The 70,020-nt window shown below is 39.1% G+C and overlaps 2 protein-coding genes and 3 long non-coding RNA genes across 6 annotated transcripts; all 5 read right to left on the bottom strand.

Moving 5' to 3' along the window:
* Window positions 1–26,630: 26,630 nt before the first annotated feature.
* LOC147283556 (uncharacterized) lies at window positions 26,631–28,536 on the bottom strand. Its single transcript, XR_015122542.1, has 3 exons — window positions 28,429–28,536; window positions 28,168–28,274; window positions 26,631–26,795 (listed from the first exon to the last, which is right to left on the bottom strand). It is a non-coding gene; the product is annotated as an uncharacterized LOC147283556 (long non-coding RNA).
* A 2,779-nt stretch (window positions 28,537–31,315) lies between these two features.
* Window positions 31,316–34,718, bottom strand: LOC147283555 (protein EFFECTOR OF TRANSCRIPTION 2-like). Its single transcript, XM_086244279.1, has 3 exons — window positions 34,375–34,718; window positions 33,739–34,095; window positions 31,316–33,021 (listed from the first exon to the last, which is right to left on the bottom strand). The coding sequence occupies exons 1-3, from the start codon at window positions 34,510–34,512 to the stop codon at window positions 31,951–31,953; spliced, it is 1,566 nt and encodes a 521-aa protein (XP_086100405.1). The 5' UTR covers window positions 34,513–34,718; the 3' UTR covers window positions 31,316–31,950.
* Window positions 34,719–50,019: 15,301 nt separating this feature from the next.
* LOC147283554 (uncharacterized) lies at window positions 50,020–54,239 on the bottom strand. The gene is made up of 7 exons (XM_086244037.1): window positions 54,024–54,239; window positions 52,818–53,651; window positions 52,434–52,556; window positions 51,512–51,704; window positions 50,948–51,310; window positions 50,401–50,695; window positions 50,020–50,053 (listed from the first exon to the last, which is right to left on the bottom strand). The coding sequence occupies exons 1-7, from the start codon at window positions 54,237–54,239 to the stop codon at window positions 50,020–50,022; spliced, it is 2,058 nt and encodes a 685-aa protein (XP_086100163.1).
* A 4,584-nt stretch (window positions 54,240–58,823) lies between these two features.
* Window positions 58,824–61,961, bottom strand: LOC147283553 (uncharacterized). Its single transcript, XR_015122461.1, has 4 exons — window positions 61,709–61,961; window positions 61,422–61,486; window positions 59,794–59,842; window positions 58,824–59,129 (listed from the first exon to the last, which is right to left on the bottom strand). It is a non-coding gene; the product is annotated as an uncharacterized LOC147283553 (long non-coding RNA).
* Window positions 61,962–62,424: 463 nt separating this feature from the next.
* Window positions 62,425–64,931, bottom strand: LOC147283552 (uncharacterized). 2 transcript variants are annotated; one of them, XR_015122435.1, is made up of 5 exons: window positions 64,369–64,931; window positions 64,186–64,233; window positions 63,900–64,075; window positions 63,747–63,824; window positions 62,425–63,164 (listed from the first exon to the last, which is right to left on the bottom strand). It is a non-coding gene; the product is annotated as an uncharacterized LOC147283552 (long non-coding RNA). The 2 variants fall into 2 exon arrangements; XR_015122436.1 differs by lacking the exon at window positions 64,186–64,233.
* Window positions 64,932–70,020: the final 5,089 nt, after the last annotated feature.

The raw sequence follows: 70,020 nt of genomic DNA, 5'->3' as shown, positions 1-70,020 counted from the left end.
GGCTGGATGAACAGTACATTTTAAAAAATGGACTTAAAAAAAAAAAACCCTTTCTTTTATCATGTCTTGGAAATTAAAATTTTCCTAAAAGATTTTTGGACATGATATCACAGATACCGACACAGGGGTGTCATAATGTACTCTTGTTGCCTTATAATATATATAATAAAATGTTGGAGATGTTTTCAAAATATAAAGGTACCTTTTGGTTTGCACCTGTTGGAGGAAAGGACATCTGCAGATATTTCAAAAGGTACCTTTTAGTGAAGTAATGTGACCAAATAAAATAATATGATTGGACATCATACCATTTTGAAGTGGTACATATACTGCTATATAAAGGGGCCATTTACTGCAGAATGTGAGATATCGAAAAACAATCCAATTGTTCTCCACTTTTGTTATAGGATTTTCCTACTACAAAGCTTTTAGAGTCTTATCATTCTTTGTACAAAAGTCACTAAAAATTGATATAGTGCACATATTAATTTCTACGGTATTGAGCCATCTTGTAAAGCTTTCTTTTGTGAGTGCAAAACGCAGACCAACAACAGCAAAGTGCTGGGCTTCATTGTATCTTGATCGAAGATATATTTGTGTTTTCCCCTTTGCAAATAGTGTCTTTATGAAAGCATTGCTACAGCGTGCCTTTGATGCATAAACTCCCTAATCAGCCATAACCCGCAAAATTGTTCTAACAATCTAAGACACTATTTCAACCAATGGATAATTCATTGTCAATGAGTGAGTTTACTACGGACAATTTTGAAAAATTGGAGCGATTTGATGGAGGCAAGTACAAGAGATGACATAAGAAAATGTATTGTTTTCTTTCAAGTCTCAAGTTGATGTATGTGCTAACAACACCAAGACCCGAAGAAAGTGAAGATGAGACATTTTGCATGAAACAAGAACGATTAAAGTGGGATGAAGACAATTACATGTGCATGGGTTTTATTTGCAATTCCATAAGTGATGCGCTACATGATGTTTATAAGAACAAGCAAACTACAAAGGAAATATGGGATGCACTGGAGGAAAGATACTTTGCTGAAGACCCTACAAGTAAGGGGTTTTTAATCTCAACATTTTTTAATTTAAGATGGTAGAAAGTAGACCTATTGTTAAGAAATATTATGAAATAGTACATTTATATTTGATCAATTCAGTAAAAATGGCATACATATAGATTTACGCATCATTATTTCTGTAGTAAATTAGGAAAACCACCTTCAAACTCATATTTATCCAATTAAAATCCATGTCTTCTTTTTTTCATGTGTTAGACCTTTTGACTAGTTGCCAACTCATCCACTTTCTATTTATATATTTTCTAGTCGACATTTAATTTCTTAAAATCAGATTTTGTAAATCTCTTTTATGCTCTCAACTACATATTATACGTTTTCTTCATTGTTTGACTATTTATTTTTTAAAATGGTCATTCTTGCTCCTTAAATTTTGGTGCTTTTAATGTTGATAACGGTGATCCTGCAATAATAAATAACCGCAATAAAAAGAAGGCAGATTTGACCATAAAACAATTGGGGCAACATCTCCAGTTAGAGGAGGAGTATAGGAATTCATAGGAAAAGTGATGAAGAATATGGAATTCATAGGAAAAGTGGATGAATATCATCGTTTTGATGAAGAATATGGAATTCATAGGAAAAGTGATGAATTACATGTGATTGATGTTGGATTTGAACATTCCAATAACAACCAAGGAAATAAGAAAAGGAAGATTGATTCTTAGAAGGACCATCAACATCAAAATAAGAAGAAGAAATTGTCTTGCTTCCATTGTGGTAAACCCGGGCACTTCAGGAGAAATTGTCACATTCTCAAGAAACAAGGTTTCAATTCCAAGGAGAAATTGGTGACAATAATATCTGAAATAGTGGATAAATTATGGGATACCTAATGATAGTGGACACATGTAGTTATTTGACTAATGATAGTACATTCATTGGCAATGCTATATGTATCATATTTTTATAGTTTTATATCTCAACACAATTTATTGCTTTACTGATGCTTACTTTACATTTGGTTATTGCTTTTTAAGATGGCTTATATCACGATTTACTATCCAAAATTGTTTTTCATTCTCAGATTATCATCTGAAAGTGCTGGTTTTCTTGTATTGTTTTAGAAACCAATGCAAACATAATTCTCACCTCTTTACTTTCAATTTCAAACTTATTCCCAGTCAAGAACTCATTAATCTTGGCTGTCTCCATCAAGATATGCTGAATTTCAGCTGGATATTCCTCAAATTTTAAGTGCTGGTTTTCTTGTATTGTTTTAGAAACCAATGCGAACATAATTCCCACCTCTTTACTTTCAATTTCAAACTTATTCCCAGTCAAGAACCCATTAATCTTGGCTGTCTTTGAAATGCTAGAGACTTCTTCCTTAAGAGGCTGCAAGGTCATCTTCTTCCCATCTTTACGAAACGAATATGTATTAGCCCTAGTGTGATGGATCATGTTTTTATCAAATAACCAAGGCCGTCCTAAGAGAATATGACATGCATCCATAGGCACAATATCACACAAAGCCTCATCATCAATAGTATTTCCCATAGTAAACTTAACTAAACACCGAGAAGTGACTGGTACCTCATTTCCCTTTCGGAACCATGCAACCTTGTAGGGATTAGGATGTTTTTCTATTGGTAACTTGAGTTTTTCCGCTGCTTCTTTCGAGATAATGTTTTCACTGCTACTGCCATCAAGAATCACATTACAAACTTTGCCACCACATAGAACTCGTGTACGAAATATGTTATGGCGTCTCCAGTCCTCTTCTTCAACCTTGGGAGTTGTCATCACTCTTTTTACCACCAAAGATTCTCCCTTTGCTGGCAAAAGATCGATAACTTCTTCCTCGTCATCAAATTCATCAAAGATCGGGTCTGAAATTGTAATTTCTTCATCTTCTACCTCGGCGAAATTCACCTTTTTTTGTGGACAACCATAAGATGTGTGTCCCTTTTCTCCACAAGTAAAGCAACGAACATGTGACATGCTGGTAGCCCTAGAACTACTTACACCAATGTTGTTGTGTAGGGCAAATTGTTGGGTCCTTAAATGTTTGCATTTTAGGCCCTCTATCTTCATGTATTTAGTACTTAGTCCCTATATTTTATGTTATTTATTTGTGTTTTTCTCTTTTGTAGGTGGAAAGCCCATAGGAATTAAATGGATGCAAATCAGCCCATTTTGAGCTTAAATGAATATTTGCTGTTTAAAGGGAAGGCCAAGATCAAGAGAGGGTCCAAGAGCATGAAGAAATGAAAGCCCAGCCCAAACCACATAGGAAGTGGCGTGTATGCTAGAAGAAAAGGGCTGGCCGCACCCTGCAAGGCTTTCCTTTCCTAATTGGGCTCTAAAAATCAGATTTGATATAACCTGATTTATTTCAATTGAATTCCTGATTTATTGGAGGCCCATTAGGGGAGGAAATCAGCTACATGCAAGCCCATAGGGGTCAGCTACACCATGCGCAAGAGAGGGAAACCCTAGGGCCTTGCGCAAGTCACTTAAGCCCAAGAAGCCAAGCCCATGCCACATCTTCCTAGCTTGGAAACCCTAGCTGGCCGCACATCCTTCCTTCCCAAAACCCTAGCTGATGCACACCCTTATATATACATCTCTTTCTATCATTTTAGGGGTTCACACACTTGGAAAAAATCAGAAAATAGAGAGAGAGGGGCTGCTGGAGGCGTGAGCTCTCCTTCTGGTGTTTTCTCTTCTTCTTCTTCTTTTCTTGTAATTGTTAGATGAAAGACATGATTACGTGGCTGTTCTTGTTTTCTAGCATGAACTGATCACGTTTTCTAGGGCCTAGGATTCAGCCCTAGGCCGAATATTCAATGGATTGGTGATGTAGTTGCTGTTTGTTTAATTCCATGGATTGATGATTTTGATTTCACTGTTATCATTGTTCTCTATGTGTTTATAATCCTTGATTGATCACCTAGGGTTATTGCATCTAGAATTTAATCAATTTAGGGTGAGGACAACCAATCAGCCCCTAATACAAGTGATAAACAACTTAGGATTTAGTAATTGGCTGAATTCTAATTGTGTGAAATCAATACTAATGCACCTAAGGTAGACGCCATGCCTTAGGGTTTTATTTGCATTCATAATCTCATTTGTGTGTTAATGGACCTTGCTGCGTTCTTAGGTAGATGCCATGCCTAGGTTGCATTTATGGTACCAAACTAGGGTAGACGCCATGCACTAGTTTGTACATTTGGGGAATCATGCATTTCATGCTATGCCATAGGTGAATATGCGAATGCATTCATCAATAGGAATTAAAGGTTTCAGAAATTGCACCATGACATTGGATATGAGGTCTAGTGGTAAAGTCCTAGAGTCCTAGTATCATCTATCAATCTATTTTCACAAGATAATTTGCTGTTTCATACTCTTTGATAGTCGCGCATCTTAGTTTTTGTTTAGGTATAATTTGCTGTTTTCAAGTCATACAAACTCCCTCCCATTCGTGTGTGTGTGCGTGCGGTTTATTTCAAATGAGCAGCTGCCCTAGGCGTGACAACTTGGGCAGCCACTCGTGTCTTGTTTCCTTGTTTCTTTTTAGCACTCAGATTATCATTTAAAGGTCAACAATAGTTCTCGTGGGATCGACCTTGCTTGCCATCTATATTATATATAGATTCGTGCACTGCGAGTATTAAAATTTAAAACGAACAGTTTTTGGCGCCGTTGCCGGGGACTAGATTTGATCTTTGTGACAATCTTAGTGTGTTCTTTTAGTGTTTTTATTTATTGATTATTTGCTGTTTTCTTTTTCTTAATTTGTTTTCCCTTTGTCCTTGTTTGTGTGCCATGAGTCTTAGTTGTAGGATTGTGTTTAGTTTTTCGTTTTTAACTTGTTTTAGTTTTCTGATTTTCGTATTTATTTAATTACATAGTTTATTTATTTCAAAAAAAAAAAAAAGAGTCCGAAAATTACTTTTCTTTCTTATTGTTTAATTGTGGTTCTAACGTGTTTGTCTCTTATTTTGTAGGTACTTGTGCATGTCCCAGCCAGATCCTAACAAGTCAATTAAGGACACTTATTTGGATGAGAGATTAGCCGAAATCAGATTGTTTTGTGAAAGGAGTAAGGCGGAGTTAGTTCGAGCAGCAACACGTCTACCTTTGCCATTCCCTACACCGTCTCCTACATCTTCATCAAGCTCTCACCAATTTGAAAAAGTTATGGCCGAGGAAGACAACGTGGAACACATGGGGGATCTAGACAGCCCGACCATCCCTGCTTCCCCTTCGAGCATTGCCTTGCCACCTGCTGCAAGAAATTATGAGCTCAAATCTTCTCACTTTAATATGCTACCCTCTTTTCATGGTTTACCTAGTGAAGATCCGCTAACGCACCTTAAAGATATATTTAATGCTGTGAGCTTTTTGCCCTTGACAGGTGTGAATGAGAATCAACTCAAGATGAGGGTGTTTCCTTACACTCTGAAGGATAAAGCTAAGTTTTGGCTGAATTCTTTGAAACCTGGATCATTGAGGACTTGGGATGAAATTGAGAAGAAGTTATTAGAAAAGTTCTTTTCATCTCAAAAGACGGATATGCTGCGAGATAAGATTATGCAGTTTTCTCAACAAGATGAGTCATTCTCAGAGGCTTGGGAGCGTTTTAATACATTGCTACTTCAATGTCCACATCATGGACTTCCTTTGAACTTATTGATGCGCATATTTTATAAAGGACTAACCCTTGCAAGTAGGAATGCTGTGATTAATTTTTCAGGTGGTTCTATCAGGAATAAGACAGCCCAGGAAGCCTCTGACCTCTATGAAGAGATGGCAAGAGAAACAATGCATTCAGATACTAGAGGTAAGTGCGCTGGTGTTAATGAGGTCAATACTTCTAATAATCTTGCATCTAATGAGCAGATCGCTCGGCTGGAACGCAAGATGGATGTCATACTTGCCCTAAATCAGAAAGCTCCATCATTGGAGGTTTGCGCCATTTGTGCTACACCTGGACATGAAACGATTTCTTGCCCTCATGGTGCCGATTTCCCTGAGTTTGTGCAAGAACAGGCCAACATGCTGAATTCATATAATCAGAGGCCCAGGAATGATCCATTTTCTCCTACTTACAACCCATGGTGGCGGAATCATCCCAATTTCAGGTGGAGTAATAACCAGAATCAGCAGCAGCCTCAAGGTTCATTTCCACAACATCAGGCACATCAGGGCTATCAACAACAACAGCCTCAGAAGAAGTCCTTGGAAGATTTGATTGCATCCATGGCTCAGAGCACACAGTCTTTCATTCAGAAATCAGAGACACATATGCAGAAGACTGATAGGGCCATTGCGAATCTTGAGCAACAAATGGGCCAGTTAGCTACCGCACTGAACCAAAGAGAGCCAGGGAGACTTCCAGGGCAAGTGATCATTAACCCCAAGAACAATGAGCAGGTGAATGCAATTACTCTCAGAGGGGGTAAGATAATTGGGAAAGAGGAGAAAGAAGTTGTGGAGGAAGGTGTCGAGTCAGAAGATGCACCTGAGATCATAGCCGAACCTGTTAAGGGTACCTTAGACTCTTTTGTGCCATCTTCAGGCAACCATGTGGTAGTTCCCAAGGGTTTTCCCTTACCTCAGGTACAATCTGACCCTTCTAAGTTGATTTCTATACATGCTCCTTTTCCTAGCAGGTTGCAGAAGGCTAAGAAAGAGGACCCTCTGAAGGGTGTTGTGGAGATATTCAGGAAGGTGGAGATCAATATTCCCCTTCTAGATGCGATTAAGCAAGTGCCAATGTATGCAAAGTTCCTCAAGGACTTGTGCACAAACAAGAGGAGGTTCAAGGAGTTCGAGACAGTGAAGGTCTCTGAGGAGGTTTCAGCAGTGCTTCAGAGGAAGCTACCTCCCAAGCTCAAGGACCCAGGCAGCTTCACTATCCCTTGTATCATTGGGGATTGTAGGTTTGAGAAAGCTCTCCTTGATTTAGGTGCTTATGTGAATTTAATGCCATTTTCTGTGTATGAGACTCTGAATTTAGGTGAGCTGAAGGCGACCTCTGTGAGTATCCAGTTAGCTGATAGATCAATTAAGTACCCCAGAGGAATTTTGGAAGATGTACTTGTGAGAGTAGATGGATTGATATTGCCGGCTGATTTCCTAGTTTTGGAAATAGAGGCCGTACCTATGTATGAGGCACAATTACCCTTGATACTTGGTCGTCCCTTTATGGCCACTGCAGGTACAAAAATTGATGTGCAACAGGGTACACTAACTATGAATGTGCAGGGACAGACCATTGAGTTCAGAGTGTTTGAGGCACTCAAACTACCCAGTGATGAGCACGAGTGCTTTAGGGTGGATGTTATGGATTTGGTTTGTCAACAGGTGTTTAATGTGACTTGTAGCAGTGATCCGTTGGATAGAGCTTTGATTCATAGCCCTATGGCTGTGCATGAGGATGAGCAGGTTGAGAGCATTTTGGCTCACTTAGAGGCCGTACCCCGCTGTTCAGGTATGTATATTTCTGCTTTTGAGCCTTTACATGTTTCTGATACAAAACTTGTACCCTCTGTGTTGCAGGCACCTAAGCTAGAGTTGAAGGATTTGCCTGAGCATCTGAAGTATGCTTATTTGGGTGAGGGAAGCACATTACCGGTGATCATTGCTTCCAACCTCAATGCAGAGGAAGAAGAGAAATTGTTGAGAGTGGTGAGAGAGCACAAAACAGCAATTGGGTGGAGTATTGCAGATATCAAGGGAATCAGTCCCTCGAGGTGTATGCACAGGATATTGTTGGAGGATGGAGCTAAGCCGACTAGAGAGGCTCAGCGTAGACTCAACCCAGTGATGAAGGAAGTTGTGCTGAAGGAGGTGTTGAAGTTGCTAGATGTGGGTATTATTTATCTCATATCAGATAGCAAATGGGTGAGTCCGGTGCAGGTGGTTCCTAAGAAGTCTGGTGTTACAGTGGTCAGAAATGATGCAAATGAGCTGGTGCCAACTCGAGTACAGACAGGGTGGCGTGTCTGCATAGACTACAGGAAACTTAACTCAGGTACTCGGAAAGACCATTTCCCATTACCTTTTATTGATCAGATGTTGGAACGTCTTGCAGGTCATAGCCATTATTGCTTTCTAGATGGGTATTCAGGCTACAACCAGATAGCTATAGCCGACCAGGAGAAGACGACATTTACCTGTCCCTATGGCACTTTTGCCTACAGGCGCATGCCCTTTGGCTTGTGCAATGCTCCAGGTACTTTTCAAGAATGCATGATGAGCACATTTTCGGATATGGTGGAGCATATAATAGAGGTATTTATGGATGACTTCAGTGTATTTGGTTCTTCTTATAATAAATGCCTACATAATCTTGCTTTGGGTTTAGAAAGATGCCAGGAATGCAATTTGGTTTTGAATTGGGAGAAGTGCCATTTTATGGTACAACAGGGTATTGTTCTTGGCCATGTCATATCCAGTAGAGGGATAGAGGTGGATAAGGCCAAGGTTGATCTGGTAAGTAATCTTCCACCACCTTTGACAGTTAAAGATGTGAGATCGTTTCTTGGTCATGCAGGTTTTTACAGGCGGTTCATTAAGGATTTTTCCCAGATAGCTCGGCCTTTGACTAGATTGTTGGCCAAGGAGGTGTCGTTTGAATTCAATGAGGAGTGTCTAGCCGCATTTAACAGATTGAAGACTCTTCTCACATCAGCTCCAGTCATTATGCCTCCTGATTGGAGTTTGCCATTTGAGCTGATGTGCGATGCTTCTGATTATGCTGTGGGAGCTGTGTTAGGGCAGAGAGTGAACAAGATACCACATGTTATCTACTATGCCAGTCGGACTCTCAACGATGCCCAGCTGAATTATTCCACCACAGAGAAGGAGCTTTTGGCTGTCATTTTTGCTTTAGAAAAATTCAGGTCATATCTGATTGGAACTAAAGTGATTGTGTTTTCTGATCATGCAGCGCTTAGGTACCTTCTACAGAAGAAAGATGCGAAGCCCAGGCTAATTAGATGGATTTTGTTGCTCCAGGAGTTTGACCTAGAGATCAAAGATAAGAAGGGCTCAGAGAATGTGGTGGCGGATCACCTTAGTCGATTGGTGCACAGTTCTACTGCAGAGGAGGACATCCTCCCTCTGAATGAGCGATTCCCAGATGAGCAGTTGTTCTCATTGTCTGTTTATGTTCCTTGGTACTCTGATATTGTTAATTATATTGTTACAGGAGAACTTCCAGGTGATATACAGAGAGCTCAGAAGGAGAAGCTAATCAGCACGGCTAAGTACTATATATGGGATGATCCATATCTATTTAAGTGGTGCCCCGACCAGATCATCAGAAGGTGTGTGCCAGAATCTGAGTTTCAGTCTATACTAACTTTTTGCCATTCTGATGCATGTGGAGGACATGGTGGAGCAAAGAAGACGGCTCTAAAAGTGTTGCAGTGTGGTTTTTACTGGCCTAGTTTGTTCAAGGATGCTTATACATTCTGCACCACTTGTGATAGGTGCCAAAAGTTGGGTACATTTCTTCACGAAATCAAATGCCTCTTAACCCCATTCTTATTGTTGAGATTTTTGATGTCTGGGGCATTGATTTCATGGGCCCATTTCCGTCTTCCAAGGGTTATTTGTATATCTTGCTTGCGGTTGATTATGTGTCGAAATGGGTTGAAGCAATTCCATCCAAGACTAATGATTCTAGAGTTGTCCTCAGATTTCTTAAGGATCATATTTTTGCAAGATTTGGCGCTCCCAGAGCTATTATTAGTGATGGAGGATCTCACTTCAACAACAGGTTATTTGCGGCCTTGCTGAGCAAATATGGTATCAAGCATAAGGTTTCTACACCTTATCACCCCCAGACAAGTGGACAGGCTGAGATCTGTAATAGGGAAATTAAGCAAATTTTGGAGAAGACTGTGAGCCCCTCCCTGAAAGATTGGTCAGATCGCCTCTTAGATGCTCTATGGGCTTATCGTACAGCGTATAAGACTCCCATTGGTATGTCCCCATACAGGTTGGTTTTTGGTAAGCCATGTCATTTACCTGTCGAATTAGAGCATAAAGCATATTGGGCTATTAAACATTTCAATTTTAAGATGAACGAGGCAGGTGACCATAGGAAGCTACAATTGAGTGAGTTGGAAGAACTCAGGAATGAGGCTTATGAGAGTTCTAGGATTTACAAAGACAAGACTAAGGCCTACCATGACAAGGCCATTTTGAGGAAACATTTCGAAGTGGGTCAGAAAGTCTTGCTTTACAATTCTCGCCTCAGACTCTTTCCAGGTAAACTTCGTTCTCGATGGTATGGTCCATTTACTGTTACTAATGTTTACCCTCATGGTGCAGTCGAGGTCTGCAATACAAAGACAAAGAATACATTCAAGGTGAATGGCCATCGGCTTAAGCATTACTTGGAGGCTAATATGGAGCGTTCGGAGGAGAACATGCTCTTGGAGGATCCTGTTCCATTAGCATGATGTACTACCAAGTCTGGCTGAAGACTCTAAACTTAGCGCTGATTGGGAGGCAACCCAACATTTGGAGAGAAAAGACATTGCCCTATGGCTGTTTGCATGGATATCAGGGAGTTCTTAACCTTGTGCTTTCCTTTAGTTTTTTTTGTTGGTTGTGGTCTGTTTTTAGGTCATTAGAGTATTTGTCTTCCTAACTTGAATGATTCATTGCATGCTTAGTTCGAAACATTGAGGACAATGTTTCATTTAAGTTTGGGGGAAGAGTTTTAGGTTTAGGTTTTGAGATTTTCGTTCAAATTTTTGAAAAATACCAAAAATATTTTTGTTTTTATGGCCTTTAGGTTCCTGTCCACCACCATGATGAATTGCAAATGCTTTGATCTTGCATACTTTGGTCGAATTGATGAAACCAGTTCTTTTGATTATTCTTTTGACATATAACTCATTTTGAGCATATTTGAGCTATCTTTGTGTGGATTACAATGCCGGTATAGTTTAGACTGAAAATGATTGCATGCTTGTATGATCTAGGCTTCTAGTGAACTTATATACCCCTTGTGATATTCGAGCTTTAATTCTTCTGTTTTGAGGGTTATATGCTAATACTCCATACGTTCATTGAATATCTAGAGTTTGCATGATCTCATTATCTTTCACTTGATCAAATGCTTGAAATGTGCATCGTTTTAAATCAAATGATAGAACTTCCATCTCAATTTAATTGAAGCATGTTGTAACTACATGGAACCTAGGAAATGATTTAGGCCTTCTTTGTCTCGTTTGTGCCATTCTAGCCATCTTTTTTGTGTTCATTTATACCCCTAGTTGCCTTGTTGAGCCTTGTCAGCCTTTTTGTTTCTTAACCATGTTACCCGTGCCAGCCCCTAGTTTGGGGGAAGTACCTTTTCGTTGTGTGTATCTACCCATACTTAAGGGATTGTAGAGAACTGGTTTAGGATAATTGTTCATTTGTGTGCAAGGCTTGGGAATAATGTGGAAAAGAAAAGAAAAGGAATTGAATATGTTGCCGTGCCCAAAAAGAAAATAGAAAAAGAAAAAAAAAAAAAAAAGTGAAAAGGGTAGGCATGTGTATCACAAGTGTGCAAATTCAAGAATGCAAGCCTTGTTGCCAAAGTGTATAAGAATGAAATGACAACGTAAAACCTGATTCTCTATGGTTCCCTTAAGTCTTTGTGTTTTCCATACCTTTCTTGTTAAAACCCTTCACCGTTAGCCCCATTACAACCTATATGTAAAAGTCCTATATGATCTTAGGTGAAGTGTAGTCTTAATGTGGAGATTAGATGGGATGGAAGCATATTGTATTTTGATTTGATTTCGGGTATTTGGTATCTTTCATGAGATCATTATTCTTTCACTTGTGCTTTCGTTCTTACATATATGTGAGTAATTTGAATTTGTATGCATAAACTCGCTCACATATGCTTTTTGAGTGAATCACTATTTAACCAATATCTCAGTGCTTTATTTTGTGAGTGACTATCTTTGTGAGAATTGAAGTGACACTAGTTGCTTGTGATTACTCAAGTTGCTTGAAAGTTCAGATTGAAAACTATGTTGATATTGTTCTACACACATGATGCTTAACCTTGTTGATTGTGAGTTAAGGTTGGCATTTGGTAATCTCTGGAACTGGTGTGTAATCTATTTGATTGAGTTATGAATGATCAAGCATACCTGAGATTTTTGGTGGACGGTTAGGTTGTTTTTAGAGTCTTAGTGTAGTTTTGTTTTGTTTTACTAGGGACTAGCAAATGTTAAGTTTGGGGGAATTTGTTGGGTCCTTAAATGTTTGCATTTTAGGCCCTCTATCTTCATGTATTTAGTACTTAGTCCCTATATTTTATGTTATTTATTTGTGTTTTTCTCTTTTGTAGGTGGAAAGCCCATAGGAATTAAATGGATGCAAATCAGCCCATTTTGAGCTTAAATGAATATTTGCTGTTTAAAGGGAAGGCCAAGATCAAGAGAGGGTCCAAGAGCATGAAGAAATGAAAGCCCAACCCAAACCACATAGGAAGTGGCGTGTATGCTAGAAGAAAAGGGCTGGCCGCACCTTGCAAGGCTTTCCTTTCCTAATTGGGCTCTAAAAATCAGATTTGATATAACCTGATTTATTTCATTTTAATTCCTGATTTATTGGAGGCCCATTAGGGGAGGAAATCAGCTACATGCAAGCCCATAGGGGTCAGCTACACCATGCGCAAGAGAGGGAAACCCTAGGGCCTTGCGCAAGTCACTTAAGCCCAAGAAGCCAAGCCCATGCCGCATCTTCCTAGCTTGGAAACCCTAGCTGGCCGCACATCCTTCCTTCCCAAAACCCTAGCTGCTGCACACCCTTATATATACATCTCTTTCTATCATTTTAGGGGTTCACACACTTGGAAAAAATCAGAAAATAGAGAGAGAGGGGCTGCTGGAGGCGTGAGCTCTTTTTCTGGTGTTTTCTCTTCTTCTTCTTCTTTTCTTGTAATTGTTAGATGAAAGACATGATTACGTGGCTGTTCTTGTTTTCTAGCATGAACTGATCACGTTTTCTAGGGCCTAGGATTCAGCCCTAGGCCGAATATTCAATGGATTGGTGATGTAGTTGCTGTTTGTTTAATTCCATGGATTGATGATTTTGATTTCACTGTTATCATTGTTCTCTATGTGTTTATAATCCTTGATTGATCACCTAGGGTTATTGCATCTAGAATTTAATCAATTTAGGGTGAGGACAACCAATCAGCCCCTAATACAAGTGATAAACAACTTAGGATTTAGTAATTGGCTGAATTCTAATTGTGTGAAATCAATACTAATGCACCTAAGGTAGACGCCATGCCTTAGGGTTTTATTTGCATTCATAATCTCATTTGTGTGTTAATGGACCTTGCTACGTTCTTAGGTAGATGTCATGCCTAGGTTGCATTTAGGGTACCAAACTAGGGTAGACGCCATGCACTAGTTTGTACATTTGGGGAATCATGCATTTCATGCTATGCCATAGGTGAATATGCGAATGCATTCATCAATAGGAATTAAAGGTTTCAGAAATTGCACCATGACATTGGATATGAGGTCTAGTGGTAAAGTCCTAGAGTCCTAGTATCATCTATCAATCTATTTTCACAAGATAATTTGCTGTTTCATACTCTTTGATAGTCGCGCATCTTAGTTTTTGTTTAGGTATAATTTGTTGTTTTCAAGTCATACAAACTCCCTCCCATTCGTGTGTGTGTGCGTGCGGTTTATTTCAAGTGAGCAGCTGCCCTAGGCGTGACAACTTGGGCAGCCACTCGTGTCTTGTTTCCTTGTTTCTTTTTAGCACTCGGATTATCATTTAAAGGTCAACAATAGTTCTCGTGGGATCGACCTTGCTTGCCATCTATATTATATATAGATTCGTGCACTGCAAGTATTAAAATTTAAAACGAACACAAATCTTGGTATTTCCTTACCCTTGTCGATCCTTTCAGCCCCCACAACATTCCCACCACTTGTTCGGACACTGGAGTTAGCAATTTGGTCACTTCGAACACCCCGAACAGCAGCTGGATTTCTCTGCCAAACACCACCAGAATTGGGTCGTCTGACGGTACGGCGCAGCACTCGTTTTTCTGCCATTAAAGCATATTGTCGAGCATCTTCGAGATTGAACAAACGTACCACCCCCATCTCATCTCGAACGGACTGATGCAAACCAGCGAGACAACACGATGTTATCTGTTCAGTACTTTCGTTTAAACCAACCCGAATTGAGAGATTGTTAAACTCAGATGTATACTCGTCAATGGACATCTCTCATTGCTTCAAAGCATGAAATTTTTCATACAACTCCATTGTAAAATCAGCAGGCAGAAATTGTTTACGCAACTTCGCTTTCATATGTTCCCACGTGTTGATATTTGGCTTCCCTTGTCGAGATCGCTGCTCCTCAACTCGCTTCCACCATTGAAGGGCAATACTCTTCAGTTTCAGCTTGACAAACAACACCTTTTGATCCTCTTCCATAGGCTTCCATTCACAATAGTTCTCTAAACTTGCCTCCCAATCTAAATTATCTTCTGCATGCATCTTTCCATAAAAATCAGAAACTTCAATCTTGATTCCCTCACTATTCAAATCCAAGGTAAGAACCAACCGCTCCTCCAATCTGCCATGACCCGGATTATCTCAGTTTCTAGCAGCATAAAAGGGGTTCTCCACACCTGCCTCAGTAGCGTTGTCCTCATGACCGCCTTCCGACATGTCAAAGGGGTTGCAGTCGTCTTCCGGTCTCTCCATACGGACTGCCGCTCGTTCCTGACGTTGGAGGGTTTGCACCGCTCGTGACAACTCTCCGATCATATGCCGTATCTCCGCCATCTCTACTTGTTGTGCTTGATTGCCTCTGCCAGGGCCTCGACCACGTCCAGCCATGGTGTATACCTAGGGTTTTGCTCTGATACCAATTGATGCAAGACAAGAGCAAAGGCTGCTGTCTAGCAATAGTTTTAGGGCAAAAAACCACTGTAGAGAATACTTCCAGCAACAAACAATAGGAAAAGAAGGAGAATAAAGCTATATTATCAAAGTTGGAACGTAGATAAATGAGTTCTAGGGTTAGGAACCCAAAAGAAGCTCTCAAATCTAAATTATCAGAAAAATATAATGCATAAAAAAACTGTCTATTACAACCTAAGCCTTAAGCTTATATAAGGAAAACATAAACCTAAGATAACTAGGAAAGCATAAACCTAAACTAACTAGGAAAACATAAAGGCAAATCCTTATTAATTAAGATCTAATAATCAAGAAACTAGACTCCTAAATTCCTAATCAATTTAGGAAATTATTTTGGAAACCTTAGCAGATGCTCCTGCATCATTTTGAGTGCCATTATTCGTACTAAATTTTTTTTATCAATATACCGAACATACTTTTTAAGCTAAAGTTCAATTTAGACACTAAACTATAGGGAGTATTTCAACTTCATCCATCATCTATAAAATCATTCAAAAACATACTCCATCTAAAATCTAAATTGGAAAAATGAATTTTTCTTCCTCTTTTCATTTTTTACCCCTCTCCACCTCCCACTCTCGCTCTCTTCCCTTTCAACGACCAACCCTCCCAACCTAGCCCCTCCCGACCCCACCCCGCCCACCACAACCCGCTGGACCCTCCCCTTCCACTTACCCGACTCTCTCTCTCTCTCTCTCTCTCTCTCTCTCTCTCTCTCTCTCTCTCTCTCTCTCTCTCTCTCTCTCTCTCTTTCTCTCATTTTTCTTCTTCTTCTTCCTCGTGTCTCCCTTCTCTTTTGCGTGACTTCGCATAGTCCGGCCATGACCATGCTAACTCCGGCCAAGCCCAGCCATCACAGCACCACCAGCCTGCAACTCTTCTCTCTCCCCTTAACCATCCCTCTCTTCCCTCTCCTCTCCCGCGCGCGACTCCCTCCCTATGCGCACGTCAACCCAACCTAGGCCGGCCTTTTCCCGGTGGCCCAAGGTCACTGGTGGGTCCCCTGGTGCCGGCCATCCCCCCACGAGCTATAGTTGGGGTCAGGAAGGTTGTGGTGGGGGTGGGGTCAGGAGGGGCTGGGTTGGGAGGGTTAGCCGGAGAGAAGGAAGAGAGAGAGAGGTGGGAGGTGGAGAGAGGTAAAAAAGGAAAAGACGAAGAAAAATTCTTTTTTTCAATTTAGATTTTAGATGGGGTAAGTTTTTGAATGATTTTGTAGATGATGGATGTAGTTGAAATACCCCCTATAGTTGAGTGTCTAAATTAAACTTTAGCCTACTTTTTATGTCCAATTTAATTTTAAAAAATGTTAAAATTCATTAGTACACCCAACATATTTCCTAAACTACCTTTACTAAAACCCAACAAATAATTCAAATCATACCCAACAATATTAGTTAACACACCCAACAAACACACCCAAACCCAACTGCATCACCATTCACCACCATCTGCAGAGAGTGCAAAGGCCATCACCGAAAATATGTTCCTTCTGCCACCGCCTCTCATCACCACCAACTACCGGCCACTACCACCCAATTAAGGTCATTTATCATTCCGTGAAGAGCAAAGTGGCTCAACTCATGAGTCGTGGATTTATCATTTATCTAATAATTTATTCCTAATTCCTTTTCATACTCTCTCTCTCTCTCTCTCTCTCTCTCTCTCTCTCTCTCTCTCTCTCTCTCTTTCCCGCCATTGAAGCTCTACTTCCAAAGCTCCCAATTATGCAATCTCAGCTTTCATACACCAAGAAAGCCACAACCCACTTCTCAACTTTTGCTGGTAGTTGATCTTTTTGGGTTTCCCAAATTGATCATCTGGTGATTTCAACTCCAGAATCTAGGATTCTGAGAAATTCAAGAGGTGTTTTCCTTTTGGGTATTTTTAAGGTAGTAGTGGAACTTGCTCAAAACATTGTGCTGGTTTTGGTCTAGATGATGATTGAATTATAGACTTAATATTAAATTTCAGAAAAAATTTATAATTACCCACCCACCATGATAATGGTTTGTGACGAAGCTAGTTACATGCTTTGGAATTTCCTGGGAATTGGAATCTCAGCTTTTCCTTTCCTTAATAGTGGCTTATGCCCTAGGTCGGCTTCGATATGAGGGAGAGCGAGAGAAGGAGGTGGAGGGCTGCCAGAGATATTCTATTTAATGAAAATACCTCAAGTTGAGTGGTGGTGGTCATGTGTTAGCGTCAAATGGTGGTTATGGTGTTAAGGTGGCGGGGGTAGTGTTGGGACCATTAATTGGGTGTGTTGTTGGGTGTAGAGAATAAAATAGGTTGGTTATGATGTTGGGTTTTAATAGGGGTATTTTTGAGAAACTTGTTGGGTGTGATAATAAATTTTTGTAATTTTAAATTTAATGTTGAATATTAAAAATGTGTTGGGTATACTGATAAAAAATTGGGTCCGAATAGCAGCACCCTTGTTATTATAGTTGATGGTTGTGAACCTCATAATTATTATCATGAGATTTAAACTTATGATTAGGGTTGGGCATTAAAATTGGGATATCAAACTCATACCGGTTCCATCTTGTCCCATTCCAGTTATGTCCCATACCGTTTAGATCCCGTAATTTTCGGGATAATCCCGTACCGGTCTAAAATACAATCGGATAGGAACAGTACCAACATTTCAATCTCATCCCGTGCTTCTCCCTCAAACTCTCTCTTCTCTCAACTCTCTTTCCCTCGATTCTCTCAAACTCTCTCTTCTCTCAACTCTATTCCCCTCCCCGTGCTTCTCCCTCTCTCTTCCCAAGTGCTTCGTTTTACAAACATTAAGAGAGCATAAGTTGTTTGCCAAGTTGAGTAAATGTGAGTTTTGGTTAACTGAAGTGAAAATTTTTGGGACATGTAATTTCTAACAAAAAGGTATTGCAGTAGACTCTTCTAAAGTAGAGGCTGTATTGAACTAGAGTCAACCAAAGAATGTCTCAGAGATACGAAGTTTTCTAGGATTGGCTGGTAATTCCAGAAGATTTATAAAGAATTTTTCTCGATTGGCTGCACCGATAACCAAGTTAACACAAAAAGGAGCGAAATTTATCTGGAATAGTGAATGTGAGAAATCATTTCAGGAATTAAAAGCTCGATTGACTACTGCTCCAGTGTTAATTATTCCTGAATGAGGTGTAGGCTACACTGTGTACACTGATTCATAATTACGTGGATAAACTCGCCACTTCCCGTGCAGAGGCACGAGCAGGCAGATAAGCTCGCCACCTCCCGTGCAGAGCGAATCGATGCACAGGCAGGCAGAAATGCTCGCCACTTCTCGTGTAGAGCAAATCGATGCACGAGCAAGCAGGAATGCTCGCCACTTCTCCTGCAGAGCAAATCAATGCACGAGCAGGCAGGATGCTCGCCACTTCCCGTGCAGAGCGAATCAATGCACGAGCAGGCAAATAAGCTCGCCACATCCCGTGTAGAGCGAATCGATGCACCAGCATGCAAAAATGCTCACCACTTCTCATGCAGAGCGAATCGATGCACAAGCAGGCAGGAATGCTCGCTACTTCTCATGCAGAGCGAATCGATGCACGAGCAGGCAGGATGCTCGCCACTTCCCGTGCAGAGCGAATCAATGCATGAGCAGGCAAGATGCTCGCCACTTCCCGTGCAGAGCGAATCACACGGACAAACAGGTATTCTCGCACAACCTCAATCACAGCATTCTCGAAACTAACTCATAACCTTCATTGTTTAATAATAAATTAATGCCCCTTGTATTTCTTTCCAGATTCACCTCTACATATGCATTACCATCAACACTTGCTGTGAGAAAATTTATTCTTAAAACGTTTATAAAACAAGGTCCACTCACTATTTACTTCGAACTATGCCGAATCCTTTCCGAAATTGATTCTTACTCATGACCCCTCACTTGTTTACCACTCAAATCATACCAATACTTCCTCAAAAATTAATTCGATCAATTATGTATAATAATTGCCTAGTCATCATTCATTGATCCTCAAAAATAGATAGTTCTCATCAAATCAGTAATTAATCCTAGGGCAACTTTATAATTCCTAATTAATTCCTTAGCCTCAAATCCTCGTCAATTCATTCTCATGATCCAAATCCTACACTTAGCCTTCCTAACATATAACAATAAACACACAAAACAGACAATTCATTAACGGTACTCTACATTAAAAACCGATAAGTTTCACTCACAGTGCAACCATGTGAAATGACCGAAATACCCTTCATGGCGTCCTTGCTTGGATGTCAAATCCTACAACAGAACGACATCGAGATTGAGATTTCCCGAGCCCGTGTACCAAATGGAACTAAAAGGGTTCCTGAGACTTCAATTGAGCAAAAATGGGTCAAACGACCACTAACTCGCCGCCAAAAATGGTGGTTCTGATGGTGGCAGCGGTGGCAAAATCCTCGAGGATCAATTCTCGTAACCGAATCGACGACCAATTATCGCCGAAAACGCTGAAATCGACGGCTTCTTCCGCCGCCCATCTCAGCCACGATCCGCCGTCGCGAGGGGTTGTCGGAGCAAGGGAGTGGCACGGTAGAACTCGTCGTGGACTGGGGAAGAAGAACCAAGTGGTCGCCGCCCTCGAACCAGCCAGAAAAGTTGAGTCGCCACCGGAGAGTTTCATTCAGAAACCGCGTCGCTGCGCCGCCGTCACGGCTTGGTTGGCTGATCGGACCCCACAGGGAGGTCGGTGGCGTGGAGACGAGTCCAACGCCGGTCGGATCGCTGAAATCCAACGCCGGACGACCGAGGATCGAAGAGAAAGATCACGGGGAGAGAGAGTATCGCGGGGAGAGAGAGAACCGGAGAGAGAGAGAGAGAGAGAGAGAGAGAGAGAGAGAGAGACTGGGGAAGGTGGTCAGTGTCTAGGGGTGCTCGCAGGAGGTCGAGGTCGGTCGGAGGGGGGGTGGCCGGTGATGGCTGGGAGGGGGTATGTGCGCACGGAGAGAGGTGCGAGAAAGAGAGAGAGAGAGAGAGAGAGAGAGAGTGTGTGTGCGGGAGGAAAGAGAGAAAATGAGGAGAGAGAAAGTGATTTTGGATTTTTCAAACCCATTTCTATAAATTTACAAAATTACCCCTCACTTCAAACGCCCGTAACTTTCAAACCATAAGTCGGATCGACGTGTGCTACGTGTCTACGAAGTCGTGGACTCGAGACCTATCCAACGTGCCCAAAGTCAAAGACGAAAGCCCACTAGTTTTAAAAGTCAACTTTGGGTCAAGTCCAATTTAAAACAAAAATTAAAAATTAAATTAAAACCTTTTTAAATTCCAAATAAATTCCCAAAATCCTTAAAATAAAATTTTAAAATATTTAAAATAAATCCTTGAAAAATATGGGGTCTCACAATTTACCTCCCTTAAAAAAATTTCGTCCTCAAAATTCCCAAGGGAAAGTAAAAGCAGAACAACCTTACACAAACACAAGCAAGCACAACCAACGACAAAACACACTTTAGAAAATCCTTTTTTGTTAAAAGAAAACTAGGAAAAGCACAAGCAAGAAGTAAAAATACGATGCAGATCAAATCCTTCACTTGAGAACTGCAGACAACGAGCTTGTCATGTTCCATCCGCATCCATTTTCCAAAATCTTTCGAGTGCATCCAGCTTGATCTTCGATTCTTTCGAGTAGCTTGCCACAATTTTCGATGACTCTGAATTCTCCTTCTTTAGAAATTCCATCGTCATGTGCAAGTCACTCAACCACTTCTGAAGCGTTGCCACTTGAGATTGCAAAACAGTAACCGCTGAGTTCTGGCAAACATACAACAGCCTAGGTCCTACCTGGCTACTACCTCAAAACTCTACTTACTCGGTGAACGTACTAACTCTTCAACCAACTAAAAGTACTACTCCACTATTTCCCTTGAACCCTTGTTCTCTAATTAATAAACTTACTCAAACCTTCCAACTTTTCTAACTGCAAACCTCATACTAAGTCTCAAACTTCAACTTTTCCTTAACTTACTGAGAAGCAGAGAGGCGATGGCAGTGCAGGGGACATTTCTCAAAACTTTCTTAAATATTTTCATGGCTCAAATAAAATACTTTTATGAAATCACTTGAAAATCATTTTGTTTCTCAAACTGGCTTTCACAAACATTTTCTCAACTGATTTTTCTCAAACTGGTTTCTCAAACCTTCTGCAACATCACCATTCCTCACACGGGGAGTGTGGGATCACTCACTTCTCCTCACCTGGTAGCTCGCCACTGCCTCGCGCAGCCGCCCACTCAGGGTCTTGGTCCCTGGGTCTTGCAATCCACACACTTTCGGCCAGGGTCTAGCTCTGATACCATTATGTAACTCCCCGAACCTCGGGCCCATAAAAAACTGAAACATCAACCTTTTAAATCTGTTTTTCTCTTTCTTTTGAGCCATGCACATAAATATAAATAAATAAATTTCTTTCAAATAAAACATTTATGTAAAACTTCCGTATAAAAACATTTAAACAAACAAAGTGGGTCCCACTGCCTCGACTTCTCATCACTGCCTCCTCAACCTGCTTAACCTGCAAAACACAAACCCTACACCACATCCATGGTGTACCGGGTTATACAACAAACCCGGTAAGCTCGAAAGCTCGTATGCATGAAATGACTTAAACAAATATCCTTAATAAATCTTCAATTTTCATACTCAATAATAAACTACAGTAATATCCAATATTACTCAATCACATAATAATTTTATCGCCAATCATCTAAGCATCAAGATAAACATAATTTCTCAAATTCACATCAAATCCCACTAATAATAATAATAATAATCATATTTCTGCAAATCAATTGCTTAATCGTCAACTATTAACCTCAATCTCAAATCATTCACATCCTAATTAATAACCTCAAAGCATAATCACCATCAATTTCATCCTCAAGATTCAAGCTTAGAAATACCAAGTCCTAGCCAAACCAAATCCTAGCAAACAAATGCAATACAAGCACACAATACAAACAATCATCTATCTAATTTCACTCACATGGCTCTTTGAAAATCCCTCAGTTTTAAAGTCATTTCTCAAATCCTTTCGTAAATCGTCTCAAAACTGTAAATCGAACTCTGAAAAACAAATAATACTCTCAGACTGTAAAACTATTAACGTGTCTTAAATAAACGCCATGCCTTACTGAAACTGTTGTAAGACCCCGTATTTTTCAAGGAGTTATTTTAAATAATTGCGAATTTATTTTAAGGATTTTCGGAATTTATTTGGAAATTTAAAAGGTTTTGGTTTAATTTTTAAGTTTTGTTTTAAATTGGGTGTGACCCAAAGTTGACTTTTAAATTAAATGGGCTTTTGATTTTGACTTTGGGTCCGTTGGATAGGTCTCGAGTCCACGAGTTCGTAGACACGTGGCACGCGTCGATCCGAGTTACCGTTTGAGAGTTACGGGCATGTGAAGTGAGTGGCAAACTTGTAATTTTTACGAATGTGGGTTTTAAAACTCAAGAAAAATCAGATTTTTAGGGGATTCTCTCTCCTCTCTCCCCGGTTTTCTCTCTCTCCCTTGCGTCTCTGTTCTCTCTCGCCTCTCACCCTTGCCGCGCCTGTCACCGGCGCGTGGCGGCGCGTCCGGCGGCGGCTGGGCTGGGTGTTTGGCCCAGGTTGCTCACCGTTACTCCCTCTCTCTTCCCCTAGTCTCGGATCACCCAGCAATTGTGCAGAAACCGAAAACCCAATTTTCGCCCGTTTAGAGCTCCGGCGTTGACTCGCCGTTTCCGGCGTCTTGGCGGTCCAGCTCCGGCCCTGGAAGCTTCCTCTCGTCGAGCCGAGCAAGGTGGTATGCTCCGATCATCCACCCGACGCTCCACGACGGCGGATCGAGGCTGAGAAGGCCGGCGGCTTCTCCGACAAATTTCGAGCTTTTCCGGCAATAATTGGCCGTCGACCCAGGTATAAAAGTTGATCATCTTGACGTCTCTTTCGTGTCTGTGTAATTCGTTTACGTTGATTTTGAGTTTTGAATTTCGCGCAGGTCGACCACCACGGCCGCCGCGGGTCCCGCCGCGTTCGGCTGTGTCGATGGCTGGAATTATTGGGTTTTGGCCTCTGGCCAGTCACCCGAAGCCCGTGGGTGAGTTTTTGTGTGGTTTGTGTACTGTTCTAAGTCGGGCAGCCACCTTGTGTGGTGGCGGCCGCCCGTTTCGGTCATTTAGCGGCCATTTGTATTTCTGTTTGTATTTGATTTGATTGTCTGGTCTTAACAGGTACACGGGCTTGGGAAATCGCATTCCCGATGCCGTTATGCTGCCGGATTTGAGATCCGAGCAAAGGAGCCAAAAAGGGCATTTCGATCTTTTCGCGTGGTTAGACTGTGAGTGAAACTTATCGGTTTTTAATGTAGAGTATCGCTAATTAATTGCTTGTTTGTATGTTTGTTGTTATGTGTTAGAGAAGGCCAAGTGTAGGATTTGGATCATGAGAATGAATAGATGAAGATTTGAGGCTAGGAAATTAATTAGGAATTATAGAGTTAGCCCGAGAATAATTGATGGATTAGATAAGAAATGCTTATTGTCAAGGATTTATGAACGAGGACTAAGAAACTATTATACAGTAGACTGTGAGTATGAGTGGCAAACAAGTAGGGGATCGTGAGTAGGAATCAATTTCGGTAAGGATTCAGTATAGCTCGGGGTAGACTGTGAGTGGATCTTTGGTTTTCGAAATGTTTTTGCACATTTTAAAATTTAACTCTTTTCTTGATTTAATTGAGTATGGACAGTTTCTGGAAATGGTTTTTGGTATTATTTTTGGAGAAGTTTTATTAATGATTTTATTTAAGCGGATTTATGGGAAAAATTAAATTTCAGTTTTTATCTAGAAGAATACTTTTGAGATGTGGTTGATTGAGGTATACAGAAGCGGTTTCAAACCGCCATATTAGTACCCCTTCAGCAGGTATATATTGCTCTGCACTCGCCTAGAGATGACTCGGCGGTGTACGACCAGCACTTGCTCTGCACTTGCCTAGTTGGCAGTGTACGACCAGCATGACATTTGCTCTGCACTTGCCTAGTCGGCGGTGTACGACCAGCATTTGCTCTGCACTTGCCTAGTCGGCGGTGTATGACCAGCATCACAGCAGATATAAATTTGCTCTGCACTTGCCTAGAGATGACTCGGCGGTGTATGACCAGCAGATTCCCCGGGTACTAGTGTGGCGTGAGTTTCAGTTGTGGAGCATTTTGAGAAATGAATTTGCATCAGTAAATATTTTAAATGACATTTTCAGTAAGACCTTGTGTTTTAAATCAGTTCAGATTTGATACTTCTTCGTTTGAACAGTTTCATTGCTTTTTCAGTATATCGAGGTTTATTTGAGTTGAAAAGTTTTTAGCCTAAACTATTTTATATACAGTTGATAATATTGATTTCAGCTTGAGAACTGTGTTACTTTCAGAGTTTGATTTACGGTTTGAGGGGATTTAAAAAAAAAATGGATTTGAAAGAAGAGATTTTGAAAATAGTTTTAAAGCTAGGGGATTCCAAAGAGTGAGATGAGGGGGATTTCAAAGAGCGACGTGAGTGAAATTAGTTAGTTTAACTGTTTGTTGGATTTCTTGTGTGCATTTGTTTGCTAGGACTTGATTTGACTAGGACTTGGTAAGTCTAGGCTTGAATCTTGAGGATGGACATTGATGAATGAATTATGCATTGAGGTTATGAGTTAGGAAGTGAACGATTCGAGATTGAGGTTAATAGTTGACGTTTAGGCATTTGAATGACAGAATGATTATTATTATTTTTGGTGGGATTATGATGTGAATTTGAGGAATTATATTTATCTTGATGCTTGGATTATTTTTAGCTTGGAAATTTAAGGATTATATTGAGGATTATTGTTTAAGTCATTTCACTCATACGAGCTCTAGTGAGCTTACCGGGTTATTTGTTTGAATGACCCGGTGTACCATGGATATGGTGCAGTGTGGTTGTTGATGTTTTGCAGGTTAAGCAGGCTGAGGAGGCAGTGAGGAGAAGTCGAGGCAGTGAGACTTATTTTAATTTGATTTAACTGATTTTATACAGTAAATTTTACTTAAATGTTTTGGGCTCACACTGATTTATTAAATGTATTTATTTATTATGTCAAATGCATGGCTCATTCTTTGAAAAGAGGTTTAAATGTCAAGGTTTCAGTGCATTTATGGGCCCGAGGGTCGGGGCGTTACAACTGTCATTTAAAATGTTTACTGATGGAAAATCATTTCTCAAAATACTCCACAACTGAAACCTCACACCACACTAGTACCCGGAGAACTGCTAATTATATACTGAGGTAACTAAGCTCGCCACATCCCATCCATAGGCACGAGCAGGTAGAAATGCTCGTCACTTCTCGTGCAGAGCGAATCGATGCACAGGCAGGCAGGAATGCTCGCCACTTCCCGTGCAGAGCGAATCAATGCACGAGCAGGCAGGATGCTCGCCACTTCCCGTGCAGAGCGAATCAATGCACGGGCAGGCAGGTATTCTCGCACAACCTCAATCACAGCATTCTCGAAACTAACTCATAACCTTCATTATTTAATAATATATTAATGCCCCTTAGATTTCTTTCCAGATTCACCTCTACATATGCATTACCATCGACACTTGCTGTGAGAAAATTTATTCTTAAAACGTTTATAAAACAAGAGCCGAATCCTTTCCGAAATTGATTCTTACTCATGACCCCTCACTTGTTTACCACTCAAATCATACCAATACTTCCTCAAAAATAGACATTTCTCATCAAATCAGTAATTAATCCTAGGGCAATTCTATAATTCCCAATTAATTCTTTAGCCTCAAATTCTCGTCAATTCATTCTCATGATCCAAATCCTACACTTAGCCTTCCTAACATATAACAACAAACACACAAAACAGACAATTCATTAACGGCACTCTACATTAAAAACCGATAAGTTTCACTCACAGTGCAACCACGTGAAATGACCGAAATGCCCTTCATGGCGTCCTTGCTCGGATGTCAAATCCGGCAGCATAACGACATCGAGAATGAGATTTCCCGAGCCCGTGTACCAAATGGAACTAGAAGGGTTCCTGAGACTTCAATTAAGCAAAAATGGGTCAAACGACCACTAACCCGCCGCCAAAAGTGGTGGTTCCGATGGTGGCAGTGGCAGCAAAATCCTCGAGGATCAATTCTCGTAACTGGATCGACGGCCAATTATCGTCGGAAACGCCGAAATCAGCGGCGGAAGCCACAGGCTATCTCAGCCACGATCCGCCGTCGCGAGGGGTTGTCGGAGCAAGGGAGTGGTACGGCAGAACTCGCCGTGGACTGGGGAAGAAGAACCAAGTGGTCGCCGCCCTCGAACCCGCCGTAAAAGTCGAGTTGCCGCCGGAGAGTTTCGTTTAGAAACTGCGTCGCTTGACAGGACTGCCCCCGGATTCCACCCTGAAACCTGGAGAGGTCCTGTGGGGTCCAAAACTAAGGAAAATCCTACTGAAAATTCGGCAGAACCGCCCTCCTGAAAGTGGACTAACCCAAAATTACAAAACCTGTAAAAGCACTTCTAAAACATCAACCACCTCTACCACAACCAAAAAGGGTCTCAGACCCACTCACAATGCCAAAACAAAAAGTTCTCATTCACCAAAGCACATGATAATCAGAGCATAACTAAACTTCCTTTACAATATAAAAGTTAATTACACAACTTAAGGGAAATGACGCCGAAGATCTGAAAGTCCTGCCTCGACGTGGTACGGCCCAACCTCAGCGATTAATAATACCTGGGGGAAAACGTTATAAACAAAATAAAGAAAACGTGAGATCACTCTCAGTGAGCGGACATTATATAGAAACAAAGCATTTAAGTTATTCATTCTTTTAAATTCCTTTCAAATCAAATCTCCTCTAAAACCTCACATCACTCTTTGAAATCCCCCAGTTTTAAAACGATTTCCAAACTTTAAGAGTGTTATAAAACTAATTAAACTCCATAAATTTAAATAAATCAAAATATAAGTTCTCAATAAACAACCTTCTAAAATAAAGAGTCATAAAAACATTATAACGAAAACCTTGATAAAGCTCAAAAAGAAAATTCTCAATCAAACCCATATTTAATAAATCCTGAAGGTAACAATTAAATCCCACCATGCTTATACCCTGAAAACCAGGCCATACACCTGTGCAGAATTCCTGCATCGCACAGGCAGACAATATCCTGGCCATACACACGCGCGGAATAAAATCCAAACACGTGCAGGGTCATACGTGCATGCAGAGCAGCCCCCAAAGGGCGAAGCATCCCGACATACGGCCCAAAGCCTATATGTGTGCCATGATGGGTCCCAAAGACCTATCCAAATCCAATAACCTGGAGGGTACTACAAGGGTGGTTTGAAAACCATTTTTCCATAACCCAAATAAATCTTTTTTCCACCAAGAATAGAATTGTTGTACTTTCCCAAGAAACTTTAATTTCCATAAACTTATTGCATAATTCCAATTTAATTTCAATATGCATAAATCAAATCAATCTTTTCGACCAAAAACTTAAATAATAAAATAAACTATATGTATAAAATAAGGAACTAGATTTCCTTTCCAAGATCCAACAACTCAGAAAAACCAACCTGTAAATCCATGTTTTAAACTTATTTATGAAAGCATTTGAAAACTGAAATTTGTCGCCATATATTAAATCCAAAATCAATTTAAGATATTAAGCATGATAGAATTAATAGAATTTTTATAGATTCTTTAGGAAACCAAAAGTCCACTCGAATTTACTATTTCTCAATTAAAACTCAAGATAATCAAATAAATAAATTTATAAAGTTTAAAAATGCTTTTAAAAATAAAAGTCCACTCACAGAGCAACCGAGCTATGTCCAATCCTTTCCGGAACACCTTCCCATCTCACGATTTAACACTCGTTGCCACTAATTATAGCCGGAAGACGAAGCTCCATTGACTTATTACAAAAACACGTTCACTTTAAAAATTCAGAAATTAAGTATATGAATTTCAATTGAGAAACTAAAACGACCAAACGACCCTCGTGGCGTAAGTGAAGTCTCATACTAAATTTCCATGATTTATCCCATCTTATCAACTCAACTCAACTCAAATCAAACTTACAAAACCAACTTATACCTCTGGTGAAAGTTTATTCGACAAATGATACGGGGTCGGTTTTTATATTGAAATTGAAGTTTGACTCTCAATCGGTTTCGGGCAATAAATTTCCGAGTCACTGCAACCTGCCCACAACAACGATGTACCATCAAACACTATTCAGAGTTCACACAAGGTAAAATTTTGGCTATTACATAGTCGAAATGGGCGGCAGCCGCCACTAGCTGTGGCTGCCCGAGCCTATTTCACCACAACAACTCAACCACAGTGCACTCTTACCATGGAATTGGCTTATGTGGTGATAGTAGAATAACACAGAAATCAAACAACATCCAAATCGCCGCCACCAGTGGTGGAGCTCATTGTGGCAGCAGCGGTAGAGAATCTATACAAGGAAATTCTCGATCAATTCAAACCCAAAATTTAATAGAGATTGTAAAGCATTTAAATGAGAAGAAAAAAAGACAGAGAACAACCCAAACCGCCGCCAAGAACAGTAGACGCAGCGGCGAAGCTGGAGTTTCCAAATGGGGTTTTCTATCCTAGCAACAATTGACTCAAATCACCACAACCAATAGCAAGAGAAGGTCGAGGGGGTCGAGGCCAACAGTGGCCGACGTTGGCCGGAAAACACGAAACCTGTCGGAGGTGCCGCGAACTTCTCCTCTTCGAATCGCCGCGTACGGTGGTCGTCTCGGCAAGGTGATGACACCTTTGTGCTCGGCTCATCGAATGGAAGAGATGTGGGGTGGTCGGAGGTTGGAATGTTGCCGGAAAAGCGAGATCGCCGGCAGTGAGTATCGGCTTATCTCTCTTCGATATGCCGCCGGTGGTGGTTGACTGGTGAGAAGGAGGTGTGGGCTGTGATGACCCGTCAGAGAGGGTCATTTTCCGACCGATGGGGTGGTCGGTGGTCGCCGGACGGTGAGGAAGTGAAAGAGAGAGGGATCAGTGAGAGAGAGAGAGAGAGAGGAAGAGAGAAGTCGGGGGGGGGGGGGGAATACCTGCGTGTAAGTGAGAGAGAAATAAGAGCTTCTTTTTTTTTTTTTCAAATTTGGATCCTTCTAGAATAATCCATAAAATGTAAAAGTCTAAAATGCCCCCAACCTTTGCTCGTCCGTAAAAATGAATCTGCAGTTCCGATTAACAAATCGTCCGTGCCTACGCATTCGTCAGATCGAGGCCTTTCCAACAAGACCAAAATCAAGGTCAAAAACCAAATAAATATTTGAGTCAAAATTTGAGTTAAACCTTTTTAAAATAACACGTTTATAAAATAAAACAATAATAGGTAAAATTCAAATAAATCCATTTTCGTGAAACAAAATGGGTTACCAAAAAAATTTCAATTTCTAGCGAAAAATTTAGAAGGAAAATGTTCTCGAGGTATTACAGTTCAACTTCCTTTAAAGCCTTGTAACATCAAAGTTAAGTAAAAACTCAAATTTGTAGTGAAATTTTGGGTCGGGTCGTTACATCGCTGCGCCGCTGTCGTTGCTTGGTTGGTTGATCGGACCCCACAGGGAGGTCGGCGGCGTGGAGACGAGTCCAACTCCGGTCGGATCGCTGAAATCCGACGCCGGACGACCGAGGATCGAAGAGAGAGAGAGAGATCACAGGGAGAGAGAGAATCAGAGAGAGAGAGAGACTGGGGAAGGTGGTCGGTGTCTGGGGGTGCTCGCCGGAGGTCGAGGTCGGCAGGGGGGGCTGCGCGCGGAGAGAGGTGCGAGTGAGAGAGAGAGAGTGTGCGGGAGGAGAGAGAAAGTGATTTTGGGTTTTTAAAACCCATCTCTATAAATTTACAAAATTAGCCCTCACTTCAAATGTCTGTAACTTTCAAACCGTAACTCGGATCGACGTGTACTACGTGTCTACGAACTCGTGGACTCGAGACCTATCCAATGTGCCAAAAGTCAAAGACGAAAGCCCACTAGTTTGAAAGTCAACTTTGGATCAAGTCCAATTTAAAACAAAAATTAAAAATTAAATTAAAACCTTTTTAAATTCCAAATAAATTTCCAAAATCTTTAAAATAAATTCTCAAAATATTTAAAATAAATCCTTGAAAAATACGGGGTCTCACAAAGTAAGTATGAAAGTTGTTGGGAAAAGAAAAGTATTGAATTATTGGAAGTTTTTGTGTAATTGAGTCCGAACTCTCGGTAGGTACCAGATCTCAAGTCAGTCTAGTTTGCGCAAGGTTTTTATCGGGTAATTCGGGACTGACGACAAGGAGAAGGACAAGATGACTAGCAAAAATGGGAATTTAGGTTGATGGTATTTTGGATGTTAGTCTATATATTGAAACACTCGAGACCACAATGGTAAAATGCACGATATGGGATGTGCGGTCTGTTTGTTTTAATATATAGGTTAACGGGAATAGAAATAATAGATCGAATTGGCATTGCATCAAACATTATTTATATTTATCATCATGTAATATTTTCTTGTCACTTAGTTTAGTTTAGTCAATTGTTCATGAGAAGGGTTTCTCTACTGGGCAAAGGTTGCTCACCTCTTTATAAATTTTGCAGGTACTGAAATGGAAACTTAAATTACTAAAGCAAGAGAACATAATGTATATATGTACAAAGTTGTGTGGTGTGCTAGAATAAGGGACGACCAGTGAGTAGTTTATGTAAAATATGATTTTGTGTAAATTATGTACAATATAATTAATGTAAGTATTTGTTTATTAATTGTTTTTGGGTACTTATTTATTATTTTTGTCATATCTTGATTTTAAAATTTTTTTTCTTTAATTAAGATATGATTCACACCTTAACTCAATAAAATTAAATTAGTATGAGTTGGGACGTGACAGTTCACTACATCAAATGGTCATTAATACCATAGTGAATAATTCATGGTTGTAGTCTTAGAGTCTTCATAAATTATCAAATAAGAATAGTGTCTTATTCTTACTATATACTATATCTTCTATTAAATCTATATTTAAAAAAAAAAAAAACTTTTTATATTATTTCAACTTGTTCCAGCATTTTGTGGGTTTTGATCTTTTACCATGCACTTTAACTAGTCTTCTAATCATCCCATGTTGAAAGAGATACATTCATATTTGGCGAAGGCTGATTAAAATACCACAAACAAATCCTAACTAAAACAAGACTAATTAACAACCAAAGAAAGAAACATTTAAAAGTATAGGATGAAATAAAATGAAATTATACAACCATCCCCCTGCTTCTAAAAGAAACAAGGTACAACATTATTTTACAGGGCATGTAACACATTAATAATACAGAAGCCTACACTACAACACAATCCCAAAGGCATAACAATCAACAACATCTTTAATGTCAAGAATAATTTATTTTTCATAAATAAAACCAAGTGGAAACTGATCTCCTTCCCTTGTGTTGTCTTACATTTTCTTACATGTGACTAAACTTCATCCTAATTCAAACCTAGAGATGGAACTACCTGCCACCATGCCTTTTATGCTACTGGACATTGTGTTTGAACCCAGATCACCCACATGAAGTTTATCTTCTGCTGCTGACTTGGAGATAAATAGATAATTAAATGTACCCTTGTTCCTTTAGGCTCCTCACAGGCCCACACCTCTTCAAACAAAGAAATATTCATCACCTAGATTCACCCCACCTAGTAGTATAATAACTTTTATTGGACTCTCAAAACTTGGGCTTGCACTTCAGCAGAGTTGAATATTGCAGATGAATTCAGGTTATAGTGTAAACTCCCACAAGTATATGGTTCAGCAACCACATCATGTACATATTTTGAATTTTCTTCTTTCTCTGACTCTGACTTGGATTAATGAATTCTCTTCCCTTTATGCTTAGCACACCTTTTCCTCCCTTGAATCGGATGGCTTCTACAAGGAGAGCCATCAGACAAGATGAACCCACATATTGGAGTGAATATCGGAGTGAAGCTAATGGGAGGATTTACAATTCTTCTCCCTTTATGCTCAGCACACCTTTTCAACCCTTGAATTGGATGGCTTCTACAAGGAGAGCCATCAGACAAGATGAACCCACACATCGGAGTGAAGCTAATAGGAGGATTTACAATTCTTCTCCCTTTATGCTCAGCACACCTTTTCAACCCTTGAATTGGATGGCTTCTACAAGGAGAGCCATCAGACAAGATGAACCCACACATCGGAGTGAAGCTAATAGGAGGATTTACAATTCTTCTCCCTTTATGCTCAGCACACCTTTTCAACCCTTGAATCGGATGGCTTCTACAAGGAGAGCCATCAAACAAGATGAATCCACATATCGAAGTGAAGCTAACAGGAACTTTAACTAGTGGAAGCTCTACTGGATCATGGTTGGCATTTGGTGCATCATGACTATCAAACTCTCTGTTTCTGAAATTACTGCATTGTGAATCTACATTGCTGTTTGATACCCCAACTTTAATTGACCCATTAATCTTCATCCCTTTGTGTTCAGAACACCTCTTTCTTCCTAGAACTGGTGGCCTTCTACAAATGGACCCATCACCTACATCCACCCCACAAATTATAGTATTCTCCTGAGTAATGTCACTTCTATCCAAGACTAACCTAGGCTGTGATCTGCCAGACTTAAAAACTCGAAAAACGAGGTGGTGGCTCTCCCCATCATCATAAGTACTGAATTTGTCCTCTGTTGGAAGCACTTTGCTAGATTTAATTCTAATACCCACTTTCTTTTGACTGAAAGGCAGAAGCTTCTGGGGAATATTAGAAAATTGCGTAGTGCTTGAAGAAATTTTCTTAAGTTTTTGAAAAACATCATCAGGGCGCCGCGCACCATTAATGCTTGTGTTCCATGCATAATCAAATTTGCTAAGCAGCTCAGTTTCTGTTTTCAACGCATGACTTTTGTTTTCCATCTGTTTGACAATCAACAAAGAATCAAGGACATATCATAAATTCTGATTACATGCCCAAGCTTGCATGCAGAACTGCTTCCATACATGCATAATGGCAAGCACATCAACACAATTCACCATGCTTCATTCACAAGATGAAGAGGAAGAAGCACCCACTACCTAAACCCTTAGCGTTCTATAGAAAGGGGAAGAAACAATGTTTTATAACTTAAGAATAACCATAATACTATAACCTCTCTTAGTGATTAGTATTTTCAGTGACCCAGCGCAAATAACTTTCTCTGTCAATTTTCACTATTTCCAACCCAGTCCAGACTCCAGATGATGTGGTAATTGTATGAATATGAAGATTGAAGAGAAAGACAAAAAAAATAAAAAATAAAAAATAAAAAAATAAAAAATAAAAATAAAAAATTTAAAAAGCAATCCCCTGTCCAGTTTGCAGCCTCTGATCTTTACAGGGTCTGATAGGGACTCCTTAATAGTACAATCAGTCTCAATTAGTAGAAGAGTATTGACATAACATGCATGATATAACACAGAACAGAGAATGATAGTGGTAAATAAACAAATGCATGACACATCTAATTCAATTTTATCACCCAAAGAAAACAAGAGACTGCATAACACAGTATCATCAACACTGACATCAATCACACAAAACAACAACAAAACACAATTCCTGCTTAAAAGGAAATGAAATACATATGTACTTACAGGAGCCCATCTATACACAACGTGGTAGCCTTTAGACAGTATCTCCTCAAACAATCCAGGCCCCTTTTGTAAACAGTCACTGGGATGACCAGTTGAGCAGCCACTGCCCAAATGAGCACCTGAACGACCATATTGCTGAAGTCGTGTCTTCACAATATCAGCTTGTCCAAGGTACACCGGGACTATTTGGTCCAGGTCAAGCTTGCCAATCTCACGGCCTAAACCAGTGCGCAAATCGGCAATCCCAAGTTCATAGACTCCTGGACCCTCCCTTTTAGGGAGGCATAAAACTCTGTATCTTTCAGCTCCTTCCTTGCCCACTGAATACTCTTCCCAATCAGAAGGGCCAACTAGAATCTAAAATTCCATAACATATAGAAGAAACCCAGAAATGTAAATTCCATTTAAAACTGGATTCCGGGTAATAACAGAAACTTAATTAAAGCAAAAAATGTTGGAGTAAATTTGGCAATTTTAACACTTAGCCAGTAACCCAGATAGCAAAGATTGAAGATATAGTGACTGAAATGGTAAAAGTCTCCAAAGATTTCACATTTTCACATTATCCTCAAGTCGAAGATAAATTTATAAACCAAAATTTCAATTCTATCAGAGAGGAAAGCGAGGTAAATTTACCTTCCATTTGGAGAAGCGAGAGTCGTGTTTGATGCGCTTGCAATCTTCCCTCTTCAACCTTGAAACAACAAGGATCAAGTCGCTGCCTACCATTTGAGGCTTTGTGCCTTCTTCAGTCAGGAAATGACCGTTCATCATGCCCCTTATCAGCGCGAAGATCTCGGAGATTGAGTATGGGTTAGAGACGCAATCGCCGATGATGACGCGTTCACCGATCTTCCTCTCACTCCATCTATGATGCCGATCTCGCCGATGGTGAACTGCTCTCTCTCTAGCACAAAACCGAACACAGCACTCACGAAGCTTTCAGGAGAAGCAGAGGAAAGTGGGTGAGAGGGAGTAGAGAGAGTGAGAGATAGAAGAAAGAAAAGAAAGCCCTTTAAATTCATTTAAGGTTAAATATAAAAATGGTACATCAACGCTACAGTCAATCTCAATTTGCTAGATTAACTATAAAAAGTGTCAATTTAGTTCACAAATTTTTCAAGTTGTATCAAAGCAATACAAACGTTAACTTCCATCTGAAAATTAACGGAATTGGTTACATGAAAATATGATAAACGAACTAAAATACCTCTGAAAATGTGGTCATTTATTGTGCATATGACTAGTTTTTGTTAAATTTTTCGATAGAAATTAACATTTGTACTGCTTTGTTACAACTTAAAAAGTTCGTGGATTAAATTGACACTTTTTATAGTTAGTGGACTAAATTGAGATTCATTGTAAAGTTCGTGGACCATTTTTGTATTTAACCCTTCATTTAAAGAGTCAACTGCTCTCTCTCTCACACAAAACCGAACACAGCACTCACTCTTCAAATTAAACTATCCTAAATTAATTTAGCCCTTTAAATTAATTTTTTATAGAGTGTAACACCATTACTTTTTTCTTAATAACTAAAGCCCATATCTTCTGCCAAAAAAAAAAAAAAACTCATATTTAAAATCTTAGGCCGCGTAGGATAACAACAATCCATTAGTTTTTTATTATTTACAAGTTTTACCATTATGCAATTAATGTTGATTTCAGATTTCTCTCTCTAACAAATCACTAAATTTTAAAGGATAATGTTATTGGCATTCTAAAAAGGTTATCATGCACTCCAACATGTAAAAAATTTTGGATTTTTTTTTTAAAGTCCATTTCATAAAATAGATTGTTTTTAAGGCCCAACCGCTACAATATTTTACTGTACCGGCCCACTTTTTAACAGTCCAACAGCTACAGTAACGCCGTAGCAGAACACTGTAGCAAACTACAGTAATTTTTTTCCAATATTTTTTTTGAACGCCAATTTTTTTTTCCCACATTAAAATAGAAAAAAACCAACAGTAGCAATATCAAACAATAGCTAATTTCAATTTTTTACTATTGTTGAACAAAATTTGTAAATAAATAATAAATATTACCCAACATAATTTCACCCAAATTCATTTATGGAATGAGGGTTTTATTATTTTGGGTACGACCCATTCAAGATGGAGTGCATCTCTTAATTACAGTCCCTTGACTCAAGGGAATACCCTTTGATTCCAATTGCAATGAAACTAACAGATCATCTTGCAAGTGTTTGGATTTCCAATAGGTAAACGACCCATTGAAATAGAATTTATTTGTGATTGCGGTTGCACCTGTATTTTAGGTTGCCTACGTACCCATTGCAGGATCAAACCACACGTAGTTCCGAGGTTTTAGGATTTAAATGGGTGGATGACCCACTTAAAAGATTTGTGTAACTTGGGTAGGGTTTAGAGCCCTTGGATTTGATTTGAGAAATTAATTCAGAGACTTTTAGTGTGAGACAAATTTCTGGGAAATTTGGATGTATTTGATTGGGCTGTGGTTGCACCTAAATTTTAGTAGGTTGCCTACATACCCATGACGGGATCAAACCGAATGTAGTTCATTACAATGAAATTTGAGAAATTGCGAAATTAATTCGGTAACTTTGTGTGAGAATTAATTTCAAAGAAATTTGGAGTAATAGAAATTTGATTTGACCGCGGTTGTATGTGAATTTAATCCACATTGCCTACGTACCCATTGTGGGATCAAACCGAACGTAGTTCACATGAAGAATTTGACTTGATTGGCTTTGTGCCATTATGGAGTTGAGTTTAGGATTTAGATTTGAGATATTTGGTTTTGTACCAATTTAAGAGAGATGGTTTTGTACAATTTGAGAAAGATGGTTTTGTACCAATTTGGGAGTTTAAATTTGGGGTTTGGATTTGGTTTCGGTTTTGTACCGATTGAGAGAATTGGTTTTATACTAATTTGAGAGTGTTGGTTTTGTACCAATTTAAGAATTTGGGATTTGGAGGAAAACGTGCCCATTAATATTTTTTTGTATCATTTATTTGTTTAATGATACATTCTTTTATAATGGGCTCACATGAATTTGAGAGAGTTGGATTTGATATGTGCCCACTAAATATTTTGTATCAATTATTGATTAATTGACACACTTCATTTATTAATGGGCAAAAATTAATAAATTTGAGAGATTTGAATTTAGTTATGTGCCCATTAACTATTTTGTATCAATTATTTATTAATTGACATGCTTTATATTTTAAATGGGCATAATAACTTTGAAAACAAGCTGGGAGCGTTCTCAATTAGGGGGTAGCTCTTAGCCTTTGCGGGCCCAAGTCCAGTAGCTTTCTGACTTAGCTGGCCTGATGGATTTGAGTACCGCAGCACTACATCAGCCAGGCTTTATGCCATTTTCCTTTTTGCTTAACTTGTCTTTGTGTACAGTAAACATTCATGCCAACTCTTTAAATGCAGCAGCCCACATTTGCTTTATTCTTACTCCTTGCTGTACCCGTAGGCTTGGCTTGAAGTCTTGAAGGGACCTTGGCACAATAGTCCATAGAATCCAAGTCACGTTGCTCTGATCTTGCTTATGCAAAAATTTCATGTAACACCCCGATCCTCGGGCCCATGAAAATACTGAACATCAAACTGTTAAATCTGTTTTCTCTTACTTTTGAGCCATGCACAACAACATAAGTAAAAATAATTCTGTCAAAAACATTTTAAACAAACCACTGAGTAAAAACAATTAAATAAGTCTTTCTGGGTCCCACTGCCTCGTCTTCTCCCCACTTCTTCCTCAGCCTGCTTATCCTGCAAAACACAAATCCTACACCACATCCAAGCATCAAGAAAATCAAAATATCTCAATTGCACATCAAATCTCATCAATAATAATAATTATACTCTGACAAATCAATTGCATAATTGTCAACCATTAACCTCAATCATTCACATCCTAATTAATATCCTCAATGCATAGACACCATCATTTCCGTCCTCACGATTCAAGCCTAGATTTTACTAAGTCCTAGCAAACAAATGCAATACAAGCAACCCAACAACCATCTATCTAATTTCACACACTTCGTTTCTTGGAAATCCTCCAGCTTTATAACTACTTTCAAAAATCTCCTTTCAAAACCATTTTTAAATCCCCTCAGCCATAAGTCAAACTCTGAACTGAATTTATCCTTGGAAGCTAATATCTCGAAACACTTATTCTTAAAACTCACATCATTCTCGTACCTGTACTGTAGACAATGTCCTGGCCACAATCCCGCACTCGGGCAGGCTCAAATCCTAGCCACAATCTCGTACGGATGACCCTTCCGCACGAGCAGGCTCGTATCCTGGCCACAATCCCGTATGGAGGGGTCTCTCCATACGAGCAGGCTCGTACCCTGGCCACAATCCCGTATGGAGGGGTCTCTCCATACAAGCAGGCTCGTATCCTGGCCACAATCTCGTACGGAGGGGTCTCTCCGCACGGGCAGGCTCGTATCCTGGCCACAATCCCGTATGGAGGGGTCTCTCCATACGAGCAGGCTCGTACCCTGGCCACAATCCCGTATGGAGGGGTCTCTCCATACAAGCAGGCTCGTATCCTGGCCACAATCTCGTACGGAGGGGTCTCTCCGCACGGGCAGGCTCGTATCCTGGCCACAATCCCGTATGGAGGGGTCTCTCCATACGAGCAGGCTTGTATCCTGGCCACAATCTCGTACGGAGGGGTCTCTCCATACGAGCAGGCTCGTATCCTGGCCACAATCTCGTACGGATGACCCTTCCGCACGAGCAGGCTCGTATCCTGGCCACAATCCCGTATGGAGGGGTCTCTCCATACGAGCAGGCTCGTACCCTGGCCACAATCCCGTATGGAGGGGTCTCTCCATACAAGCAGGCTCGTATCCTGGCCACAATCTCGTACGGAGGGGTCTCTCCGCACGGGCAGGCTCGTATCCTGGCCACAATCCCGTATGGAGGGGTCCCTCCATACGAGCAGGCTCGTATCCTGGCCACAATCTCGTACGGAGGGGTCTCTCCATACGAGCAGGCTCGTATCCTGGCCACAATCTCGTACGGAGGGGTCTCTCCATACAAGCAGGCTCGTATCCTGGCCACAATCCCGTATGGAGGGGTCTCTCCATACGAGCAGGCTCGTATCCTGGCCACAATCCCGTATGGAGGGGTCTCTCCATACGAGCAGGCTCGTATCCTGGCCACAATCTCGTACGGAGGGGTCTCTCCGCACGAGCAGGCTCACCCAATCAGTACTCGCATTTCTAACTCACAACATTTCACCCACAGTTACTCCGAACTAAGCCGCATCCCTCCGAAATTGATCCCCGCTCATAAACCATCACTTGTCTGTCACTCGAAACATACTAACATTTCCTCAATAATTAATTTGATCCTTTTGTATATAATAACTGCCTAATCATCAATCATTAATCTTGACTATAAACAATCTTTCTTTAGTTTGGTGGCTCTCCTCTAAGAAACTCTATAATTCCCAAATAATTCCTTCACCTCAAATCCTCGACAATTCATTCTCCCAATTCAAATCCTACACCTAATCTTCTCTAGCGTAAAGCAGCAAATCTATAAAACAGACAATTAAACCACGCGAAAGACCAAAATACCCTTCACGGTGCCATTGCTCGGATACCAAATCCGGCAGCATAACGGCATCGGGAATGAGAGATAGAAGAAAGAAAAGAAAGCCCTTTAAATTCATTTAAGGGTTAAATATAAAAATGGTAAATGAACATTACAGTGAATCTCAATTTGGTCCATTAACTATAAAAAGTGTCAATTTGGTCCATAAATTTTTCAAGTTGTATCAAAGCAGTACAAACGTTAACTTTCATTTGAAAATTAACGGAATTGGTCACATGAAAATGTGATGAACGAACTAAAATGCTTCTGAAAATGTGGTCATTTATTGTGCATATGACCAGTTTTTGTTAAATTTTTCGATAGAAATTAACGTTTGTACTGCTTTGGTACAACTTGAAAAGTTTGTGGACCAAATTGACACTTTTTATAGTTAGTGGACTAAATTAAGATTCATTGTAAAGTTCGTGGACCATTTTTGTACTTAACCCTTCATTTAAAAGTGAACTGCTCTCTCTCTCTCACACAAAACCGAACACAGCACTCACTCTTCAAATTAAACTATCCTAAATTAATTTAGCCTTTAAATTAATTTTTTATAGACTGTAACACCATTACTTTTTTCTTAATAACTAAAGTCCATATCTTCTGCCCAAAAAAAAAACTCATATTTAAAATCTTAGGCCACATAGGATAACAATAATCCATTAGTTTTTTATTATTTACAAGTTTTACCATTATGAAATTAATGTTGATTTCAGATTTCTCTCTCTCTCTCTTTGACAAATCACTAAATTTTAAAGGATAATGTTATTGGCATTCTAAAAAGGTTATCATGCACTCCAACATGTAAAAATTTTGGGTTTTTTTTTTTTTTAAAGTCCATTTCATAAAATAGATTATTTTTAAGGCCCAACCGCTACAGTATTTTACTGTACCGGCCCACTTTTTAACAGTCCAACAGCTACAGTAACGCCGTAGCAGAACACTGTAGCGCACTACAATAATTTTTTCCAATATTTTTTTTGAACGCCAATTTTTTTTTCCCACATTAAAAAAGAAAAAAACCAACAGTGGCAATATCAAACAATAGCTATTTTCAATTTTTTACTATGCAAAAAAACCTAAAAACAAGGCAACTTATACAAATCATAGCCTCTTACATATACAAATATACAATCATAACCTCATTTACATATTGTTACTGGCAATCAGTAACAACCATAGTCTCACACTTACATATTGTTACTAACACAACCATAGTCCCCACTTATATATTAATACTCACAAGTAGTAACAATCATAGCCCCACTTACATATTGTTACTGACAAGTAATAACAACCACAACCCCCATTTATATATTGTTATTGACAAGTAGTAACAATCATAGCCCCATTTGCATATTATTACTGCTTGTTAGTAACAATCATAGTCTCACTTATATATTGTTATTACTTATTAGTAACAACCATAATTTTACTTACATATTGTTACAATAACAATCATACCCTACTTACATATTGTTACGAACAAGCAGTAACGACCATAGTCCCACTTACATATTAGTACTGAACAATCATAGCCCCCACTTACATATTGTTACTGATAAGCAGTAACAACCATAACCTCACTTACATATTGTTACTGAGAAGCAGTAACAATCATACCCCCAACTTACATATTGTTACTGATAAACAGTAACAACCATAACCCCACTTACATATTCAAAGTATACAAACAAGTAATTTTAGGCCCTCTAAGATTTAAAATTGAAAATGAATAACTAATGATGACGCGTTCACCGATGATGACGCATTCACCGATCTTCCTCTCACTCCATCTATGATGCCGATCTCGCCGATGGTGAACTGCTCTCTCTCTAGCACAAAACCGAACACAGCATTCACGAAGCTTTCAGGTAGGGGTCGGCAATGGGTCGGGCCGGGCTAGCCCGGCCCAAATTTTTCGGGTTCAGGCCGGGTTCGGGCTTGAATGATAGAAGCCCAATAGGGCTTTCGGGCCGGGCTGGGCCGGGTTTGGGCTTTAATACACAAGCCCAAGGCCCGCCCATCGGGCTTTGGCTTGCGGGCTTGGAGGGCCGGGCCGGGCTAGGCCCAAACGGGCGGCCCAAATAGGCCCAAAGCCTGTTTAGACACATATATATGTTAAAAAAAAATATAGGATTTTGGCTATGTTGTGATTTGAACATGAGACCTCACATAACAAACTTCAACTCTCGACCAACTAAGCTGACCAGTTTATTTGTTAAGTTTGTGAATCATAACATATTTAATAGCTTTTTCGTTTGTTTACTTCAATAAATTATTAATATGCTTATTAAGTTATTCTATAATACTATTATGTTAGTAATAGTGTAATACCATAAATAATAAACTTTTAAAATTATATACAACATTACAACTATAATAAAACATAAATGTACATATGTTTTATTATATATTTTATTACATATTTTTATAAACAAGCGATGCAATTGTGTTGTCAACGATCCGAACCGTTCAAATTTTAGTTCCTCACTCAAAGATAATTCGTGCAAAAAATTAGCTTAATCGGAGATGTAAAAGTGACATAATGGTGGTCGAATTAATGAACGATCGTGGTTTTTCTAATGATGATCGAATGGGTAGATGAATGTCGATTTAGCCGATTTTTTGTACGGATGATCTTTGACTATGAACATAGAAAATGAACGGGTCAAATTGTTGAAATCACGTTGTGGTCTTCATAATTATGGAAACAACAAGGTTTCAACGGGAAAGTTATTAGAATTATACTCTTCAAGTGTATTTATATGTAGAAGTTCACATATCGATCGTGTTTTCAACGATCCGAATCGTTCAAGTTTTAGTTCCCCACTCAAAGAGAATTCTTGCAAAAAATTAGCTTAATCGGAGATGTAAAAGTGACATAACGGTGGTCGAATTAATGAACGATTGTGGTTTTTCTAATGATAATCGAATGGGTAGATGAATTCCGATATAGCCAATTTTTTGTAAGGATGATCTTTGACTATTAACATAAAAAATGAACGGCTAAGATTGTTAAAATCACGTTGTGGTCTTCACAATTATGGAAACGACAATGTTTCAACCGGAAAGTTATTAGAATTATATTCTTCAACTCTTCAAGTGTATTTATATGTAGAAACTCACATCTCGATCGTGTTTCCAAGTTTTCAATGATCCGAACCGTTCATTTTTTAGTTTTTCACTCAAAGATCATCCCTGCAAAAAATTAGTTCAATTGGAAATGTAGAAATTAGATAATGGTGGTCCAACTTATGAACGATCGTGATTTTTCTAATGATAATCGAATGGGTAGATGAGTTCTGATTTTGCTGATTTTTTGTAAGGATGATCTTTGACTATGAATATAGAAAATGAACGGCTCAGATTGTTGAAATCACGTTGTGGTTTTCACAATTATGAAAACAATAAGGTTTCAACGAGAAAGTTATTAGAATTATACTCTTCAACTCTTCAAGTGTATTTATATGTAAAAGTGACGTAACGATGGTCGAATTAATGAATGATCATGGTTTTTTTAATGATAATCGAATGGGTAAATGAATTCCGATTTGGCCGATTTTTGTAAGGATAATCTTTGACTATCAACATATAAAATGAACGGTTCAAATTATTAAATTAATGAACAATCATGGTTTAATAACTTTAATTATAGTTGTATTATAAAAGTTGTATATATACATATACATTTATGTTTTGTTATAGTTGTAAATTTGTAATGTTGTATATAATTTTCAAAGTTTATTATTTATGGTATTACATAGTATAGTTTACACTTTACACTATTACTATTTACTAATATTATAGAATTATATAATAACTTAATAAGCATATTAATAATTTATTAGAGTAAACAAACGAAAAACCTATTAAATATGTTATGATTCACAAATTAGACAAATAAACTAGTCAGCTCAGTTGGTAGAGAGTTGAAATTTGTTCTATGAGGTCTCAAGTTCAATTCATAACATAGCCAAAATCCTATATTTTTTTTTATTGAAGATATTAAACGGGCTTTGGGCTTTGGGCGGGCCTAAGCGGGCCGGGCTTTGGGCGGGCCGTGGGCTTCAAGGGGATGGCCCAAGCCCAACCCAAGAAATTTTCGGGCCGGGCCGGGCCGGCCCAAATGTCGGGCCAAATCGGGCTTCGGGCCCAATGGGCCGGGCGGGCTTCGGGTGGGCTTCGGGCCTTGGGCTATTTGGTGAGCCCTACTTTCAGGAGAAGCAGAGGAAAGTGGGTGAGAGAGAGTAGAGAGAGTGAGAGATAGAAGAAAGAAAAGAAAGCCCTTTAAATTCATATAAGGGCTAAATATAAAAATGGTACATGAACATTACAGTGAATTTCAATTTGGTCTATTAACTATAAAAAGTGTCAATTTGGTTCACAAATTTTTCAAGTTGTATCAAAGCAGTACAAACGTTAACTTCCATTTGAAAATTAACGGAATTGGTCACATGAAAATATGATGAACGAACTAAAATGCTTCTGAAAATGTGGTCATTTATTGTGCATATGACCAGTTTTTGTTAAATTTTTCGATAAAAATTAACGTTTGTACTGCTTTGGTACAACTAGGGATGGCAACGGGGCGGGGCGGAGGATGGGGTTGCCCATCCCCCGCCCCCGAAATTTTTTGAATCCCCGAATCCGCCCCAAATCCCCGACTATGTAAACGGGGATTCCCCGTCCTCGACCCCGCTGGGGAGTGGCTTCCCCGAACCCGCCCCGAATCCCCCACCTATGTAAAGAGAGATCGCAGAGAGAGGATGGCAAGTGGCAAACGGCGACGGCGACCAGAGAAGGAGATCGCAGAGAGAGGACGGCAAACGGCGACGGCGAGAGGGCGAGACAGGGAGGTGACTGGCGAGACTCGGGGTTGCGAGACAGAGGGGCAAGATGGTGGCGAGAGAGCGGCAAGACAGAGATGGTGGCGAGACAGCGGCGAGACAGAGATGGTGGCGAGAGAGCGAGACATAGAGGGCGAGACAGAGAGTGCGAGACAGAGAAGAGCGGCTCGATGGTGGAGACTGGCGAGATGGTGGCGACTGGCGACTTGGCGAGAGGGCGGCGCGATTGCGAGAGAGACGCAGTGACTGAGAGAGATAGAGAGTTAGAGACTGAGAGTGAGAGTCTGAGAGATTAGATATTTAGACCACAGTGTTTTTTTTGTTTTTTTTTTGTTTAGGGTTTGGTGTATTGGGGTTTGGAAGTTTGGGGTTTTAAAACATATATATAAATATATAATTTAACAAACATACATTTATATATGTTTATACATTTAACAAAAATACATATTAATACCCTAAACATATATATTTGTTAATTTACTTAAAAAATAATTTAACAAATATATATTTTTTCATTTATATAAAGCTTAGGGTTTGGGTTATTAATTTTATGATCTAAATTATGTATAAATATATAAATTGGAAGAATAAGGTTAGGGTTTAGGGTTTAGGTTATTAATTTTATTATCTAAATTGTGTATAAATATAGGGTTTAGGATTAATAAGTTTAGGGTTTAGGGTTTTTGGTGTTTAGGCTTTTAGGGTATAGGGTATAGAGTATAGGGTATAGGGTTTAGGGTTTTATTATCTAGATTGGAATAATAAGTTTAGGGTTTAGGCTTTTAGGGTCTAGGGTTTAGAATATATGGTATAGGGTATAGGTTTAGGGTATATGGTATAGGGTTTAGGGTTTAGGGTTTTATTATCTAGATTGGAATAATAAGTTTAGGTTTTAGGCTTTATGGAGTTTAGGCTTTTAGGGTGTAGGGTTTAGGATATAGGGTATAGGGTATAAGGTATAGGGTTTAGGGTATAGAGTATAGGGTTTAGGGTATATGGTATATGGTAGGGTATATGGTATAGGGTATAGGGTTTAGGGTTTAGGGTTTAAGGTTTAGGGTTTTATTATCTAAATTGTGTATAAATATATAAATTGGAAGAGTAAACTCTTAAAAATTTGTTGGTCTGATGGTAAGGAGCTGTGGGAGAAAACTTAAGGTGCCAAGTTCGATCCCCCTACATGACACTTTTAATACTAAAATTTTAATAATATATATTTGGTGTAAACGGGGCGGGTTCGGGGTCGGGGGAGCCAAAACCATACCCGCCCCGCCCCCGACTCGAGTCCCCGCCTAAATCCCCGAATCCGAACCCGGCCCCATTTATCTTCCTCATTAGGGTTTTAATCGGATCGGGTCCCCGCGGGGATTCGCCCCCGCGGGGATTTTGTTGTATGTTTTCCTAGAGCAAATTAAATAACCTTTTCTGAACTCTAGGTTAACTCGCAAGTGCACGAATCGCGAAGTAGCAAAGCTTACAAATACGAGGTCGATCCCACAGGGAATTGTACTAGTGTTATGATCACTAACTTAATTAAATTCGATTAAATCAACTCTAACTCACACACGCAAATGGGGGGTTTTGATTGGTTTTTAAGGCTAACTAAACGAACAGAGAAATGACAAAACTTTAAAATAACAACTGAATGAATTTGGATAAAACAATAATAAAGAAACACTAGGGGTCAGAATCCACCACTAGCATACCATTCACTCTACTATGGATATTAACAATCAATATATAAACATGTCAACAAAGTTCGTCTACTAAAAGGTTTGGCTAGTTACTTTTAGCAATTACTCCCCTTACTGTGCATAAACTAAGAGCTTCTTGGGCCTTCCTTAGCCAGTTAACTTGCATGTTCCCTAGTTCTAAGCTAAGGCAGCTGTTACCCATGCAAGAGTCGTTACGATCTGTGAGAGTGACAAACACATAGCGCATGGCTCCAAATTAATGTACTGTATGTCATCTATGATCTCTTTTCTCATGAATATTATCTTAGGATATCCATTTGTTGCCTATTGAAACTATCATCCTTTCGAGCTTATTTAGTTTCACAACCTAAGGTGATCAGTCAAAGATGCGAAACAAATAGATTCAATTTAAACAGAGATCCAAGATTTGTCAACATGTAAATAATTAAAAATCAATAATCCATAGTGAGAGTAAGCAGCATCGCTAGGGCTTCATCCTAGCCCTAGCCCAATATTCAGTTACACATAATTAAAACCATAAATAAATAAAGCATAATTAAGACAATGAAAATAAAAGGAAGGGAGGAAGAAATCAAGCCACGGATGACGAGGTGGAGGCGGCTCCACCCTTGGACGGTGTGGCTGCAAGGTGGCGGCGTGATGGGCTGCTGCTCGGCCTTGGGCTCCACGGCAAGGAGGCTGAGGTGCTCGGCAAGGTGGCAGCAAGGTGGTGATGCGTGGCTGAATGTGGTGGCTGTGGCTCGGCTTCCTTCTCCGTCTTCAACTCAGCGCAAAAATAGAAGGCACACAAACAAAGGTGGCTGGTAGGTTTCGGCCACAAAAGAAAAGAAGAAAAATAAAGAGAAGAGAGATGGTGGCTGCGGCACAAGAAGAACAAGAAAGAGATGGTGGCTGCTAGGGTTTGCTTCAGAAAAATAAAAGAAAGAGAAGGAGGCTAGCTAGGGTTTCTGAAAATTAAAGAGGAACAAAGAGAACAGAACCCTCTCCTTGAGTTGTAAAGATGTATTTATAGAGGAGAGTGGGGCTGAGATTTCTCTTTCTCTTCAATGTGGGATAAGTGCATTCCTTGCACACCAAGGCTTATAATTTTCGGCCAAGCATGGGCCTTGGGCTGATTTGGGCTCTTTTTGGGCGTAACTCCTTTTTCAGCTCGCGGAACTGCTGCACTACCTCCACTAAAATGGCCATATCTTGAGCTAGAAAACTCGGAATTGAAATCCGTAAAATTCCCTGCAAAGCTAACATCCGTATCTTTCCAACCATATATGGCATGCTACCTGATTCGTTCTGGAGAATTACAGAATTGCTGTCGAAATTGGTGCTCTATTTTGCAGGGTTTTGACTTCTTTTTCAGCTAGGATTTCTTGGGCTTTGGCTTGTGGGCTGCATGACTTGGGCTTAAGTGACACACACCAGCCCCCTAGGGTTTTGCGCATGGCTGATAGGCTTGGGCTTGCGCATGGACTTCCTCTTGGGCTGGTGCATGCATGCATGCATGGCTCCTTCAAAATTCGGCATTGTATAGGCCCATGGCCCATTTGACTTGTTGACTTTGTCATAGTTGACCCTTGACCATTAACTTTTACTTCCCATTTTGCCCCTCATCTCCATTTGAATTTGAATTCCTTTCTTCCCTCCATTTATTTCCATGGATGTCCACCACCTTCTAGAAGCTTCTGGAACCTTGACTTTGTAGAGTTGACTTTGACCAACATTTCCTAGTGTGACTAGGATTTCTTGTAAATGAAGGATTCCTTATCCATTTCGAATTCTCGTAATGACCATAATGCCCCTGGGGTCTCCTAGTGTGACTAGGGCTCCTTTCCCTAGTTGGGTTAGGTTTCCTAGTTCAACCAGGATTTCCTGTTCCAATCAGGATTTCTCATTTCTGGCTCCGCAATGATGGTTCTGAACTTGATGTTTCCTAGTGTGACTAGGAATCCTCATTCGACTAGGATTTCGGCCCCTTTCCTGGTTTGACCAGGATTTCTCTCGTTTTCCTAGTTTGACTAGGAAATGTCTAAAAATGGTCCTTTTGGCTCCTTTTCTCTTCTTTGCTCATTTTATCCTATAAAAACAAAAACAAACTAACAACACACAAAATATCGAGTTCTTGCACTCTGAGTTAGGGAGTTAGTATCATAAAATAGTGTAAAATGAGCACTCAACACACCCCCAAACTTAGATTTTGCTAGTCCTCGAGCAAAAAGAACAAAGAAAAGACTAAAGACAGACTCAAAACATCCCAACACATGATTTCATAAGCACAGCCATAAATAGCATAATCAAGCAAGATACATATAGAATTTATTCCTCAATCTCTAATAATGCTTCAATTAACATACCTTACTCCTCCATGAAATATATAGACCATCCTTGACACAAACTCAAGTGGTTAGACAAACAAGACTAAATCAGCATAACCAAAATAGCATCAACTCCAATTCTCACCAAGGCATACTCTCACTAATAAAACGCTCAGATATTGGGTCAATACGTGCATTCAAGTATATGTGAGAGATGATATGATAAACAAATACAAAAAGCTCACATATTAATCATGAAAGAAAGGCACAAAGAAACAAAAACATTGATCTCAATAGAAGGAATTAAAATACTTGGAACAGAATCAATAACCATAAGCTTCCCTTTTATCTAGACTCCACATAATGAACCACATTTCTCCCAAGATCAATTAGGACTTTTATGTGGGTTGTAATGGAGGCTTAGGTTAGGATAAGGTATTGAAATGAAAGGGAGAACAAAGGGCTACAGACTATGGATTTGCACAAGGAAATCAATAGAGACATTCTTTGCATAATTTGTACTCATAGCTCAAATTCGAACACCTTTCCACTTCCATCTTTTGAAATCGTCCCTTCCCTTTGATTTTTGATTCTTGATCTTTTTTTTTTTTTTTTTTTTTTTTTTTTGGAAGGGAACGACAAACACTCTTAAGCACAATTCATTTTCCTTTTACATCAAGCTACGCATAGACATTTCTTTTCAACCTCACATTTTCACCAACTCCATGCAAATTCATAGGTAAGGTAAACGGGTAGAGGAGTGAAACTCCCCCAAACTTAGGGTTTGGTATAGGGGTAAACAAAGAAAAGGTCATTAGGCTCAAAATGTTTGACTAGGGTTATAACATAGGGTAGGCTTTAGGCTATGGGTTAAAAACAAACAAGGCCTAATATCATCTCCTAGGATTCATGTAGTTATATCCATGCTTTGAATAGAATAAGAGAGAAGTTCTAGCTTCTTGATTCACAATTATATTCCAAGTACTTAATCAAAAGAAAGAATAATGAGATCACAACGACTTTATATGACAAGAAAATATTAGAGTAATTTTAACACTCAAGAATTGAAGTACAGGGCTCAAAAGCTCACTTAGGTCATACAAGTCTACTCTATTAAGTATATGCATCTCTAGTCATGCAAGTCATCACTTAAGCTTATGAAAACAAGGCCACAAGTCCATAGAGTTGTAAAGCATGTTACGAAACAATACTAGATAAAGAAGAATACATACTATATATACAAGCTAGACATGCTCAAAATAACCATATATAATGAAATCAATTAGTTGGGGACTCAAGACCTAAAACAAACAAAAACACTCAAAATTTTTTTTTTTTTTTTTTTTTACACACTAAAAACTAAAAATGCATTGCATTCCCCACCCCCAAACTTAAAAGAAACATTGTCCTCAATGTTTAAATGAATGACAAATGTAATGCACAATGTAATGAAAAGAGGAAGGGAAAAACAATAAATAAAACAAATCTACTTAAATGAGCGAAAAGAGGGTGAAAACGTACCTTGGCTGGTGTGAAAAGGCTCGCCCATGCATAAGTACCAAATCACCTCCTCGTCGTCATCCATCCCTTGGGTTGCCTCCCAAGAAGCGCTAAGTTTCACGTCTTCAGCCAGACCTAGTCTTGTACTAGAAATCAATTTTTTCTTGGTTCAGCTCAAAATCAGGTTCAAGGAAAGGCTTCACACGATGACCGTTAACCTTAAATGTGTTCCCATTCTTCGGATTCTTGAGTTCAACTGTACCATAGGGAAACACTCGAACCACCTCATAAGGTCCGGTCCATCTTGAACGTAACTTGCCTGGAAAGAGACGTAATCTTGTATCATATAACAACACCTTCCCGCCAACAAAGAATTCTCTTGGACGTAGCTTCTTATCATGGTACCTCTTGGTCCTTTCCTTGTACAACTTAGCATTCTCATAAGCGAAATGTCGTATTTCTTCCAGCTCACTAAGTTGCAACTTCCTTTTCTCACCAGCGGCATGAATGTCAAAATTGAACTTCTTAATCGCCCAATATGCCTTATGCTCCAGCTCAACTGGTAAATGACAAGCTTTCCCATAGATCAGTCGAAATGGAGACATTCCAATGGGCGTCTTGTAAGCGGTGCGATAAGCCCATAATACATCATTAAGCTTGGTAGACCAATCCTTCCTATTGGCGAGCACTGTTCTTTCCAAAATGAACTTGATCTCACGATTCGATATTTCCACTTGTCCACTTGTCTGCGGATGGTAGGGAGTAGCCACTTTATGCCTTATTCCATATTTCTTCATCACGGCCTCAAACAGCTTGTTGCAAAAATGCGACCCCCCATCACTAATGATTGCTCTCGGGGTACCAAATCGTGCAAAGATATTGGTCTTAAGGAAATTCAAGACCACTCGAGCATCATTAGTCCTACAAGCGACAGCTTCCACCCACTTAGACACATAATCAACTCCCACCAGAATGTACTCGTATCCAAAAGAAGATGGAAATGGCCCCATGAAATCTAAACCCCACACATCAAAGATCTCAACTTCCAACATAAAGTTCAGCGGCATCTGATCACGAGCAGAAATATTTCCCATCTTCTGACATCTATCGCATGTGAGGTAAAACTGATGACAGTCATGAAAAATAGTAGGCCAAAAGAAACCTGCTTGAAGAATCTTGTAAGCGGTCTTAGTTCCTCCACCATGGCCTCCACATTCTTTAGAATGGCACATCTCAATGACATTCCTCTGCTCTATTTCCGGTACACATCGTCTTATCAACTGATCTGATCCATATTTGAACAAATAAGGATCATCCCACACATATTGTCTGACATCATGCAAGAACTTCTTCCTTTGGTAGTGTGTCAGATCATTGGGTAACACTCCACTTGCCAAATAATTCGCTATGTCAGCATACCATGGAGTAGTCAAAATGGCGAAAAGCTGCTCGTCCGGGAATGACTCTAGTAACGGTAGTGTGTCCTCTTCAGACTGTTCCTCATTGACGAGTCTACTCAAATGGTCTGCTACCACATTCTCACACCCTTTCTTATCCTTGATCTCAATATCAAATTCCTGTAGCAACAGAGTCCATCTAATCAACCTCGGCTTGGCGTCTTTCTTATTCAGCAGATACTTGAGAGCGGCATGATCCGTGTAGATGATGATCTTAGACCCAATCAAATAACTTCTAAATTTCTCCAAGGCAAAGATCACAGCAAGCAACTCCTTCTCGGTAGTAGAATAATTCAATTGAGCATCATTCAGAGTCCTACTTGCATAGTAAATCACATGCGGCAGCTTCTCAACTCTCTGACCCAAAACAGCTCCAACAGCATAGTCACTTGCATCACACATAAGCTCAAACGGCAAGTTCCAATCGGGTGGCATAATGATTGGGGCAGAAGTGAGTAGCTTCTTCAACTTGTTAAATGCAACCAAGCAATCCTCATTAAACTCGAAATTCACCTCTTTTTGCAATAAGGTGCACAAAGGCCTGGAGATCTTGGAAAAGTCCTTAATGAACCTCCTATAAAACCCAGCATGGCCTAGAAAACTTCTTACTTCTTTAACACTCGATGGAGGCGGCAATCTCTGAATCACATCAATCTTGGCCTTATCAACTTGTATGCCCTCCTTTGAAATCACATGACCCAATACTATCCCTTGTTGAACCATGAAGTGACATTTCTCCCAATTAAGCACTAGATTGGCTTCTTGACATCTTTTCAGAACTAAAGACAAATTATCCAGACATGCATCAAAAGACGAACCAAAAACAGAAAAATCATCCATAAATACCTCAATGATTCGTTCCACCATATCAGAGAAAATAGACATCATGCATCTCTGAAATGTTGCGGGCGCATTGCACAATCCGAATGGCATCCTCCTATAAGCAAATGTACCAAATGGACATGTGAACGTGGTATTCTCTTGATCCTCGGGCGCAATAGCAATCTGATTGTACCCACTATAACCATCCAAAAAGCAATAGTGACTATGGCCGGCCAACCTTTCCAACATCTGGTCAATGAATGGCAAAGGAAAATGATCCTTCCTTGTTGCGGTGTTAAGCTTGCGATAGTCAATACAAACACGCCAACCGGTTTGCGTTCTCTGAGGAACCAACTCATTATGCTCATTCTTCACCACAGTAATACCACTTTTCTTTGGCACTTCTTGAACAGGACTAACCCACTTCGAATCACTGATAGGATAAATAATACCAACATCCAACAATTTGATTACCTCATTACGCACAACTTCCTTCAGAGTTGGATTCAGTCTTCTTTGAGCATCACGAGTAGGCCTAGATTCCTCCTCAAGTAAAATTCTATGCATACATACTGTGGGTGAGATTCCCTTGATATCGGCTATGGTCCATCCCAATGCTAACCGATTTTCCTTCAGAATTCTCAAGAGTCTTTCTTCCTCGCTTGCACTCAAATTAGCTGCAATAATCACAGGCAAGGTCTCATTCTCTCCCAAAAATGCATATTTCAAGTGCTCCGGTAACGGTTTCAGCTCCAACTTAGGTGCTTGCTCAATAGAAGGAAGTGTTTTCTGATTAGTGGGTACTAGCATTTCAAACTGGTTGAACCACTTATTCCTGAGAGGTCGGTTGCCCTCCAAACGTGTAGGAGTTGTTTCCACGTTTTCTTCCAACTCACTAGACTCGAGTGCTCCCAAAGCAACCTCCAATGTATCTTCTGCAAGATTAGTTTCGCCCACTTCCTCAACCAATGGGTCCAAACTATCAATCCTTAGGCAATCATCCTCCTCCTTTGGATACTTCATTGCACCAAAAACATCAAACTCAACGGTTTCACCAAGTACAGACATTGTCAACTTCCCATTACTCACATCAATCTTGGTGTTCGCTGTGGCCATGAACGGTCTTCCCAATATGATCGGTAGCTCATTCCCTCTAATTGGGGTGTCCTCCATTTCAAGAATGATAAAATCAGTGGGCATGATCAAATCTGCAACCCGAACCAGCACATCTTCAACCACACCTTTCGGAACCTTAACTGAACGATCTGCCAATTGAAGAGTAACACTAGTAGGTTTAAGATCTCCTATGCCCAACTGTGCGAAAACTGAATACGGCATCAGATTAATACTTGCTCCCAAATCCAGCAATGCCTTCTCAAACTTATGATTCCCCACCAAACATGGAATCGTAAAACTGCCAGGGTCTTTCAACTTTGGTGGCAGCTTCCTTTGCAAAACCGCACTGACTTCTTCACTCAAACACACCTGCTCATGCTCTTTGAATTTCCTCTTGTGTGTGCACAATTCCTTCAAAAACTTGGCATACTTAGGAATCTGCTGAATAGCATCAAGCAGAGGAATGTTGATTTCCACCTTCTTAAACATCTCCAAAATTTCCTTGGCTTGCTCATCCTTACTCTGCTTCCATTGATGTTGAGGGAAAGGCAACGGAGCTCTTGGAATAGAGGAAGTAATCTCGGCCTTCTTGCTAGCACGTGTAGCAATGTGCTTTTCTTGCTTCTTTCTTTCCTCCTCTTCCTCATCCTTAACCTTAACTTTATCCCTCTTGTACTTTTCCACTTGTTCAGGCTCTAATATCTCAACTTCATCCTCATTGCCTGCATTATCATCTTGAGTAGTGCCCACTTTGTTGTCAATCACTTTCCCACTTCTCAAAGTAGTGATCGCTTCTGCCCTATCCTGAATTGGTGCACCCTTTACCACTTTGTCCAAAGTCAAAGTCACTTGTTCCAATTGGGCTTCCAAATTCGAGATAGCTTTAGCTGTGACACTCAACTGCTCCTCAGTCTTATTCATAAACGTCTTAGTATCCTTAGACATCGAAGTTGTACTCTGGGCTAATATAGCAATCATGTCCTCCAAATAAGTACTTCGTTGCTTAACTGGGGACTGTACACTCGGTCTAGCTTGAACTCTTTCAACCTCGAAACATGGCTCTCCTTGTGATGACCTAGCTCCCTGATTTGCCATCAGAACCTGCATCATCTGCTTAAGCTCAGACATCTCAGCTTCCATAGCTGATTTCTTTTCCACTCTTTTCCGTCTATTCCACTGTTGTGAATTCAACGCCAATGTATCAAAGAGTGTCCATGCTTCCTCAAAAGTCTTCTTTTTCAGTGCTCCTCCACATGTCATATCCACCATATTACGATCTTGATCCAATAGACCCTCATAAAAATACTCAATCTGCATCCACGGGGCAAGATTATGGTGCGGACACGAAGTCAGAAGCTCTTGATACCTTTCCCAACTCTCATGAAACACTTCGTCCTCTGATTGTGTAAACCCTAAGATCTGCTTCCTCATGATGATAGTCTTGCTAACTGGATAGAACCTCAGAAGAAACTTAGATGCCAGTTCCTCCCATGTTGTAATTGAAGCGACCTGCAAGGAAAACAACCACTGTTTAGCTTTATCTTTAAGAGAGAATGGAAATAACCTTAACTTCCTTTGATCATCGCTCAACCCCCTCAGCTTGCCAATCTCGCATATCGCATGAAATTCCTTAAGATGCATGTAGGGATCCTCTCCTTCTAACCCATGAAATGATGGAAGAAGTTTGATTGTCCCACTTGAAAGTTCAAAATCAGCTTCCACTTGAGAGTAAGCAATGCACGTTGGTTGAGCTAGAAGCGTTGGAGACGAATAATCACTCAAAGGTATTCCCATTTGAGAGGCTTTCGGCTGCAGGGTCTCCTCGACTTCCTCTTCTGATTTCTCTTCTTCGTATACTTCTTCAGATTCACTCCCTCTCGGCGACACAAGAGTTGACCTCATCCTTAACGGTGTCCAATTGAGTCTCGGCCTGCCCTTGTACGCACTCAACACCTTTTGGCCTTCTGCACGTGAAAGGGGGGTGATCTTCGAATTTGACTCTTCCATTGTACCTTAGAAATAAGAGAAATCAGCAAGAACCAATAATGAAAACAGAAAATAAAACCTAACTAAAATGACTTAACTAAAGTTAATTAAACTAGCAATCAACACAAATAACAATTCCCCGGCAACGGCGCCAAAAACTTGTTGTATGTTTTCCTAGAGCAAATTAAATAACCTTTTCTGAACTCTAGGTTAACTCGCAAGTGCACGGATCGCGGAGTAGCAAAGCTTACAAATACGAGGTCGATCCCACAGGGAATTGTACTAGTGTTATGATCACTAACTTAATTAAATTCGATTAAATCAACTCTAACTCACACACGCAAATGGGGGGTTTTGATTGGTTTTTAAGGCTAACTAAACGAACAGAGAAATGACAAAACTTTAAAATAACAACTGAATGAATTTGGATAAAACAATAATAAAGAAACACTAGGGATCAGAATCCACCACTAGCATACCATTCACTCTACTATGGATATTAACAATCAATATATAAACATGTCAACAAAGTTCGTCTACTAAAAGGTTTGGCTAGTTACTTTTAGCAATTACTCCCCTTACTGTGCATAAACTAAGAGCTTCTTGGGCCTTCCTTAGCCAGTTAACTTGCATGTTCCCTAGTTCTAAGCTAAGGCAGCTGTTACCCATGCAAGAGTCGTTACGATCTGTGAGAGTGACAAACACATAGCGCATGGCTCCAAATTAATGTACTGTATGTCATCTATGATCTCTTTTCTCATGAATATTATCTTAGGATATCCATTTGTTGCCTATTGAAACTATCATCCTTTCGAGCTTATTTAGTTTCACAACAAATATCTAGATGCATGCAACCTAAGGTGATCAGTCAAAGATGCGAAACAAATAGATTCAATTTAAACAGAGATCCAAGATTTGTCAACATGTAAATAATTAAAAATCAATAATCCATAGTGAGAGTAAGCAGCATCGCTAGGGCTTCATCCTAGCCCTAGCCCAATATTCAGTTACACATAATTAAAACCATAAATAAATAAAGCATAATTAAGACAATGAAAATAAAAGGAAGGGAGGAAGAAATCAGGCCACGGATGACGAGGTGGAGGCGGCTCCACCCTCGGACGGTGTGGCTGCAAGGTGGCGGCGTGATGGGCTGCTGCTCGGCCTTGGGCTCCACGGCAAGGAGGCTGAGGTGCTCGGCAAGGTGGCAGCAAGGTGGTGATGCGTGGCTGAATGTGGTGGCTGTGGCTCGGCTTCCTTCTCCGTCTTCAACTCAGCGCAAAAATAGAAGGCACACAAACAAAGGTGGCTGGTAGGTTTCGGCCACAAAAGAAAAGAAGAAAAATAAAGAGAAGAGAGATGGTGGCTGCGGCACAAGAAGAACAAGAAAGAGATGGTGGCTGCTAGGGTTTGCTTCAGAAAAATAAAAGAAAGAGAAGGAGGCTAGCTAGGGTTTCTGAAAATTAAAGAGGAACAAAGAGAACAGAACCCTCTCCTTGAGTTGTAAAGATGTATTTATAGAGGAGAGTGGGGCTGAGATTTCTCTTTCTCTTCAATGTGGGATAAGTGCATTCCTTGCACACCAAGGCTTATAATTTTCGGCCAAGCATGGGCCTTGGGCTGATTTGGGCTCTTTTTGGGCGTAACTCCTTTTTCAGCTCGCGGAACTGCTGCACTACCTCCACTAAAATGGCCATATCTTGAGCTAGAAAACTCGGAATTGAAATCCGTAAAATTCCCTGCAAAGCTAACATCCGTATCTTTCCAACCATATATGGCATGCTACCTGATTCGTTCTGGAGAATTACAGAATTGCTGTCGAAATTGGTGCTCTATTTTGCAGGGTTTTGACTTCTTTTTCAGCTAGGATTTCTTGGGCTTTGGCTTGTGGGCTGCATGACTTGGGCTTAAGTGACACACACCAGCCCCCTAGGGTTTTGCGCATGGCTGATAGGCTTGGGCTTGCGCATGGACTTCCTCTTGGGCTGGTGCATGCATGCATGCATGGCTCCTTCAAAATTCGGCATTGTATAGGCCCATGGCCCATTTGACTTGTTGACTTTGTCATAGTTGACCCTTGACCATTAACTTTTACTTCCCATTTTGCCCCTCATCTCCATTTGAATTTGAATTCCTTTCTTCCCTCCATTTATTTCCATGGATGTCCACCACCTTCTAGAAGCTTCTGGAACCTTGACTTTGTAGAGTTGACTTTGACCAACATTTCCTAGTGTGACTAGGATTTCTTGTAAATGAAGGATTCCTTATCCATTTCGAATTCTCGTAATGACCATAATGCCCCTGGGGTCTCCTAGTGTGACTAGGGCTCCTTTCCCTAATTGGGTTAGGTTTCCTAGTTCAACCAGGATTTCCTGTTCCAATCAGGATTTCTCATTTCTGGCTCCGCAATGATGGTTCTGAACTTGATGTTTCCTAGTGTGACTAGGAATCCTCATTCGACTAGGATTTCGGCCCCTTTCCTGGTTTGACCAGGATTTCTCTCGTTTTCCTAGTTTGACTAGGAAATGTCTAAAAATGGTCCTTTTGGCTCCTTTTCTCTTCTTTGCTCATTTTATCCTATAAAAACAAAAACAAACTAACAACACACAAAATATCGAGTTCTTGCACTCTGAGTTAGGGAGTTAGTATCATAAAATAGTGTAAAATGAGCACTCAACAGATTTTTGCCATCCCTAGGTACAACTTGAAAAGTTTGTAGACCAAATTGACACTTTTTATAGTTAGTGGACTAAATTGAGATTCATTGTAAAGTTCGTGGACCATTTTTGTATTTAACCCTTCATTTAAAGAGTGAACTGCTCTCTTTCTCACACAAAACCGAACACAGCACTCACTCTTCAAATTAAACTATCCTAAATTAATTTAGCCCTTTAAATTAATTTTTTATAGAGTGTAACACCATTCACTACTACAATAATATAAATAGACAACGGTGAAAAACCGTTGTCTATTTACCCAAAATTCCGTCGTCTAGGCGAGTGACGACTATAGTATATTTAGACAACGGTTTTTAACTGTTGTCTGAGTTAGTACATACAACAGTTATAATTTAAAACTGTTGTATAAAGTCCATCAAAAACCTTGATTTTCGTCCAAACAGTTGTCTCGCAATAGAATACACAACGTTTATAGATATAAAACTATTGTAGTAGCTGATGTCTAACAATAGTTATATGCTATAAACGTTGTCCGATGTATCTTTAAACATCATTTTTTATAAAAACCGTTACATAATTCAGGTTAAATTTGGTAGGAATGTTGTTAGTAGAGGCACTCAACAACAGTCTTGGCTAAAAAATGTTGTTAGTAAAGCATATACACATCTGTTGATAATCTAAAACCGTTGTGTAATTCATATGCCAACAACAGATTTAACTAAAAAATGTTGTTTTAATCACATATACACATCCGTTTATAACCTAAAACCGTTGTGTTATTTCACTATCCACAACTTGTTTTCCTCTAAAACCGTTGTCTAGGTTTGACCAACACAATGGTTATTCAACTAAAATCGTTGTCTAGGTTTGACTAACACAATATTTTTAAATTGACAACTGTTGTTTGTTTGATTCAAAATTTAACAGCTCTGCTTGCATCCAATTGGAATTAAATCTCACTAAATCCCTGCTTGCATCCAATTAAATCCACAACTATGGACAGCTCAAAAAGATCCATGAATTCATTAAATTGGAATTGGAGTTTACAAAGTCATAGCAAACTCATTCACACATCCCTTGCTAATATTAACACCCTAAAAATTAATTGAAAGTAGCTTGATAGCTATACATATAAAAAAAGTACTTGTACAATTACACAAACTATAATGTCACTCAAACACTACAAGGAAACTAAAGATAGAAAAAGACAAAGTAAGAAATGATAGATTATTGGTTGTCTGACTTGTTCTTCTTTCCTGCTCATCTTGCATCATAAAATGACTCCATTTTGAAGTGTCCTTGGCAATTCTAAACTAGCACTTCCTCTCCTCCTCATCTGCAATTCAAAATACATACAAGCGTGTCTATCATTAATCAAGTTTCTTCCAGATCTTCTATAGCTGTATTCAGCATGAAAACCAGATTTTAAACTCAATAAAAGCCATGGCATGGTCTAAGCTAAGTAATCATGCAAAGTCAGCCATATACATACCAAAATAACTGAATTTGCAAGATTAGTCGATAAACTGCCCCTAGCATATATGTACCAAAAATAATGCATGTCTACACAACCTAGTTAGCTTATCACTAGTAGCAAGGCAAATAACAGCCACACATCGAGCTATTGAATACAAAGCTTATTTTGCAACCCTTGTACTTCCTCTCCTCCTCATCTACAATTCAATATACATACAACTTAATTACAATCTAATGGAAGTCAATGTACTTAATCGAAGCTGCAACTTAATTTGCGTACCAAATGAGTAACTCAAGGATAAAAAGATCCTAATAAACTTTAGATGGACCTTAGGGAATGTTTACAAAGATGCAAATTGCTCAACTGATCGAATAGGAGAGTTTTAAAAAAATGAAAAGATTAATGAATTGTTGACTGCCAGCAAATAGATTCATCAAAACATTTCAGATGCAAAGGCAATTAAAACCGTAGAGCGATAAGATAAGATAATATTCTATACTATTTATGTTTTGAAGTGTCTGACCTGGAAGAAAGATCACAGATTCTTCTTTGGCCAGCTTGAAGTGTCTGACCTACAAAAACAAATGAGCTTCTTTTTCAGGGAGGCATTATCAAGGAATACTCATTAAGCTCAGGATATTAGTCAAATGGGTCTGAATATTTAGACTTGAAATATATTAGTCAAGTGATATTAATGAATAGAAAGTGATAGTGATAGCCACAACTTCAGGAAAAAAAAAAAAGGCCATCTATAAGCATTTGGTACTTTTATGTTCAGATTACCTCCAACTTCTTTTTTCTTGTCTTATTATAAAAGCAAGAATATTTGAAAGAGGTTAAGAAATAGTATTATGTTCCAGCAAAGAAGGCTAAAGGAATCATGAGCTCCCACCCATTAATAACCATGCTGCAAAATTTAATTCATTCAAACAGTGAAGATATTTCTAAATTGGAACCACGTACAAAGTACTTTGTTTCTTCCCACATTGGAAGACAGATGAAGAAAACAAACAAGTTCCTCAAGGATGACAGAGTTTTGACACTCTACTCATGAAGCAAAAGCCACTTCAACACAAAAGACATACAACCAAAGCACATTTAAGAAATTAATAATAAAAATAAATAATAAGTTTTTACAACTAAAGCATCCAATAAGGAAGTTATATGCTAATGTCTACTCCCAAGACACTACATACCACAAAATTGCAACGAAGAGTCCTACTTTCCCATTTTTAACCAAACATGAGAAAGTTCATCAACATTAGCATTAATGACATGCAATACATGTGCCCATGCAGCTTTTGAGAATAAGAAGCTTACAGAATGACACTTTTTATATAGAGCTAATGAGGAAAGCATATAATTGGCAGGAGAAGAAGAAATAACTCATGAAAAATGTTTGCAAGGGTACTTAAGGACTTAATTTTTTTTTTTTATTCTTCATGAGACTTAACTGCAAGACGTATTGCAACTCCAACTTACCCCACTTTGACCTCAGCTAAGCTTAAGGGCAAACACGTACTGGCAAAAACATTCAAAGACCAAGGAGGGATGCAGTTATTTAGATTCAAGCCATGTCATAGCACACATCTGAATATGTACAATAACAGTTTGGATTAGATAAGTTTTGTTTATGCCCTTATTATATATGTAATTATAAAATGTCTAGAAAATCATTTTCATCTAACAGGTTAGACAAGTGACTGTGGCATAACATTTATAGTAGCTTCACTTTAAATTATTGTTCTGTTATAGTTTAGCATTAGGAGACTCAATCAAGTGAGTCACCAAACTAGACATCCCTTAAACAAAATTTTGCCCAGTCATCACATTATTTCTTTTTTGTCTTTTTCCTTTTATGGCTTGGCAAGATACAAACATGGACCTAACCACACAACATTTACTCACATAACCAGCAAATAAACATACCAAAAGCGAAGTCCACAAATAGACCCTCCCAGATTATACTTCAATTGAATATAACACAATAACTTATTGTTATCAATAGAATAGTTAAGACCACCCACACTATTAAAATAGACCCTCCAGATTAAGATTTAAGGAGACTAATCTACTAACACTATCATATAACTAAGTACTGCCAATTTGAATGGAAGCTTCACTTTAAGTAATGGAATTTCATGTACCTACCATCTAGTTTCGAAGATATTATTTCTGAACCATTGAAACCGATGAACAGCAACACTTACTCTTCCCTGTAAAAGATTGAGAAATGCATTAATCAAACTTAAACTCAAACTCATATATTTTTGAGCATGCACAGTCCATGTCATTTTTGAGCCCACACTAACTCAAACTCATATATTTGCAACTCAAATTCAAGATACTTTGACCAAACCACATACTTGCATCAAGGTATAAACTTAAAAGTACAAGTTCAGCTAGCATATTAAAGGGTGAATTGTGATATAACTCACATGATGATCATCATTGCTTCACTGGATTGCTCTTGTCATTCACTTATTGACATACCAAAACTAAAGTCCACAAATGATGAGCAATTTAAAGATGATATTGGTAGCGAATCAATATTGCAAAAATGATTTGCACAAATTATTTATATTAATAGTCAATACTTAAAGCTTAATGAGAACAAAGAAAATAGATAAATTCACTATCAGCTGCCATGCTAGAAAAAGCAGAAAAGACATACCACACTTTTCAGTACAATATCTTAATGATCAGATACCGAGCTTAGGACATAAAATGAAAATCAATGACAGCCATAAAGCATCAAGTTGTAGTTACACTGTTTTACATTACAAAGTGTAGTAGTGTTTGTATTGTCTCACTAGAATGAATTTCTTGTCCACTGCTTTTTAATTTTACTGTTTGTAGCAATAAAGTTTCTGTTTCTTTTAAAAAAGATTAAATAAAAGTATCAGAAAATGAAGCATCCTGTGTACAAATAGGTAATGCATCTTAATGAGTCCACCCCGTACAAAAAGTCAAATAAAAACAGAAAAAAAATATATTGCTACTTGAATATAGCTTCCAATTGGAATTATATGATAGAATGTAAACAAAAGTCCATCAACTCATTGATATTAATGAGCCCATCAAAATAAGACTTGCATATAATCTACGATACCACATAGTTTTGCTGCGAGGCACTAAGAGCAAGAAAAAGGAAAATAAAAAACAAAGTAAAAGCTTGCTCAAGCTTCTCTTGTCTCTCTCTACACTTGATTCTGTGGTGATTGAACATATTTGATAATCTCATCCAGTATATAAGCCTTGCCAGTTATCTATAATCATCATCAAGAGATATATATTATATACAAAAAAGTATGAGATATTATATATAAAAACTGATGCGAAGTACTAAACAACCTATAAGCTGAATATTAGTACCTTCTCACAAGTCACAACCTATAATGCTCCTCCATGAATGCTCTAAAACTAAGCAAACACTTGAAAATCCATTGGGATGCATGCTTTGACAAATCTAACAGCTAGAAATTCCATCAACTGGAATGCTAATACAAGATTCACAATATATTGCACAAAAGAAAAGTTTAAAGTGGTATGTCAAATACCCAAAGATTAATTATTTAAAATACATGAATAATAAGTACCCAAGATTCTGGTGTTTAATTGACAATTTGACATAAAAGGAAGAAAATTATGACACCCCAAAAGGAAATGGCTACATATTTCCTTGACTACCAAAGAAGTTTCACAGTCCTACTAGAACATGGAACATAGAGAGTCAACATATCATTTCCAGGCAAAGGTAAATGGATGATAAATAATAACTTCTTTTTAGAAGCTCGAATTCTTTTATCAACATCTTGAACCGAACCTTTTGGATTCGAATCCTCTGTTGAGTCAGGCGGAGGGGTAACTATAGAGAAGGATTAGAATAAACACCTACACCAAAATAATTAAAAGATTTTATTGCAATCTTTTTTTGGCTACCAGAATAAAAGATTTTAATTATATTGGTATGTAAATACCCAAAGTTTAATTATTTAAAATACATGAATAATAAGTGCCCAAAGATTCTGGTGTTTATAAGAAACAAATCAATAAAATCTTTTACATGGGTGAGGTACTGAGAGGGTTTAAGCTACTAGACCATTAAGAAATTAGGTAGGGATTTTATCACCACATAAAAATCTTCAATTCTATTTAAGAATCCTTTACTGGTGTGACAGTAGCTAAATATGATGTTGTAACTGACGTCCATGTGAATAATTTGTATGTAAGTATGATTGTGCATGTAAAAGAGTATTATATGCCAAATTAGATATGGTAATTACATACTGCATTTCAATCCTCTAAATGGGTCTTCTTAAATAGAATTGATACATTATTGCTTAAACAAACATGCATTTGTAAGTATGATTGTGCATATAAAAGAGTATTATATGCCAAATTAGACTTATTAATTTATTTCTCAATCATACTTGGTCGCTGTGTTGAACAACTATATTGTTCTGGCTTGCTTACCCAATGGAGACCAATTGACCCAAATTCTGGAGATCCACAGCTTTCTTCAAGGGCGTTGTTCCATACTTCTTTTGCTCCCTGCCAATTTGTTGGTTTAATTAACAGTACAGACTGATAAATTCAAAGAAAATTCAATTCTAGTAAGACACCCACATAATTTCATTCCGTCGCCGAATTTCTTCTTCCCGTTTTTGGGCTTTCTTCTCCTTCTGTTCAACAAGAAAATTAACTGCACTACCAACATCTTGATTGCTTATCCGCAATGCCCTTTTCGCATCTTTTATTCTGGTGTTTATAATCTCATCCAGTATATAAGCCTTGCCAGTTATCTATAATCATCATCAAGAGATATATATTATATACAAAAAAGTATGAGATATTATATATAAAAACTGATGCGAAGTACTAAACAACCTAGCTATAAGCTGAATATCAGTACCTTCTCACAAGTCACAACCTATAATGCTCCTCCATGAATGCTCTAAAACTAAGCAAACACGTACTTGAAAATCCCATCACAACTTGGCCCCAAAAATGAAAATCAAAAGCCCTAGAAAACGAAAATAAAAAACATCTAAAGAATAAAAGATCCAGAAACTCAAAAAAAGAAAAAGAACCTAACCTTGAAACAGTAAGAATGTCATAGAAAACCCCAAACCTTCTCAACGAAAACCCCAAATCGCGAGCAGATCGAGAGGGTTTGAGAATCGTGAGCATATCGAGAGGGTTTGAAAGGAAGAGAGAGAGCAGATCGAGGGAGAAAGAGAGCAAATCGAGGGAGAAAGAGAGAGAGTAGATCGAGAGCGACAGAAACTCGATTAGACGGAGGGCTGAGCGCGAAAGTGATAGAGAGAAGGTGAGATGCGCGCAGTAGTGAACGGTGTTGCAAAGTGAGGGAATAGAGGACGCGACGGTGTCTCGGTGGCGAGAAGGAAAGGATGCGACGAGAGAGAGGGCGGCGAGAAAGAGAGTGAGAACTGAGGGTGAGGGTCGAGCTTCAATAATAAGGAAATGAGAAGAAAGAGCAGATCGATGGGTGGCTTATCTCTCAGAGGGTCGGGCTTGTGAGGTCGTTGGAGGTCAGGTGGGTGCATTTGGAGCAGATGATGACTTATCTCTCATATCTCTTTTGGTTTTGGTAATAAACATTGCTGGGTTTATGACCTAAGGGTGGGAAGAATGAACATTGAGAGGGAAAGTGAAAATATCGAAGGACGGCAACAAGTTCAGTGCACAATAAATTTTTTTAATGAAATTACTGTAGACCGGTTTTTTCATTTTCTTTCGCTTACACAATGGTCGTAACTTAAAATCATTGTGTAGGCAAAACCAAAAAATTTACCCCTCTCAAAACCATTGGATTTTATGCATAAATACAACATTTTTTTTAAAACCGTTATCTGTTAAAACTACACAACTGTTTTAAAACAACCGTTGTCTAGGTAGTGTCGTCTATTAGCATTATTGTAGTAGTGATTACATTTTTCTTAATAACTAAAGCCCATATCTTCTGCCAAAAAAAAAAAAACTCATATTTAAAATCTTAGGCCACATAGGATAACAATAATCCATTAGTTTTTTATTATTTACAAGTTTTACCATTATGCAATTAATGTTGATTTCAGATTTCTCTCTCTCTGACAAATCACTAAATTTTAAAGGATAATGTTATTGGCATTCTAAAAAGGTTATCATGCACTCCAACATGTAAAAAATTTTGGGTTTTTTTTTTAAAGTCCATTTCATAAAATAGATTGTTTTTAAGGCCCAACTGCTACAGTATTTTACTGTACCGGCCCACTTTTTAACAGTCCAACAGCTACAGTAACGCCGTAGCAGAACACTGTAGCGCACTACAATAATTTTTTCCAATATTTTTTTTGAACGCCAATTTTTTTTTTTTTCACATTAAACAAGAAAAAAACCAACAGTGGCAATATCAAACAATAGCTATTTTCAATTTTTTACTATGCAAAAAAACCTAAAAACAAGGCAACTTATACAAATCATAGCCTCTTACATATACAAATATACAATTATAACCTCATTTACATATTGTTACTGGCAATCAGTAACAACCATAGTCTCACACTTACATATTGTTACTGACACAACCATAGTCCCCACTTATATATTAATACTCACAAGTAGTAACAATCATAGCCCCACTTACATATTGTTACTAACAATCAGTAACAATCATATCCCTTATTTATAAATTGTTACTAATAAATAGTAACAACCACAACCCCCATTTATATATTGTTATTGACAAGTAGTAACAATCATAGCCCCATTTACATATTATTACTGCTTGTCAGTAATAATCATAGTCTCACTTATATATTGTTATTACTTATTAGTAACAACCATACTTTTACTTACATATTGTTACAATAACAATCATACCCTACTTACATATTGTTACGAACAAGCAGTAACGACCATAGTCCCACTTACATATTATTACTGAACAATCATAGCCCTCACTTACATATTGTTACTGATAAGCAGTAACAACCATAACCTCACTTACATATTGTTACTGAGAAGCAATAACAATCATACCCCCAACTTACATATTGTTAGGCCCTCTAAGATTTAAAATTGAAATTGAATAACTAATTAGGACAGTTCGATTTGAAAGAAACCATGAGATACCCATTATTCTTGTAAACCTCTGAAATAAAAGAAATTCAGCACTAACAAACAACATTTTGATATCCCAACTCTTTATTGAAAAGTATCTATAATGGTATAGACCAATCACCAATAAGCCAAACAAATTAACATGTGCATGATATATTATTTGCTGTTAATAGCCAAAACTGTTAAAGTTTATTATTATTTACTTATTAATTATTGAATAAGTTGGTGTATGTTGTCCTATTCTTATGGGACTTAGTTGTTTGGTTGTTTCCTAGTCTGTAGGGATATCCCAGTAGTGGTGAAAGTCTGTTAGCCATGGAACGTGTTGTTCCAAGTTATGTGCTAAGTCAGTTTTGTTTATTCTATTTTAAATTGTTTTCAACTCAGTCAATTACTATCAATCAAGTTAAATCAATTTCAGTCTACTGTCTTTGAGTTTACATTTGGTATCAGAGCCACAGAGAGAGAAAAAAAAAACAGAGGTCGTGTAGAAAGTCTTCACTGAGCAGCAGCTCTCTTCTACTCACTCTTGTATTGCAGCAGCAACTCTCATGGCATCAGAAACTTTTGTGCAACCTGCAATTCCTCGCTTTGATGGTCACTATGATCATTGGAGCATGTTAATGGAAAATTTCCTGAGATCCAAGGAGTATTGGACTTTGGTGGAAACCGGCATTCATGAACCAGGAAATGGAGCAGTGTTGACAGAAGTTCAACAAAAAAGTTTGGAAGAACAACGGCTGAAAGATTTAAAGGTGAAGAATTATCTTTTTCAAGCAATAGATCGTGCAATTCTAGAGACAATTCTTCAAAAAGACACTTCGAAGCAAATTTGGGACTCCATGAAAAAGAAGTACCAAGGCTCAACAAAGGTGAAACGTTCTGCATTGCAGACACTCCGAAGAGATTTTGAGACTCTTCAAATGAAGCAGGGAGAGTTTGTCAATGACTATTTCTCCAGAACAATGGCAATTGCAAACAAGATGCAGATCCATGGCGACAAGATGTAAGATGTTACCATTGTTGAAAAGATTTTGCAGTCTATGACTCCAAAGTTTGATTATATTGTTTGCTCGGTTGAAGAATCAAATGATGTTGATGAACTCTCAATTGATGAACTCCAAAGTTCCTTACTGGTACATGAATGGAAGATCACTCGCAGTACCATTGAGGAGCAAGCTCTGAAGGTCTCTACCAACTATGAATCCCCAACTACCAGAAGCTCAGGTCGGGGTCGGGGTCGAGGTCGAGGCCGAGGAAGGGGTAGAGGCAGAGGAAATAATGATGGCAACAGAGAAGGCAGACACAACAAGTCAGAAGATCACTCCACTCCTAATTCCCAAAGTAGAGGCAGAGGACATGATCAAGATTCAAGGTTCGATAAGTCAAACATTGAGTGCTACAGATGCCACAGGTATGGCCACTATCGTTCTGAGTGTCGAACAAATTTGAACAAAGATAAAGGTGAAAAGGCAAATTTTATAGAAAAAGAAGATGAAGCTACTCTTTTGATGGTTTGCCAAACTATTGAAAACACTCACCATGATGTGTGGTATATAGACACAGGTTGCAGTAACCACATGTGTGGTAATAAGTCAGCATTTTCTGATTTGGATGAGTCTTTTCGCACCACTGTAAGGTTTGGAGATAATTCTACAATTTCTGTCATGGGCAAGGGCAATATTAAAATTTGGGCAAAGATAACACTTCTCAAACTATATCTAGTGTTTTCTTTGTTTCGGATTTGAAAAGCAATTTGTTGAGTGTGGGGCAGCTTCAGGAAAAAGGCTATGTGATCAATATTCAAGCAGGAACATGTCAAATCCATGATCCAAAGAAGGGGCTTATTGCACAAGTCAGCATGTCAGCAAACATGATGTTTCCGGTGCATATCCAGAGTGTGACTGAGTCATGTTTCTCTGCTCAAGTGAAGGATACAGCATGGCTATGGCATCTCCGCTATGGACATCTGAATTTTAATGGATTGAAAACCCTTCATCAGCGAGGTATGGTGAAAGGACTTCCACCAATTGATTGTCCATCTCAAATTTGTGAAGAATGCGTTGTTGGAAAGCAGCATAGAGACACTTTTCAAAAGGGGAAAGCATGGAGAGCTCGCAAATCTCTTGAGTTAGTCCATTCAGATATTTGTGGACCCATCAACCCAACTTCCAATGGGAACAAGAGGTATTTTATCACGTTTATTGATGATTACAGTCGAAAAACGTGGGTTTACTTCTTGCAGGAAAAATCAGAAGCTTTTGTAGCCTTTAAAAGCTTCAAAGCTCTTGCTGAAAAGGATGTTGGAAAAGTAATTAAAACTCTCCGCACTGATCGTGGTGGAGAGTTTAACTCACAAGAATTTGCAAATTTTTGTGAGATGCATGGAATTAGGCGACAACTTACAGCAGCCTACACACCACAACAGAATGGAGTGGCCGAGAGGAAGAACATGACAATTCTGAACATGGTTCGAAGCATGCTGGCAAGCCGAAGCATTCCAAAGATTTTTTGGCCCGAGGCAGTCAATTGGAGCATTCATATACTCAATCGTTGTCTCACACTTGTTGTCAAAGATATGACACCTGAAGAAGCATGGAACGAACATAAACCAGCAGTGGATCACTTCAGAATTTTTGGTTGTGTAGCATATGCACATATTCCAGATGAGAAGAGGAAGAAGCTGGATGACAAAGGGGTCAAGTGCATTTTTCTTGTGGTCAGTAAACATTCAAAGGCGTACAAATTGTTCAACCCAATCAATAAAAAGATTGTGATCAGCCGAGATGTGGTGTTTGATGAGGAATCCTTGTGGTCATGGGCTGTTGAAAGCTCAAAGGAGTACATTCCTGCAGATTTTGATGAAGGAGAAGAAATAAATTCTGAGCAGTCATCAATTACAATTTCCAGTAGCACACCAAATCCACAAGCAAGTACATCTGGAGTTATTTCAACGGATGATTCAAGGCCCCCACGCATGAGAAAAAGACCAGCATGGATGATGGACTATGAGGTAGATGGTATTGATCACTCTGATGAATATCCACTTACCTATCTTGCTCTATTTTCAGATTCTGATCCTATAGCTTTCCAAGAAGCTCTCAAAGAGGAGAAATGGAAACAAGTAATGAATGAGGAAATCAGATCAATTGTGAAAAATAATACTTGGGAGTTGACAGACCTTCCACAAGGGCAGAAGTCGATTGGCGTCAAATGGGTTTACAAAACAAAGCTAAATAAGGATGGAAAAGTTGACAAATACAAAGCACGCCTTGTGGCTAAAGGCTATAAGCAAGAAGCAGGTATTGACTACAAAGAAGTGTTCGCTCCAGTTGTAAGACTCGATACAATTCGATTGGTTCTCTCCATTGCAGCTCAAAATTCTTGGTTCATTTTTCAATTGGATGTGAAGTCTGCATTTTTGCATGGCGAATTGCAAGAAGAAGTATATGTTGACCAGCCACCAGGTTTTGTGCAACAGGGGAAGGAGAAACAGGTATACAAGTTGAGAAAGGCTCTTTACGGGCTTAAACAAGCACCTAGAGCTTGGTATAGTCGTATAGAAGCTTATTTCATCAAAGAAGGTTTTAAAAAGTTTCCATATGAGCATACACTCTTTATTAAA

This window comes from Dryas octopetala, chromosome 5 (assembly GCF_963921425.1).
Source record: "Dryas octopetala chromosome 5, drDryOcto1.1, whole genome shotgun sequence".
Taxonomy (NCBI): Eukaryota; Viridiplantae; Streptophyta; class Magnoliopsida; order Rosales; family Rosaceae; genus Dryas; species Dryas octopetala.
This window is presented reverse-complemented; position numbering and strand designations above follow the sequence as displayed.

Excerpts from the sequence above, each read along its gene's own strand:
- LOC147283555 (XM_086244279.1), bottom strand. The coding sequence starts at position 34,512 with ATGATGAACGGTCATTTCCTGACTGAAGAAGGCACAAAGCCTCAAATG. Across the intron at positions 34,096-34,374 it reads CTCGCTTCTCCAAATGGAAG|ATTCTAGTTGGCCCTTCTGA; the intron begins GTAAATTTACCT and ends ATGGAATTTTAG. Across the intron at positions 33,022-33,738 it reads TTGTGTATAGATGGGCTCCT|ATGGAAAACAAAAGTCATGC; the intron begins GTAAGTACATAT and ends ATTGTCAAACAG.
- LOC147283554 (XM_086244037.1), bottom strand. The coding sequence starts at position 54,239 with ATGATGCAGGTTCTGATGGCAAATCAGGGAGCTAGGTCATCACAAGGA. Across the intron at positions 53,652-54,023 it reads AGACTGAGGAGCAGTTGAGT|AGTAAGGATGAGCAAGCCAA; the intron begins GTCACAGCTAAA and ends CAATGGAAGCAG. Across the intron at positions 51,311-51,511 it reads GCATGTGATTTACTATGCAA|AATTTGATATTGAGATCAAG; the intron begins GTAGGACTCTGA and ends TGTTGCTACAGG.